We start from the raw sequence: 72,089 nt of genomic DNA on the forward strand, positions 1-72,089 counted from the left end.
AATTTAGCAGTCTAAGACTAGAGGGAAGGCAGCTAGTCATCACCACCCACCGCCAACTCTTGGGCTACTCTTTTACCAACGAATGGTGGGATCGGCCATAACATTATAACGACCCCACGGCTGAAAGGGCGAGTATGTTTGGTGCGACGGGGTTCAAACCTGCAATCCTCAGATGACGAGTCGAACGCCTTAACCCACCTGGCCATACCAAATTACTAGTTAAAAAGCATTAATCGATAACTTAGCTGATAAAGCTAAGTGTGGGTCCAGCATAGCCAGGTGGTTGAGGCACTCGACTCGTAAACCGATGGCCGTGGGTTCGAATCCTCGTCACACTACACATGCTCGCCCTTTTAGCCGTGGGGGCGTTATGATGTGATGGTCAATCCCATTATTTGTTGGTAAAAGAGTAGCACAACAGTTGGCGGTGGGTGGGGATGACTAGCTGCCTTCCCTCTAGTCTTACACTGCTAAATTAGGGACGGCTAGCACAGATAGCCCTCGAGTAGCTTTGTGCGAAATTCAAAACAAAATAAACAAAACTAAGTGTGATCGTTTCCTGATTTTTATAATTATTATATGATTGAAGTTTCGATAAGACTACCACTAGTAACAGCCATCAATGTGGTTTTTTTTTTATCTCAACATAGCACAATAGGATCTTTACATAAACTGCAACTTTAGTTTCGTAATTACTACAACCTTTCCGTGCACTAGCAGAAGGGATACTGCAGTCCTCATACTGAAAACCTATACATAAAAATATTATGTTAATAAAAAAAATCACAAAAACCAGTATTCGTCTTAAGCATTGCTTGTTCTTTGGTTAGTTGGCAGTTATTGTCCCAAAATAACTAACCAATCTGCGCCAAACATCCGGTACAAAAGCAGACCAACGCATGTATGAAAAAAGAAATCGTTTTTTTTAGCGAAACAATTCCCGTAAAAACGAATAAAATAAAAGGTAAAATAGATACGAAAACATCAAGCATGCAATAGAAGACAGAATACAAGTTAAAGAGAAGTCTTAAATCACGGGAATTTTTGTTCGTTGTGTAAACTTCTTTCTCATATTTGGTTAGCCGTTTTTGATTGGTTCATTTTAGGTCACGCATTTCCTGTACAGGTAGTTTAGGAACATGTTTCGTAGCCTACTTGTTTTGTACCTTCATTCGGAGCACTGAATGCATGATGTGCATGTCGTTAACAAGTATGACTTGTTAGTGTGTTCAGTCTTTTGTTACTTGGACAATTTAATGGGAAACAGTATCCCACATCCTTTTATTCTTGTTAATTATGTACCAAAGGAAAAGGTATAATCAAATGTCTTGATAAGTTTGAATAATGCAGGAGTAAGTTGTACAACATATCAAATCGTATACTTTAATTAAGGAACAAGAAAATTTACATTTCTGGGAAAGAAGACTCGTACAAGTTTCAGAGACGCCACTTGCAAATGTGAGAAAGACTACTTAACACAAACTTATGATAAAGGTTGGTTTAATGTTAAGTGCACGATTTATAGTTTGATTCTGTTCTTAACAATTGAAATTGTTAATTATTTAGACAATGTAACCTATAGCAAAGAATATTTTTTAGAGACAGATGAAATAAAATGTGATTTTCTATGATCTTTAATTCTTTTCAAACCTCAAAATGTTGGGCAGAACAGAGGTAATGCATTAATAATTATTGAATCAGCAAAAATGAAAGTAATTTATCTGTTTCTTTGCAACAAGAATAATTTCAGTAATTATGTATCTTTACTTAAACATTAAGAACACTATCATTTCTTACTATGTTGGTTGTTAACCGCAAAATAATAGAATAGGCTATTTATGTTTAGCCCACTGCAAGTATCGAAACCTCACTTTTAGCATTATAAGTTCATAAACGTATACTGAGTTATAATTGAATCGCAGGCAGGTGAAAGAAGAGAAAGCAATTACAAAAACGAAAAAATGCCTAGTTTGTTAAGTGGTCTTGATTTGGAGTTATGGCTGTGTGATCACACGCTTAATCCAAGATCTACAAGCCAAATGATACTTCACATTTTAGTTCCATTTATACAATGTTTCTTTAAATATCTGTATAAATGGAACTAAAATTGGAAGTATCATTTGGCTAGTATATCTTGGGTGATGCGTGTGATCAAGTAGCCATAACTCCAACACTACAGTTATATGAATTGTCTTGATTGTTTTTTTCTGTGTAAGCTCAAGCCGATATTAATATTTTTCTGTAAGTTTACGTTGATTTTAGTAACACAAAGTAGTATCAATAGTTGACTTTTAGCTTAATTGCAATAATACTACACGTATAGCGATATTAGCTCTGTGATAAATTAAGTCAGTTTGTATAAACCGAATGCATGTGTTCTGTTTTTAACACAACATGTTAATCTTTACTGAACATACTTTAATCACAGTGAAAGTTATCGTTCACAAACTTGATTGTTACTGACAGTACTAATCCAGGATGAAATAATTAGTGTTTTTCATTGACAACAGAAAATTAATCTCCACACAGATTCAGTACTTTTCAATACTAAGTAAACATACTAACCCAGGATGAACTAGGTAATGATATTTCTTTTACAATAGAAAAAAATATTGTTCCCACAGATCCTCTGGACAGGTGGTTAAGGCACTCGACTCGTTATCCGAGGATGGCGAGTTTGAATCCCTGGGGGCGTTATAAAGTGGCAGTCAATCCCACTATTCGTTGGTAAAAGAGTAGCCCAAGAGTTGGCGGTGGGTGGTGATGACTAGCTGCCTTCCCTCTAGTCTTACACTGATAAATTAGGGACGGCTAACGCAAATAGCCTTCGTGTAGTTTTGCACGAAATTCAAAACAAACCAAACCTTTACCTTTAGCTCTTAGTGACAGCGATAATCTAGGATAGAGTACCTAGTGTGGTTAACCAAAGCACCATAAGCAGGTCTAGATTAAGGACAACTGATATACTAAGCACAGTCAAATTATGGTGTCCCCCTCGGCTCCTCCATTGCTTAGCTGACAAGACATTAAGACTCAATAAGTGCTGAAAGTAAAATGAGTTTTCTTCAATGTCAGACTCCACAATTATATAATATAAAACTTTTTTTATTTTATTTAACAGATTGGGCATGCATCAAAATCAAGCAATCAGTAAGACCTTTTATTTAAAAATGAGGAAAATCACTTCTTTGATAATGATAATTAGGAATAATTACTTTTACTGCATATTTGTTTTCACTCTGAGTTAACAATTCTTACTTTGATGTTCACAAATTCACACTTTGATGTTAACAAAAATAAAAAATTTACACAAAACTATTTTATTCAAAAATTTCCCACTTTGATGTTGACAATTTCTCACTTTGAACTTAAAACCCTGTAAGCAAATTATTTACTTACACCATAATATTCATTTAGATTTTAAAAAGCTTTCTTCTACATTTTTTAATTGCAGAGTCTTTGATCAAGTCCTCAAAACTAATTTGGCGTAACAAATCTGCTTCCATACTTAGCAGAGACAAGGCATCCAGCCTTTCTTGTCGCATAGTTGTTCTGTTGGGATTTTTAATATGCTTGAGTTGAGAAAATGAACGCTCAGCTGTGCAATTTGTGACCATTAATGTTATAAATATACGCAATGCACTGTCTACGTTTGGAAACGCACACTCAATTTTGTCTTCTAAAATTATTTTATAAAGTTCAGTAAGACTGAATTAGGTTCTTACAGTTTTTGTTGCACTGAACTTATGGCGCATATATGAGTGAAACTGCTGAAGCTCGGCAGAAAGATTAGTGTCCAAGTCCTTTGAGTAAGACAAATTAGCTTTCGGGAACACTGAGAATACCCTTCAGTTCCAACAGATGAAGTGACATCATTTGACACATCACTCAGGAAAGAAAATCTGTTTAATATTTCTTTGTACACCTCTCCTCTTCTTCTCATCTCGGTTTCTAATTGGTCAACAATTGAGTAGAAGGTGGTGATACGAAATTTTCTCTGGCATTCTTGTGCATCTCCGTCGTTGAGTATCTTCTTTCTGACACGTTTGCAAGTTTGAGCTGCATCGTAATAAACAACTGGTGGTATTTCCTTTGCAACTGCTTCAATTCTTTCAAAGTCATCCCTTAAAGTGCGTAGTTGATCAGCTTATGACCCGTACAGATCTGCACATGTTTTTAAGTTCACATCCTTATTTTGCAGAACTTGCTTTATGAAACTTTCGCAAAATCTCATCCCACATGATCAAAATACAAAACAAATTCTAACTCTTGCATCTTATTTGTAATATTGTCTGCTTCTCTTCTGGTGTCTTCCTTTTGTGACTGGTCTTCAACTAGACATTGTATTTATCCCCTAAGTAAATCTCAGCTTCAGATCTATATATATTATTATATCATCACGGGGGAATACATACATGCCCAAATACTCTTACAGGCTACATGTAATCTGTGAACGGTGGTATTGCTGTTGTGGTATTCCTTTCTAAATTTTTTTCTTAGTGTGATAAATGTCGAAACATGTATACACAAACAAAGGAGTTTTTTTTTTAACAGCAAGTTGTTTGAAACCAAAAAAAAAAAAAATACAGCTCAGAAAAGCTTCAGTGTGAAACACGCTTATAAAAATATTACAAAACACACATGAATAATACAATACTAATGAAAACAGAAGCCAAAACAAACAAAACTATCCATGTTTCTGTACACATGTGTCACCATTTCGTTTCACTTGTTTCTGTGGTATTATACTATTATTTTTCTATAGATGTGACTGAATAAAGCAGTAAAATGTAAAACAAAACAGTTCCACTGCTTATAATTTATAAATAACCACAACAGAAGGAATGATTGAGAAAAATATTTCACCTTCTAGTTCAGATATCATAACATATGATGATCTTTTATCTGAAGTTTTGTCAACATTTTGTGTTGCTCTTTACAGTAATCTTTCTCAAATCAGACTTCTTACTTCAGATACATAGTTTAGTAGTTTCTCGAAACTTTAGTCACTCACAGAGTCAAAGAAAACGTTTTGTTAACAATGCAGAGGGCCTGGCATGGCCTAGCGCGTTAAGGCGTGCGCTTCGTAATCTGAGGGTCGCGGGTTCGCGCCCGAGTCGCGCCAAACATGCCATGGGGGCGTTATAATGTGACGGTCAATCCCACTATTCGTTGGTAAAAGTAGCCCAAGAGTTGGCGGTGGGTGGTGATGACTAGCTGCCTTCCCTCTAGTCTTACACTGCTAAATTAGGGACGGCTAGCACAGATAGCCCTCGAGTAGCTTTGTGCGAAATTCCAAAACAAACAAAAACAATGCAGAGTAAAGTCGAATATGACAGATAAGGACAATTAAAAAAAACTAACTTTGTCTAACTTACTTGAACTACATCTTGTAAGCGTCTTTATAAATAGTTCGACTAAGACCTATAACTTTCTACACACTGCATTAATACCCAAGAAAAACAATGAAGGTTCTAGTAATAATACAACAATCGCTAATAACAACATATTAGTACAGTTGCGTAAAATAGCCTGCGATAAACCATCGCTTCTAGAAATAACAACATTTAAAGTTCGCATTATACTTAAATTCAAACAATTATGCATATCTAACAATTAAACTCAATCCCCATCGGGTAAGTGAGGGATGTTGTGAATTTCAATTATTATCATATTGATTGTTATGTACAATGTATAGTTGACATTGTAATACTGGAAAGTATTTGATAGAATCTAGCAATGTAAGCATGCATTAACTAATAAACAACAGCTCTAAATGTCTGAATCTATAATGTTTCTCTAATGCGTAAAATCTCATGAGTAAAATAACTAGCTAACATTTTTATATCCCTAATATATGTTAAGTGAAGAGTATTAAATGAAACGAATAAGTTGAATTATGTATACGTGTATATGTATGTATACATTCTTATTCCTCTGACACGTACCTCTTGTGTGACCTTAGTGTACCCAACAAGTTCATACACTGCTACTTTTAATCTCAATGTCATAATTCTGGGATTGTGTTATACACGTGATTATAACGAATGTTCCAGGGTGATTGCGTATTAAAATCTAATTGTCAGCGAATATTTTTCAAAGTAGTGTAACGTAATAAATACCACGTAGTCGGGAGCTGGCTCAGTAACCAAGCGGAAGTTGTAGCACATGTACGAAATGAAAAGAATGAAACCGGAACTTAAGCATTGTTGTCAGAATTGTAACGTATAGCTAGAATTGTTTATAATTACAAGAATATGTCAGTTTCCATTAACTCTAACGTTTGCTAACTAACAGGAAATATTAGATACACAGGATCCCAATCTGTCAGTATATTAAAATAAAGTCACCCAAGTGACTAAGATTTGACTACTGCACCTAGACTTCATCTTACTAGTAATTTCTTAAAATTTGAAAACCGTAAATGAAACTAAAGATTGCAAGTTTAATAAACTTAGATATTTTTAAGTTATCCGTATAGCAAAAGAAAATTTCTTGTTCTATAGCTTTATTCCAGCTACTTTGTATTTGTTTGTAAAATGTAATTCACACTTAGTATACTAGAGGAGCAACTCTTCACATTTCACAAAATAATGTTTTTCGGTTGTTGAAACACCTTGAATCATAAAACACAATAACAAAAACAAGTACATAACCGAACTGAAACACCAGTGATTGAATCTCAAATTATAACACAAGCAAAGCTATTAATATAGCTAGAAAATAACGAATTCGCCATGTAATTAAAATCAAGTTGGAAATCGTCCAAATGTAAAATATTTGTTAAAAGATATTCTTAAAAATTACACAATATAAGTAATTTTAAAACTTTACTGAAGGCGCTAGATTTGATCAGTGGATTAATGCTAATAATTATTGAAAATATTAGAAGTGAGAAGCCTTTTTATCAGTAAAAGTGATATGTGAATTTCGTAGTTTCTTCTTTATCAGGATGTAAGTGTCCTGGAAAAAAAAGGTCTTTAAATAAAATTATCTTCAGAAGAAAAAGAATATCTTTCATCTTCACTATCTTCAGGACAAATCCTCATTCAAGATGCATTATGCCTATTCTGTATAATTCCAATGACTCAGTGTAACAATAATTGGGGAATATCTAAATGTACAGTCAAATGACTGTGTAAATAAATCGCATCTCCATAAGCAAAACAAATAGGTCACGCGCCAAAATGACTTGTATGTAAATGGCTGTACATTTTGAAAATATTCACTACAAAGTATACACTCACAACCCATGGCTGTAAGTATGTTTGTACATTACTTTTACAGACCCACATATATAATCTAGAACAAGGGAACTCTCCAAGATATGGCACAAAAGGGTAAAACTCTTTGGGCAACGCTTTGACCTTTGCTCATTAGTCACAAAAATGCTAGCGACTACTACTTATGGAATAACCTGTTCTACTGTAATTAATAATTGAACACAGCGAAAACAAGAACGAATATATTTCGTTTGATATATAACACAGAACTCTGAGCGTAGCTCTAAAAAGTAGATCCTTCTCGCATAGATATTGAGAATCTGTCAGGGGGCATTTGTGATGCCCAATATCATTGGAATAATCTGTAGCATCTCTTGTAGTTTGCGTGCGAAAGTAGATGAAAATTAAATGGGTTAGAAGCAAAGGATATAATGAAGAAAGGATCATACCCTACTCCAAAGATTAGTCCAGTGATTGTCGTGCCTAAAACTGGGGACGGTAATATAATGACTTTTACTGATATCAGTACTTTAATATTCATGATAACTTATGTTTGGGATTTCTTTAATACAATCATGAACTTATGGTGATTATTTCTAGTAACAATTATTAGGATATAAAATCGCAATGACATACTATGTGATCACTTCAAATCGCAATAGAATACAATAACTTTTTTAAGTGACCGTAGGGCAAATATTATAGCTTATTACTATATTGTGGAAATATGTGTATCTTTTTGTCACGTGACTTAGTATAGCTGTAAGTTAGTTTAGATGTTTGCTGTGAATTATATGGTTTGTTACTGAATTTGTTTTACAGAAATATTATGGAAAACCTTCAAAAAGACGAATCGCAAGAAATAAATGACTTGGTGGACATTACTGGACAGTTTGGCTCGTGGCAGAAACGGGTGTTTCTAATTGCTTTTTTCCTTGTGATGCCAAATTCTTTCCATATTCTGGTCATGACATTTTTTGCTCCAGACATCGACCATTGGTGCAGCAGACCACCGGCCTATTCAAATTTGACAGTAAACCAGTGGAAATCTCTAGCTATTCCACCTGTGAAGAATGAGAGTAACAGCACCACCTACAGTCATTGTCTCATGTATGAAAATATTACTGCTTTCTCTTTAGGAGGAGAACATTCGAATGTTACGTGTACGTCATGGGAGTATGACAACTCTTTCTACACTTCAACTGTAGTTGATGAGGTAATAATATAATACGTAATATCAGTAAAATATCATTCAGCTGTAATTTTTATGCCCAGCAACTATCGTTGGAATATCGTTGGAAGTTGGAATATAAAACATTACTGAAACAATATACAGCATAGCTATTACATTTCAACTGTTGCTGATTGATTGAGTGTAGAATGAGACAGCAGTAAAGAACGTGAAACCACTTTTGCACTTCATATCTTTTGTATGAGATTAGGTTAAAGTATGCAACACTAATAATATAACAGGAAATAATATTTACACTTGCCTAGAAGAGATATAAGTAACAGCTTTGCTCGGTTAAGAGGTGTATTGAGTAAACATCTACTAGATTAACAAGAATTGTTACTTACATTTAGTCTTCCAGTTGTGATATTGGATGACATCGAGCTCAGAAGTGTTAATTACTGCTTTTTTTCAATTTCCTTTACTATTTCTTTAAAAATTATTTAATATTTCTAATTATGTCATTATATTTTTACCTGTATATATAAAACATGTGTTACTCGATGGTTGTGTAAAGACGCCTCCCAATGGCACAGCAGTATACCTGCGGAATTACACTGCGAGAAACCGGGTTTCGATACGAGTAGTGAGCAGAACACTGGTAACCCATTGTTTAGCTTTGTGCTTAATTTCTAAGAAACAAACTATAAGGGCACGGCAATCAACTCAGAGAGGAATGTTGTAGGTTTAATTGATAAGTATGGATTGAAATACTGAACAAAAAATTTTAATAAAGATACTTAAGTACCATCATAGCATTTTTTTTAAATTAAAATCTTAGTTACAAATAAAGCATCAGATTAGAGAGGCAGACTAGATAGCTAGAATAAATTCATTATTTTCTTATTTATCTTCCATTCAGTGTACACATTTTCATCAAACAAAATTAAGACTAAGCCAAGTATAAAATAATCATTTCGTACTAAAGACGAGTTACGATAAAACACAGATATTAAGAAAAGCAAATATTAATTAAATATTGAAAATATTTTTTTTACAAATTCACATAAGCATTTAGTGAACTGGTCATGTCCCTCCACCACTCCCTTCTTTTTTTATTTATTACTATAAAAAGCAATTGTTTTTACTAGGTTTACTGAGCATTACCAGGTGAAATAGAAGAACTATTGGAACCTTGTGAATAAAATAAAGTTTTACTATGTACAAAACTGATAACTTGGGTGAAAAACAGTTGCTTTTTATAGTAATATATGAAAAAGAAAGGAGTGGTGGAGGGACATGACCAGTTCGCGGCTACCAGTGGAACCTGTCAGAGAACAGTTTTATACATGACTTCTGTAATATCTAACATTAGTGTTATGTAATATAATTTATCTCGGATGAGTCTCCGATTTATTATATTACGTACGTTAGGTATTATGATTTCAAATAGCCTGAAATTTTAATTTTAATTTAGAAGTTAATTGAATTTCGATATGTATCAGATTTATGATATTTGCCTACAAGATTGATACACACTATTTTAATTCTTAACAAATATATTTAAATATACAAATAACAATACAATTTATAATAACGGTTATTACATACAGTTATTACAGATAATGATTTATATGCAACAGTTTTACAAACTTACAGATAATATCCAGTCGCGAACTGAATATTTTATTGACTGAACTAAGTTGGCCTCATGTCGCTGACTTTTTACCGATGAAGATACTTAATGTTTTCGTAGAAACACAAACGTTTGAAGTTAATTCGCTGAAGTTGAATGGTTTGTAATGTTCACAATTTATAAATGTTTCTGGCGAAATTCTGTAGTTTCCCTATTAACAAGCGTTAATCACAATTATAGCTTCTGAGGCTTGTAGTATGCTGACTGTAGCTAAACAATAATAATCTGTCTCTCGGAGTGTTGGTTAATATAGTTTAAGGCGAAATTCTCGAACGTTCAACAATGTTTAAAAACACATAAATCACATTATTGCTTCTTGCTCTTGAGAACCTTCTACAAACTTAGATAACAGGCAGGACTTGCGCAATACACATCCAAAAAGTATATTTCACATGCATCGAGCTGAAACACGTAGGTATTCAAATAAACGTATAACGGTAAATCCGTTACAAAGTAATGGCTTATTTGATTAACGTTTTCTAGATGATTGCTCTAAATGTTTTTTCTGATAATTACAGATTAATAAAATTTAAGCCATGTTTTGAACGCCGTTTCTCTTTTTTTTTTTAATAATTCTGTATGTCGTAGAAATAAAACTTTAACAACTATATGGTTTGTTCTAGGTAATAAAAAATATTTCCATGAATCGTTCACTACATCGTATGTTTGTTTTGTAATATATAAAAAGAATCTTGCAAGTGAAGTTCTTGTCGCTTAATACTATGTTTAGCAACAAAGTGACACTGTAAGTCAGAGTATGTTCTAGATTATTGGTAAAATTCGCATTACTTTGCTTACAGTGGGACCTGGTGTGTGGCAGTGACTGGTTGCTATCAATGAGTACCACCATAGTTATGACAGGGTTTCTCTTTTCTGTGTTTATATGTGGTCAACTGTCCGACAGGTAAAGTCAGAGATTGCTGTGTAAGTCTATCATTTCAAATGGTAACATTAATATTATATTGTAAATGGCACAGTTGCTCTAAGTGGAACATAGGCTGTGATATTATGTTCACTTACTGATCTCAACCATCTTAAGAGTTCCGGAAATAAGTAATAGAGAATACAATTATTTAATTCGTTTAACAACTGAGTCGCTAGTTCTTAAATAATTTCAAATAATTTCTGGTCTACAACAGGCATGGCAGATAGAGTTGTTCAAGTACAATAGATATGACGGATATAGTTGTCCAAATACCATTTATGAATCCTTCTTCTCCGAAAATATTATGGAACCAAATAAACAATTTAATGTTGTTCTATAAAATACGTTTCATCTCAAAAGCTTCTGCAGTAAGTAAATGTAATAATTTAACTTGCTTATGAAAAAAAATAAAAAGTAGTTATTAGTACTTATTAGTTTGAAATGTATTTTCAGGTTTGGTCGTCGACCTATCACATTGACGTGTATTGCTCTTTCTTTGCTGTCCGGTCTAGCATGTGCTTTCTCAACGACATTTACTATGTTTGCCATCCTTAGATTTATCATAGCTTTTGGAATGTCAGGAGCAACGACCACTGTATTTGTATTACGTATGCTTTTTTTTAAATTATTTTGTTAATTTCTTTATCCATGTAATGCCTTATGGCTGCAATTTGTTTTTCTCCATATTGCTTCATGTAAAATTGCGAAATGATGACGTAGGAACACTGAACCGACAAGGAATTGGTGGATGTTAACAATAAACTAATAATGACGTCGTAAAAAATGAAAAAAGGGACAATAGAAAATGACTGGCACGTTGGCAAGGAGCCGCACAATGATAAATTAACGGTAACGTATTTAAATAACCCCTATGGTCAGAAAATAGAAAATTATATATTCAGGTGACTTGGAAAACAAAATACACTTCAGGTAAAAATAATTTATGAAAGCCTACGAAAAGATAACACTTAGATGAATAAATTTAACAGAAACTTGTAAAAAACTTATCTCCAAGTTAATATAGAATCGTATATTCAACCAGAGGCGAATTAGTGCTTTCGGTTAACACGATAAGGAAGACAAACTTCCGTTGTTTGTTCATAGGAGGTGTGGCACACGATGTTGGAAAGTTCGGAATATGCTGTATTCAAATATGCAAGTCGTATAATGGTAACTTATTTCAGTCCCCTTGTGGTACAGAGGGATATCTACGGATTTACAACGCTAAAATCAAGGGTTCGATTCCCCTCGGTGACTTCAGCAGATAGCCTGATGTGGCTGGAACTTTGCAACTTTTGGCATACCATCAACAGTGGTATTTATGCTAATAATGTCATTCGTAAATCGGCCAACTAGAAAATATAATAATCATAACCTATTGTATGCCAAATCCTGCATATATTTCACCATAAATTGCATGACTCCCAGATTTCTTAAATCGTATCTCTACAACTAAGGCATCTTTGATAAAAGGAAAATATCCTGTGTTAATATTCGATAGAAGCTTCTTAAGTCATTATGGTTATATTGCTACTTTAAGATTCTTTAAGTCACTGTCGAGGTTGTATCTATAGTATTTTGAGCTGTATTTTACTCATTACAATTAACCTATATTTATATAGGAATTGAATAATATGGTAACATTAATGGTAGTTATATATTCTGCAGACAACGTATTTAATGAAGTAAAAATAAATAAGAAACTCGTTATATCGTTCGATACACCACTTGAAATTATACCGTTTTAGGAAAATTCTACTCCTTATAAGTAACCCTGAACGAGAGCAAATCGAAAGAATAAAGCATAAGAAACTGGTGGATCAACAGAGGGATAAGCCCTTCCTTTACGGCTATGCGACATGATAAAAATAGAAGGAATGATTGATCACAATCGATGTATACAATATAAGAAACAAGATTATGCCATGAGTATAACACACACACACACAAATTTAACAGGAGATAATCTAAATAACAAGTTTAGGCTTAACGTAGTGGTCGAGTATATTAAATGTATGGTGTTTCTAGATGTCTTTTACTCAACACAATAAATTAATATTCGTATAGTATTTGAAGAATATGTAAAATTTATTCTACTCGTACATTCTTTAATTATATTTATCAGGTTTTGATTAATGGTGGAATTTACCAAATCCAGTTTTATCTCTGTGACAAGTGTTGAGTTGAATGATAAATTGGGCTTAGTTTTAGTATTGAAAACAACTGAGGTTTCTTCACTTTAAACATATTTTGGATTTTATTATTTTTCTCAGTCGTTAAAGATAACTGTTTTCTATTTCATGTTATGTTTAGTATGTTTATTTTGTCCAATCCTTTATACAGTTATGGAATCAGTTGGTGCAAACTATCGTGATGTCTTGGGGATATGCTTCGAGTTTGGCTGGGCTCTCGGCTACGTCATCTTGCCAGGATTAGCATGGTTTATAAGAGACTGGTCTAATTTACAATTGGCTATCACTGTTCCCGGCGTGTTGTTTTTTAGTCTTTGGTGGCAAGTAACCAGTTTTTGATTATGGTTACAGTGTACTTTATTAATGTTGTGCAGCTTAAAGTATAAACGACTTTTGAAAACAAATTTTGTCTTTTGTTGTTCTTCTTCTTTTAACATAAAAATGAAGATTAATACTTGTGAATAAATCGTCAGTGAAGTAAAAAAATACAAACACATTGAAGAAATATTTTCAAAAAATGTATTTAAAAAAAAAACACGTGAAAATGTATATATTCAACTCGAAATGAAAATATATTGACATAATATTATTTTTGCGTGTATATATGAATTTCATCTTGACAAAGTTAAACATTTCTCATCCGGAAAATATTTCACTTTATCTTTATTTAAAATAAAAACAACAGAGAAGTATGAAAAAAAACCAGAATCATATAATTAGTTTGTTATTAAAGATTGGCGAGTTTTGTTGAAATACAGTTTATATTCAGATATGTTTTGATACAGCTACATTAAGAACAGTTGTGTTTAACATGCGAATATATTTAAAGGAACTTTTGCTGCTTTAAGTTTTAATAACCACAATTTATGTTAGTAGATTAAGCCTTAAAGCATGCTCATGATAATAATGATTTCTATTGTTGGTATTGATAAAATTATTGTTCCAGTCAAAGAAAAACCATTCATTTTTCTGATTTCTACTAACAGGTTTCTTCCAGAATCCCCACGCTGGTTGTTAGCTCAAAGTAAGGCAAAACAATTACAGAAAGAACTAGAAAAGGTACTGAAACTAAATAACAGACAAGTCTCTAACCTGGAAGATGTCGTCAAGAGATTAATCAACAAGGAAAACAAGGTTAGGAGGAACCATCAATGTAAACAATGGTAGCAGTGCCAAGCATACATTAAACAGTTCTAAACTGTAACTGAGGCTCTTAGGCTAAGCATCTGAAGCTGTACTATATATCAGATTCAGTTTCACGGATATCGTACTAATAATTACAAGTATCCATAGAATAAAAAGAAATTAACAAAAACAACAAAATGAACAAACTTTTTATCAACACCTAATGTACGTTTTAACTAACTAGTCAATCTATAAGTCCGAGGTAAGACTGCATTTGTCTGCCGGGCAGATAACAGGTTTAAAACACCTAGATTAGATAAATAAAGGTGCAAGAACGATCACACGTGAAAGACGAAATGAGGAAGAATAGAGATAATAAAGTTTATTACTGAGGGAAACGGGTTTACGTTATGGAAGCGCTAAGACTTCATTGGGTTTAATTGAATTAAGATATCGGTATTAAATTAGGCAAACTTAGTTATACAGTATCACTCAATCTTTAGATTATTTGTATAGCGTTCGTTATTTACACATATTTTAAGAGAGACTACTAACCTGTGCTGACTTGTACAACGCTACATCATCTCTAGAAAAGTGTTATAACTTCGTAAATTAATAATACATAAGTACGACCAAACTACTACAGAAGGTTTTTATCCAGAAAATATATGACGTCATCCAACGTTTAGGGGCCAAACTGCAAGTCATATTTGAAGTTCTTGTCATGGATGAGAAAATATTAAATTCATTTTTTCTTAGAAATAAAATTACTTGCATCCTATTTTATCTAGAAAAACAACAACAGAAACCTTTAGATAATGTGTAAGAATAGGTATATTGCTAGATTAAATCCTGATGAGTCATTTTAGGTATAGTTTACTATGATTGATTGATTGATTGTTTGGAATTAAGCACAAAGCTAAACAATGGGCTATCTGTCCCCCGCTGGTACAGCGGTAAGTATAAGGATTTACAACGCTAAAATCATAGGTTCGATTTCCCTCGGTGTATTCAGCAGATAGCCCGTTGTGACTTTGCTATATGAAACACACACACATGGGTTATCTGTATTGGAATCCGGTTTCTAGCGATGTGAATTCAGAGACATACCGCTGTGTCCCGGTACATGTTTTTACCTCTGGACTAGCTTTCAATAGTCAAACATACATAGTTACGTAATGAACAATCCGCTTTACTATACTGGTAAATCATTAAAAACTCACAGAAGTTTGAACGCATAAATATTATAGTATTAACTGGGTGTATAACTGTGTTTTATGGGAAACCCAGAAATTATAGTTTTATTATTCCTTTCTAACGGGAGTAACGTCAGTCATTGAAACTTCACCTTATGTTTCGTTTAAATATAGAATGCATGTAACATTATTTAATGAATTATTCTTATTACATTCATTCTCAATTTTTCCAGTTAATGTAGACATTTCTGAAGTAGTAGAAATCAATATTGTGAGTACTACACATCATTTCGAAATAAACCTAAAGCTAGACCGACCCGACATGGCCAGGTGGTTAAGACAGTAATCTGTGGGTTGTGGGTTCGAATCCCAGTCACACCAAACATGCTTGCACTTTCAATCGCGGGGGCGCTATAATGTTTGTTCAATCCCAACTATTCGTTGGTAAAAGAGTTGGCGGTGAGTGGTGATAACTAGCTGCCTTCTCTCTAGTCTTACACTGTTAAATTAGGAACGGCTAGAGTAGATAGCTCTCGAGTAGCTTTGCGCGAAATTCAAACCAAACATAAATGGAAGATTTTCAATTTGGAAACAAAATTTCATGGAAACTATATTTCTCCTGGTATTACGGTGCAAATCTGCGAAAAAATTTAACTAATTCTATATCTTTCATTGATATACAAATATTGAGTGTCAAAGCAATAAAGATTGGAGAATATATAAAAATAGAAGAAAGAACATAAGTTGTTGAGGTCGGTCAACTTTATTAATTGGAAAATTACATCGCAAAATTGTGATTTATGATTAGTAAAATTCACTCGAATGAGAATCATGTTTACTTTATTGAATTAAACATAATCGATATTGTTTCTAAGGGATAAATATTGAACATGCAATATTTTATGTACACATTAACAATACTCCCCAAAAATTAATTAGTATTGAACGTTTTATTACGCAAAAGCTACACATTGGGATATCTCTATCGCAGTAGAGGATACCAGATTATCAAATTATACGCTCTCAGACTTGCTGCCTAACCAAGGATAGTGAGCTACTATTATTACCTTGTTTTATATATTTATATATTTTTTATTTTAAATTCATCAAAAAAGATTTTTTTTTCTTTTGGCGCCACTTTAAATAGATAATAGTAAAAAGGTAGAAGTAACTGGTTATGTGAAGTCAATAGAAACTGCAAAACCATAAACACTTACAAGGACATAACATAAAAAGCCTTCAAGTGAACCATTGGCTGCCAAAAAGATTGAATCAATGAATAATGGAGTACTCTACTCGAAATGTTATTGAAAAAATAAACAATAAATATTTTCTTTCTGCCAATAATCACTATTTTCCTTATACGTAACTACTCGCCCCTTAACTTTACATTTCTTTAGAAAACTCAACCCTTAGTTAATTTAATTGGAACGAGTCGGTAAAGTAACCTGTTGTTTGTTGTTTTTAACGCTATCCTCCTGAACGTAATATGAAACAGTCTTTTCTGAGTACGAGTCATATTTTGTAAAATCTCTTGTTTTTAATTTTTAATACCAGCCTCAACCAACGGTTTATAGTAAACACCATTTTTTTAAAATTTAAAACAACTTGCTATAATTCGTACTATCCTTTTAATACTAAACAACTTTCCATATTCACTCTCAGCATTATCATGTAGAAAACCATTTGACGTTTAACACCAACGATATAATGTGAAATAAAGCCTTTATTTTAAGAATTAACTATGTATTGTAACATGTACTTAACATCAGCTAATTACTTTAAATACCATTTTATATCTGATACCAGCATTGCATCATAGTTTATTCAATAATTTGTTATTTAAATTCTCTTTAATTTTCAAGGATAAAGAACAACAGACGAAAAAGCGAGCAACCTTCTTGAATCTCTTACTAACTCCTAACATGCGAAGCAAGACGTTGAACATCTACTTTAACTGGTAAGTGATTCTCACCCACGAGTGCGTATTAAACGACTTTAACATCTTGTGGCAACCATCTGTTCAGAAGATACTAGCTCAACCACGTTCATTGGAAAATATCTCGTTACATACTTTATATTTACTTAAGGAAGGGGACAGCCAAGTTAGAGGGAGGTAGCCTGAAATGTAATATTTGTCTATAGTAAATACAGTTATCCTTAGATCCTGGAGATTCAGAAAAGTCGTTCAAACATTTTGAAATGTAATGATGGGAAGAGATATGTCCTTCCTGACATCGCAAGGTACACAAGCGCGCTGTAGACGTCACATGAACGATTCTAAATAATCCAACAGGTGTTTAAACGCAACACAGTTTTTGTATATTATAAAATCAATGTATGAAACTGGTTACAGGAAGAGGTCATAGTCTGAAGAGCATTTTCAGATAAAAAGCCATACTTCAAATCCGTTCTTTGTTGCCATGGTAGCATGATACATATAGCATCTCTCATAAAATATCAGGCATTGTCCTTAATATTTAATCGTAACCCTTGATTTTTGGTCATTGTACACTGATTATATATTTCTTCTGTTTTTGTTACGTGATGACTAAATAGATAAGTTTTTGAAAATTTACCAGTTGTTTTTCACATTTGAAACCATATGATGTTATAATACAAGTGTGTCATGATATAAAATACAGCTTTCTGTAGATATTACTAATTAATTTATTTTTCAGTGAATATCTTATTACTGTGTGGTTTTGTTCATAACAAGATAGTTAGAAGCAATTATTCTAAAGTAAATTCTTTGACAAGTTTTGTTACGTAAATCGTCAAGTGTCGTACGTTGTTTGTAACTCATTGATGTATAGATTGTCGAACGTAGCTTGAAATTTATTGATGTATGAGATATAGCAAGTCGACGATTAAGCAATAAACATATGAATGGTGTGATATGAGCAGCAAAAGTAGATAGACAAAGGCAGAGCAGACGAAAAACAGAATCAAGTTACGTAAAAAGAGACGTTCGGACAGGAGAAGAAAGGCCTAACCATTAATATAGTCCCAATGGCTGATATGTATTAGAATGAGACTACACGCGTTAAAAGAGATAAGAACAATTTATTTTATTTCGTCAAATAAAGTTCTAAAGTAAATGAACTGTACAGGCTTAAAAAAGTAGATGTTTATTGAAAGTAGGTCTAAATACAAAGAAGGAGCAGACGATTTTAGAAGTATAGGGTTAAAAAATGATACTACACGAGTGACGCAATTTTTTTGAAAACCTAAATAAGCGAGGAGTGTGTAGCATTACATGATAATCTACGGGCATGGGGAACGATCATCAAGTGTGTTCTAAAAATATTTTAAGTCATTCATCTTTAAAGATGTTTAAGATATTTCATACCGTTCTTCAATTTCATATTCCTTGATAGTGCTTTACATATAAAAAGAAGTTCATTTCCAAATCTTCAGCAAATGAAATATCATCATAGGTTATATATTAGGTTGAGGAATAATTCGTGAGCGTTTTTAAATAATTTCATTCAAGCATTACATGCAAGACTATACAATACTTCAATGCATGAACACATGACACCCAAAACATTTATTATGATACTTTATTTCATGTAATACCTAGGTATATAGTATGCATTGTTTTAAACGAAATTGCAAGAAATTAAATGCGAAAAGCAGATGGTGTCGAAAATGCTCGATTTTGTCCACTTGGCATTCCATTTAATGAGCTGAAAATGAAAGCAAAAATTAGACATATGAAAATCAAACACACCATCTATTAGACCAAAAAATTATCTACCAAATGACATGAAATATTTTGCGAAAGCGTTTCATTTATGAATATATTTTTTTAACTTGAATTAAAATTATTTTATTTTATTATTCCTCAACCCAGTACATATTGCGTTTTACGTTTGTACTTACTTTTTAAGTTATTTATTGACTCTAACATTTCATTAGTGTCTTCTGTGACACATACATGCCAGATTTCTATTTATAAAGAGATTATTCGGTTGCATGACAGATTGATTATTAAGTTGATGTAAAACACACCATCACCATTATTTTCTGCCATCTGAGTTGTGTCAGAACTACAAGCATTTGAATATAATTATTTGTTCTTTAGACAACATCATGTCTACGTGACAACGTTAAATTGGGCAGTAGTACACAATATCGTTTACAAATTCTGAGAAACGAGTTTTGGAGTAGGTTTCCACTCATACCTGTGTCTTAACAAGTCTTTTGGTGTCATACTCGTATAGATTGCAATGACCGTTTCTCTCCATGTTTTCTGTTGCAAGACAGGTCGCAAAATATAAAACTTGAATCTTTTTTCTACAGATCTTTTTATTCCCATTGCCTAGTTTGCTTTAATCTTGTTAAGATAATAGCAGTCATCCTTGCCGTAAGTAGATATAATAAAGAAAGAGGCGCCTTGTAACCCTAGATTTTAGTCCTAGAGATGAATACACCAGAGACAAGAACTAGTACTTCATCATAAATCAACATCTAGACTTCTTGCTGTAACAATGAATAGCATTCGCAGTAAGGTATCTAAAGATGCAGTACACTAGTAGGATCATATTGAATTGTTCTTGACTTGCACTTTGATGTAATGTATGTTTTGGTACGTACCTATGTATGTATATGTATTTACTTTCCTTATCAATGTAAAAATCCACTTTTTCGTCCTTCTCCATAACTGAATATTTCTTTCTGGGTTTGTCACTGTGATGCTGTTACGATCATTATTCACAGCATGTAACTTCAAGGATTTCTGAGTGGGATTCCTCTTTGGTACTGCAATAAACTCTAATCCTGAGCTTTCTAGTTCCTGGTCATCTTTGAGAAGCTGTTCAGCCTTCTGAATCATCAATTCGGTATAAAATTATACTAAGGAAGCTCTTTGTTCTTATCTTAGTCAAATTTGACTTTATCCTTAATCTGGACTTTTATCTAAAATTCAAAGTATTTAAATAACCTGGAATACAATAAATTTTCAATATTGCCCCCAAAACCACCCATCATGGATATGCTGTTAATATGGTGGAAGGTTTTATTATTTTGCAATAGCTTAGAATATTTAAAATGTAATTTTTTTAAGGTGACACTGTCTAAGACGTTTTCTAAAAATAAAAATACCAAGCAAACCATATGGTTATGTTATTAAGTCAAATTTGCAAGGTGGTTACAAAGAGAGGTTTTCAATTCAACATATATCTCTTAGTATGGCATAAAAAGGTGAAATTGTACAGTATTGTTTTGTTTATTATGCAAATGCTATTTTGTCACACATTCTCGCTAGGTGTGCCGCTATGATCTAATACGTGATCAACAACATCAACTGTACAAAGTGTACGTCTCCAACATTCATGATACATTGCATTCGAGTGAATATAAATCTTAAAGCAATACTGAATGTCTCATCTCGTATGATGGCCAAATAACTGTATCGTCTAGAATTATGCATGGTTTCCCACGCTACACAAATGACTTCGTGTACCACCACAGACAGTAATTTACTGATGTTTATATCAAGTAAACAAATTTGAAATTTACAAGAAATCTGTCACGTTTTGTTGCTGCAGTGTGAGAATTAAATCTAAACATTTTACTGCACCATATACGATTCAACACTAGCATCATCTGTGAAGCCACAAGATACACTATCATCTTACCCTATCTTGTGTAAAGAAAGAAAGAAATGAAATAATGAACCAGACAAAGAAAAGATATAATTACAAAATAACAATATTTCATATTTAAACAATTACAAAATCAGTAACGGCACCGCGTAATAATCAGCAATAATACACTTCAACTATATTTCTTGAACTAACTTGTTAAAGCTCGTGACAGTGTTTTTATTCAGTCATTAAACCACGAGATTACATCTTAAGTGACCAAAGATTGACATAATTTTCCATAACATTAGTAATATCTGTACGCCACCGATAATGGAAACTAGCGGTAATATTACATACGCGCTTATTCAAAATCAACTTAATTAGCTATAAAGTGAGTTAACTCTTCAATCTAACCAAAATCTTGTAGCTAAGCTATACAAAGAAGAAATTATAAATGAGCGGTAAACAAAATTCATAGCGAAATAAGGATAAAGTTCGTTAGTTCACAAGCGATAATTGTCGGAAGATATTTACGGTCTGCCTGTTGTCGGCCGTGCGTTTGTCTTCTGCATGTTTTTTAATGAAACGATGGAGCGGTGCCATCTGTTGACGTTATGCATTTTGTGATGTTCTCTGAGAGCTCATTGGCATTGTATTATTTCGTATAATAACATTTCAATGATTCACATCTCTAAACACTTGACAGTTTTGTGTTGAATAATAACAAACTGCAACCTGACGACAGAGTTATTAAGACACATAGGAAACATGGAAAACAAACCTGGTGGAAACGGTTAAAACTGCTAGTTGCATTAACGTGATGCCCTTATTTTTGTAACGGAAGAATAAGTGAAAAAAAAAGAACATAAAACAAAAATGTTCAGAATACTTTCATTTTCTTTGTATTGTTTTCATTTCAGATGTTTCCTTACAGTTAAAAGTTGATGACATTATCGACAAATCCCCATGGAAACAGGTTCTATCATAAAATGCTCCTCACATTTCAGGTGTTTGAAAAAACTCATGAGTCATGTTGCCCCTAGTGGGCCAACAGCATAGCTGCAGCTTATTAACCAAATATTCAGATTTTAATGCTCGTGCTGGACAAGGCACAAATAGTCCATTGTGTAGCTTCGTGTTTAATAAAAAATAATCCTACAAGGGTACTTACTCATTTCAATTTCCAAAAACCTCACATTCGTTTCCAGTATATATATATTATAATAAACAAAAACAAGCTCAAACAAATATCATATCAAAGACGCTGCACAAATCAAAAGGATCCTCAAAAAGGCTGTAATGGTACATTTGATATTCCACATTATAGCTTGTACGAGGTCTGTTCAAAAAATACGCGGAATGTTTGAATTGGGCGGCTCCAGTTTGTTCCAGGGGAATCCGCTTGGTGTCGCTAGGTTCGCACAGATTAGCTGATTACGACGCCATTTCCCGATTGCAGATATCTTCATTTGTGTATTAGCTACGCGGTTTTAAGTGAAGTGCGTTTTTTTCGTTTGGCGGATTTCAGAATGAATGACCTGAAGGAGCAACGACTTGCTGTGAAATTTTGTGTTAAACTTGGAAAATCTGTGACTAAAACTTTTGTTATGCTTAACACGGCTTACGGTGATGTTGCTATGAAGCGTACGGCATCTTTCAAGTGGTATGAACGTTTTAAGGATGGTCGACAGTCCATTGAAGATGATGAGCGTCCTGGACGTCCTTCCACGTCAACTGACGACCCACACGTCGACAAGATCAACACCCTGGTGCGGGCAAATCGACGTCTGACTGTCAGGGAGCTTGCTGAAGAGTGTGGGATATCAGTTGGACTTTTTACGAGATTTTGACCGAAAAATTGAAGATGCACCGCGTTGCTGCGAAATTTGTGCCACGCAGAACTCGTGAGTTTTTGGCCAAACACTCGATCACTGTTCTTCCCCACCCCCCTACTCACCTGACCTTGCTCCTTGCGATTTTTTCTTGTTCCCCAAACTCAAAAGACCCTTGAAAGGAAGAAGATTTGAGACGATTCCCGAGATTAAGGCAAATGCGACGAAGGAGCTGGAGGACATTACAAAAGAAGCGTACCAGGACTGTTTCAACAAGTGGAAACACCAATGGGATAAGTGTGTGCGTTGGGGAGGAGAGTACTTTGAAGGGGTCCCAGACCTGTAACTTCTAAATAAAGTACATTTTGTTTTATGACGTCAGTTCTCGTATTTTTTGAACAGCCCTCGTACTTCGGGGATTCTTTTGATTTATGTAGCGTTTTTGATTTTCGTTTGGGCTCTTTTTTGTTTGTTAGAAAATATAATTAGTCAGAGGCTTGGTTTTGCCGTATTTTTTGTTGTTGTTTGTTTTGAATTTTGCGTAAAGCTGCACGAGCATTATTTGCGCCAGCTGTCCCTAATTTAGCAGTGTAAGACAAGAGGGAAAGCAGTTACTTATCACCACCTATCGCCAACTCTTGGTCTACTCTTTCACCAAAGAATAGTGGGATTTTTTGTCCCATTATATCGCCCCCACGGCTGGAAGGGTGATTGTATTTGGTTTGAGAGGGATTGGAACCCGCAACCCTCAGATTACGAGCCGAACGCCCTACATCAGGTTATGCTGGGCCTTACTGTTTTCAATGCAGTTTTCCTTTTGATTTGATTTTACTTGATGGTTGAATGTTAATCTTCCATACGCACACGTGCCTTTAGGTCACCATGTGTTACTATGATAATCAAATATGAGAAAATCTATTTGATGAAAATTAGAAAATGATTTTGTTATTGCATAATAAAATTGCCCCCCAGTGGCTCAGCGGTTTGTCTGCGGACTTACAACGCTAAAAACCGGGTTTTGATACCCGTAGTGGGCAGATCATAGATAGCCCATTCTGTAGCTTTGTGCTTAATTCAAAACAACAACAACATAATAAAGTTACTTTTTGTTACAATGATTTTGTGTTGATTTTACACCAGTCTGGAAAGGTTTTTAGGCCAAAATTGATAACTACATATAATAAAATGTAGAAGGCCATATTTAAGGAACAGCAGATAGTTTTAAATTGACTATACCATTAAAATTGTTCCTCAGATAGTGGTCTACTCAGGTACTTGTTTGATGCACGGCTTTCTAGGATAAAAGATACCTGCCTGTGCCAACCATCACATTTCAGAATTTTTGTGATTCTGTGGATCTAATCACAATTTCGATATATATTACTTATACCTCAAGCTACCTGAGATCAAATCAAGGGCCCTTTGAGTTCTTCCATTTCAGTATTACATGTGGCCATCTTGCTCTTCTCAGTGTATGTACCCTTGGGCAGCAATTTGCCTTCTAGTTATTAATGAGAAAATGATATTTTATTCAACCTTCTTGGAAAAAAGGTATTTCGTGAAACTTATGTAAAACGTATAAAAAGGGGCTTAGTACATTTGAAGTTGTCCCTATTGGACAACAGGGAGTCTAGTTGCATTTATTTTCTCTTTAAAAAGACAATGATAATTAAATATATTTAATTATATTCAACTGATGAAAGTTATGGTATTTATACTTGTTTCTTATTTTAAACGTGATGGCATACTTTTTCTACAACGGTATTACGGAATGCTTTCACGTCACTGTGTTAAGATCATGTTACATTTTGATAAAAGTTAAGAAAAAACGACCTTTACACTCCAGATACATGAAAATATATTATTTTATATTTATCTGGAACGTAAAGGTCGTTCTTTGTTAACTTTTATCAAAATGTGTAAATTCCTCCAGTACGCACTACACATTTGTATTATGTTTTATGTTTTTATGCCGATTCACGTTATTTAGGTTGTACGTACTTCTCTCACAAATTGACACATATCAATGTGCCAATGTAAACATAACAAATTACTGTTTATTACTGTAATACACAATACACTGATTTAGAACAAGGTTTGGTTTATTGCTGATAGTATATCACTTATGGTCTTCTTTCTCTCTTGTTGAATTCCTGTCTCAAAGCAACTTCGAATAGGTTCTTTTCTTTATGACCTGGTACACACCTGTTTATATCAGGTTATAATACTTCTTAATCTTAGGGAGTCTTGTAGTCTTCATAAGAGGTGAACAAAAAACAGGTTGCTCATTTCGATAATTTTCTAATGACTTAAAGTGATGCAATCCCTAAATTCCAAGATAATGAAACCAGAGGCTGGTCGCACCTCTTAACCTTATTGATGTTCCTTACACCTACATTTAAAACAATCACTCATGTAATTACTTTACTAAAAATATACCCAACGTACTAAATCTTAGACGCGTTACAGTGTAAATTCAGTTGTCGGTGTATGACATTACTGTTGTAAATAATAATATACACGGTAAACACGGTTTTACTTTATCGTGATAGTTATAATGTAAGTCACATTGGTATATATTAACTAATGTCATTACGTTCTGTCGTTGGAAATGTATCGTGTCATCTTTTAACAGAATGTTTGCGATTTATACCCAGAAATGTATATAAGTAACACGGAAACAAGAACCACTTGTTATTAATGAACATTAATAACCCACAAGGCACAAGCTAGCATTACAATTACATTTATTACGTGTAATTTTAAAGTTGTAAGATTATGGCAGGATTAAAATCTTACGTTGAAATTTCTGTGCGAGGAGTAAACAATATTCCCCGGATCTCAAAGATTTTTATGAATACATCTGGCTACAACTACTTGAGTTAAATATCTAAATAATATTTAAATATTTAGACAAAGCTGTTGAAACTTGGTGTTCAGTAAACAATTTACTTTATATGATAATGTTTATTGTTAGTAATAAAAATTAATTTTGTTTATTTCACAAAAGGTTACATGATTGGTTGAGGTTCAAAGAAACAAAAAGGCTTAATTTATGAAAACAGCATCGAGGTATTAGTTAAAGTTATGTCCTCAACTGACTTTCTCTCTAGGTTTGTGAACTCCTTTGTCTACTATGGTTTATCCCTGAACACAAGTAATCTTGGTGGTAATCCATTTATTAACTTTTTCATTGCTGGAGCAGTGGAGTTTCCTTCTTATGGAGCTTCGGTATTTGCCATTAAGTACCTTGGACGTCGTATTCCATTGACGGTTACCATGGTCATTGGTGGTTTAGCATGTTTTCTCACCATCCTTATACAAGACGGTATGATCTCGACTATTTCATAAAGTTAATCTTATTTTAACATAATATATTAAAACACTTTTTTAAAATGTTAAGCTAGAAATGTCTAAAAGGAAAACTATTTAAAATAACGATACTCCATATTTAATATAGTGAAAATTCCTTCTTGGTCTCTTTAGCGAATTCTTTTCTTATAAATATTTTAATGTATTTCCAGTAAATATTTTCAAAAAAAATTAATTCAGTAAAACTCAGTGTACAAGAACGTTTACTCTTGTAAATTATTTTTATAATGAATTAATTAATCTTTTGAAAACCACTATAACCAATTACATATTTTAGTATATATACTTGTACAAGATATAAAAATTTCTTTTAAATCTGTTTTGGAATTAATATACAAAATTCCTTTCAAGAAAACCTTATAGTATAGTGAACCCCCTTTTTTAATATCTACTGTTTTTAATATATACTTTTTTATCTACTGTTTTTATACTGAAAAAAACATCATCCTCTTTCAAATGTTAAATATTTCAAGCAATTTTTCTGATGAAGTTAATTGATTTCAATAAAACTCTCTAGTCTAGAGAATACATTCTGTTAAAACCCCTTAATTAGTCAAATCTTTAAGTGAGGAAACTTTGTATTTTAATTATTTTCTGTGACGTAGACTTTTTGACCAAGAAAACCCTTTCCACCAATCATTTCACTCTAATGAATGCCATTGTAAGAAAACTTTTAATGTAGTAAGTAAATTTTTAACAAGAAATATATAATTATTCATTTAATCTATAGAATATTTATTTACTCCTGCAAATTTCTCTAAAGTTGATTTAAGTTTTTGAATCTATTGCGAAACGAAATGATGTTTTGAGACTTATATTTAAACTCTAATTTTAAAAGATTATTACTTTGGTAAAATTTGATTTGTTGTTTTAATAATATTTGTGTAGTAACTCTATTATTCCCTATCTAAAACATGTGGTTGAATTTTGAAAAGCGATGTGTTGTTCTAAATATTGGCAATTTCAAAGAACTTTTACTTTTTTCAAAAAAGATCTTGAATATAATAAATATCAATTAGCTTATGATTTTTTCAAGATCTTCTTTGGTTGCGAATAACCTTGGCTATGACTGGAAAATTCTGTATTTCTTCTTCTTTTGCCATCATCTACGTATTTTCTGCAGAAATTTATCCAACTGTTGTACGTAATGTTGGTGTTGGCTCCAGTTCTACTTGTGCTAGAATTGGGTCCATGGTGGCACCATTTGTCAAGGAACTGGTGAGTCTGAATTCCACATCTACTTTGTTCAAGATTATTTAACTATATACAGTGTGTAATTTTTTTGTTTTTTCTAACAATCAATTGATATAAATCCAGCAAGAGAAAGCAAAACATTTTCAGACAGTTGTATTAACTCAACTAACAGGACAACAATAAATTTAACCCTTTACTATGTTTCACTCTGCTTCCAAATATTTTTACCCTACACTGAATTCAAATAATAAAAAGTATATTAAATGATTTTGTCTAAGAAGAAAAATAAGAAAAAGTAGACAAGAAAATATTGAGTGAAAAACGATAAATAAAAGAAGATTTAATTATTGTTTATAAAACAGACTTTAAGAGAAGAAAAACTGAGTTATTCTAAAATAGTCCATGTCAGATGAGTTATTCTAAAATAAAGATTACGAAAATGTAGATCTAATACTTAAATTCAAAGTAAATGAAAGTATTTCAAATTAAGCATCGACGTATGTGTGAAATTATAATTGATTAGTCTTATATGTAAAACTTTTAGCCTTGTTGTGATCAGTATTTGTCAAAGATTTTCACATTAATATTTCAGAAAGTAAGAATTCATCGGCGTTATGTCTAAAATATCTAATCTGTTTGTATTATATTTTTATCCTACAATGTTACTTAATAGCGTTTGTGCAGAATCAGGATATAAAATACACTTTAAAACACTGTTACTTGTTTTGTTCTGTGATTTATACCAATATTATGATGAAAACATTCGCCAGACCCATACCTAACCACTTTGAATTGGAACCACTCTTTGCTTTTTCTCATTATTTGCCTAAACACATGAACTAATTTTAAACTTTGTAATAAAAAATGATTGATCTGAGAAACTGCTCTTGTATGATAACTGAATCGATATGTTAGTAGAACGCTAAAAAGCAATATTAAATTAAGGGGGTTAAAAAAACAAAACAATTTTTATGTAAATCTATATGCATAGAGCTAAGTCACGTTTAACTGTTACAAGAAGACATATTTGTAATGTAAACGTATAGAAACTGATGAAATAAAGTGTTTATTTGGAATTATATTTTGTTATAATACTGTATTCATTCACTGTTTCCCTCTTCCTATTGGTTTCCCATTCGAACAGCGATAAGTTTAAGCATTTACAACTCTAAAATCTGTGGTTCAGTTCCCCACGGTGGGCACAGCAGATAGCTTACGTAGCTTTACTCTTAAACAAACAAAATATATTTCTTACTGATATAAAACAGGACGCACGTTGAACACCACTCCTGACTGATCCACCAGTTTCTTAATGAACTATTGGACAATTATAAAAATTATTCCAGCATATGAAGTTTAAGAGATTTATCATTTCATAGGAAAAAGCCACCAGTCAAGGTGTTCCTCTAGGAATTTTTGGAGGATTATCCATTGCAGCAGGACTCTTAGTTTTACTTTTACCAGAAACCAAAAATAAACCATTACCTGATACTCTAGAAGAAGGCGAGGAGTTTGGGAAGTAAGTTTGTGTTATTGTTTAATTTACTCTACATGAAAAGTTATAAAAGTTGACAAAATATCACTAACTTCTGAACTGTTAAATAAAAGGAGTATTTTCTAGTTTTTCAGCAACTTTAGATTGCCGATGTTTAGAGCGTTGGCATGGTTTGATCTATACTATTATAATTCTGACAAGAACCCATTTCAAATTATCATGTACAGAGGTTGAGTACATTATACTAAAACACTTTGGTAGATTCTCCATAACATTACAGCTTACGTTGCTTCGTCTGTTCATGCTCTCTTTGAAAACTGTGGATCTTGACAATAGTCTTCTAAAGTAATTTCCATTTCAGAAGGCTTCACATTGCGCTACTTTTACCTCTGACTATTCATAACACTATGCAACAAAAGTTTTACTTTTTTTTGTTCCTGAGCACAAAGTGTTATTTCCCAATTGCTTATGCCTAAAGTAAATGGACAAGACCTATTTTTCTCTTCAAACTTTACTTTTGTGACCTGGGGCATATAACGAAAACATGATGGGATGTTTGAGGGCTGATACGTGAAAGTGATTTACATTACAGTCGCAAATCTCGAAAAACTACTCACTTCTAAACATTTTCGTATAACTTTAGTATAAATACATGTAAATTTTGATTCATATGTTGTTTTATTCAGACCTTATGTAAATGAAAATGTGCAAGTTTGCCCGTTACATAGAAAATATGTTAATTTCTAAATTTCATTATCCATGTCACAAAAGCAAAGTTTGAAGAAAATAATGGCCATTTTTCTGTACTTTTACAACATGAGGAATTAAGAAATAACACATACTATCCAGAAACAAATTTTGTGTTACATAGTGTAATCTATTTAATATAAGAAGACTACGGTTTTCTGTCGTACTTTTCAATATTCTGATCACATATAAATCCATAAAGCTTCGTATGGAATAGCATTAATACTCTTTTCATTATCTAATTGCTTGAGGTATGCTGTCGTTGAGAGGATATGCTGTAAATGCAGCTTATGTAAAATTAAGTTGTGTAGATTTTCAAGACAGAGAACCGTCTACTGCTGCCTGGCTTTTCATATTGACTTTTGTGTTCGTAAGTTCTAAACTGAAAAAAAAAGCACCACAATTTATCCTTGTACGACTTGGATACGACTTTTCTCAGGTCTCTTTTTCGATGGTCATGGAACCTCAACTTTATTCAGATTCCATTGTTTTCCAAGCGTATCAAGTGGCAGCGATATATATACCTGTCTTGGAAGTACTAAACTTCCAATCAGAAAAAAAAAAATCTTCACGATTTGAAAGCAGAAATGTCTGACGTCAGAAAGTGGTATTACATACCTTTCAAAAAACGCTTAATGTTTAACAACATCCGCTACCTACAAAACACCAAAAAATGTCAAATGCAGGTTTGTTATATGCCTTCAGCGGAAGCTTTGTCAGCTGTTGTTATCATGGGTTTTTCTGATTTCCGTGATTTAAATTGTTTTAATATGATATACGCAACTTTCTATATGACCAATGCATCTAAAGGAAGCAGAAATCATTATAAACAAACATTTTCTGCAGGAAGAACTACACCTCTAACGTTTTAAGGGAATACTGGGACAAGCTGACCGGGAAGAATTTTGAACTAGAAAGGTTAGTCATTCGTACGTGCGATTAATTTTTGTGCTAATAACTGGTTTTTAGCAAGAGATTATTTAAATTATACTTTATTAATTCTTATTATTATTACAAAGTGTTTCTTTGTTTACGAAAAAATTGACTTCAAAAATTCCTTCTTATGTAATATGTCACTTCTATACACACAAACACCTGATTCTTCCACATGAAATCACGAAGAATTACCACACTTTGGCTATAGGTAATTCAATAGACACGTTCAACTCACATGCCGTTGCACATACAGATATAAATCAAACTTTCATACAGGTAATTTTGTACTTTCACAATTCTGTAGCTATAAGTAACGTCTACAATTATTGCTCTTTAGAACATATTACCAAGCAGAAATTATGTACTTACATCAAACATTTTTATAATTTTACAAATGAGCATCGCTGTATGTTACGAAATACTTTTGTAATGGGAGATGGTGATATGTATTTTCTTGTTGCTTTTTATGTGAAATTGTTATTAACATCAGAATAATTACTGATAGGTTTTAACTCTTCTTACCTTATTGGTCTCGTACGGATTTTACCATACGAAGCTGGTTACTGGAATTTAACACTCAGGGTGGAGTGTGCTCGGTACTATAATTTATCCCGGACAAGTCTCTGATTTATTATGTTAAGTATGTTAAAGCATTACGATTTGAAATAGCCGCAGATTTTAATTTTAATTTAGTACTTAATTGAATGTCGATATGTAACAGATTTATGATAACTGCCAAGAGCACTGATACACGCAATTTTCTGTCTTAACACAAATATATTTTAATATACAAATAATAATAATAATACAATTGATAGCAATGGTTATTACAAATAATGATTTATATACAAAAATTTTATAAACTTACAAATTTTACTGAGTCTTCTTTCTGATCTGGAACTGAAACTTTCATTGAAGTTTTATGGAGAACGAATTAATCCTATGTTGATACACATCTACAGTTAACTTCACAGCAAAGCGACCTAGTTGTTTCACAGACACACGTAAGTTTATCAACACCGAAGTTATACAATGTCGTGGAAATACTCATGTCCAAAGTTAATTTTCTGAAGTTGAATGGCTTGTAATGTTCAAAAGCTATAAACGTTCTTGGTTAAATATCTGTAGTTTTTTGACTGAGAAGCGTTTATCATAATTATAGCTTCCAAGGATTATAATATATTGACCGTAGCAATCCAACAAAATTCTCTTACTGTCTGTTGACGCGTTGGTTTATAATCTTTAGGTGATGTTCTAGAAAGTTCAATTGGCTCAACAATATTTTAAGATACGATGATGGTTTCGTAAAACATATTGTTCATTCTTACTCTTGCGAATTATCTATAGGTTTAGAGAGAGTGCGAGACTTACGCAATACACATTTAACAATATAAGTTATACATTTCTAAATATATATGAAACTGAAACAAACATAGATATTAAAATAATATTAAATGCGTTACAAGTGATGCACAGAAGTGTATGTGATAATTATTAATCCCATACGTAAATAAACGAAAATCTGTTTATAATCTCGATAACAATCAGCGCTTTTCAACAGACAGCTATTTTCATTAGAACTACTTTGGGAATTCAAAATAATGTTGACAAAAATAACAATGTTTGTAAATATTTAATGTGTTTCTGTTGATTAGGTAAATATTTGTTACATATTATTATTTATTTCAGACCAGTCTCCGCTTTATTATGTTACATACAATATGTATTACTTTATCAAATAACAGGAAATTTGAATTTAGAAGTTAATTAAATGTTAATATGTATCAAATTTATGATATTTGCCAACATTACTGATACACACAAGTTTTTTTTTTAACACAAATGTATTTTAATATAGAAACAAACAAAAACAATAAAATTTATAATAACGGTTATTACTAATAGTTATTACAAATAATGGTCTATATACAAAAGTTTTACAAACTCACAAACTATACTGAGTCTTCTATCTGGTATAAAACTGAATCTTTTATCGACGTTTACGGAGAGCAAATTAATTCTTTGTTGATGCACCTGTAAACGGCTAGCTAGCTTGGAGTACTCGCACACTTTCGCTGACGATAATATCTAATGTTCTCGTAGAAATACTAACGTTCAAAATTATTTACTGAAGTTAAACGTTTTGTAATGTTCGAAATCTTCAATAGTCTTCAATCAAAATTATAGTTTCCTTGGCCTATAACATACTAACTGTAGCTGTCCGATAATAATAATCTTTCGTCTCTCGGCTAGCCTATTTCAATAAGAATCACGCGAGTTTGTAGAAATTTCAACATTGTTTTAGGGCGTTTTCGTAAAAAAATATATTGTTGATTTTTACTTTCAAGAATCTTCTACAAACTCCGAAAGGAGGCGAGACTTGCGCAATACACAGCCAACAATGTATGCCATAGGCAAAACGAAAATTACACTGAAACAAACGCAGGCACTAAAATAAATGCATAAGAGCAAATCTCTTACACGTTTTATTAAGTATTTTTGGTATAAATTATCAGTTACAAAAATGATGAATTAGCATACGTTCCAATTGCATTTATTAAATAATAATATTTTTAATGTTAAAACATTTGTTATCTTCAGAAACGAATCATCTAAACATCCAGAACAGGAGGAATATACCGCAGCAAATTTATAGCTGAAAGTAAACGTGGTTGGATGTAAAAGAGTTCGAGACAACTTTCACCCTGAAAGCGTAGAGAAGGAAAATTATGTTCAGAATAAAGTTCATTAATACCCAAAACCTGTAAAATAGAAGTGTTGTTAAATCATAACTACTTTTCCCACATATGTATTTAGAAGCATTTGAAACATTATATATTCTAATCTTTTTTCTTATGATAATAACGTACCGACAACTTGTGTGGTATTCAACTTCCAGAATATTTTAATAATAAAATATATATTATTTTTTAAACTTTTCTGCTGTTATTTTAATCTTTAAGCCTAACGCTAGAGAACTCATCAAATTACATTGAAGTATTTCTAAATGTTTATGTGTAACATAATATGAGCTAACCAAGAAGGTGCATTTGTAATTACTGCTGAAATTTGAGAATTTTAACGAATTGTAAGTATTAATTTTATGTTTCTACTACATATTTTTAGTACACAGTAAAATCTGTGCTTTTGTTTTAGATGAATGATTAAATGTATCTGTGCTACACAGGAATATTTAAATGCATTAATGTTGATGTTGCAACATTTCTTTTGCATGGGAAAATGTTTCCTTTCTAATTAAACAAATGTCAACAAGCAAACATTACGCTTTGTAAAATCACCCATGTTGAGTGTCTGAAAGTGGTGTACGCCCTATAAAATTTGCAGTAGTTCATTCTAGCTTTCGGTTATAAATTATCACAAATATTTCAATTATAACGTCACAAGTAAAATCGAACCAGATTGGTTGTCTATTTGTTGTGGACGTAGTTTGTTTATTAAAATTTTCTTTTGTTCTTAGCATTTTATTGTTCAATGCACTTCCGTGTATTCTGTAACTTCACTCCTACCAAATATTTCAGCATATTGGGAAGTATATTGAATAATAAAATGTTACGAACAGAATAAACTCGGAGAATTCACTAATTACGTCTGCAACTAAATCTCAATTAATATACTTTGTCTTAGTTCTAAATTTAAAATTAGAGTTTCTTTGTGCTTGAAAATTGTTTATTTATAACAGAAAGCTTACATATAGTACAACAAACGTTACAGGGCGAATAATGGAATGGTTAAAGCTATTTGTTGTTATAATGGAACTTTCATACCATCGGATTTAAATTGGAAATTTTTATTTTTTACGAAGGACCAGGTAACAACAAAAGCTTTTATTCGTAACGAAATATGGTTCGACTCTGCTCTGCTTTGTAAGAGCATATTTTGAATCACATAAATTGGAATTGATAGGAATAGAACACAATGCTAGAATTAAAGTAAAATCAGACGCTATCTAAGTTATATTTCTTGGGGCGGATGAACAGCTAGTTATCAATGTGTACAAAATAGAAACTTCAGTGAAATCACCTCGTCCGAGGTGGATATTTCTGTGTATTTTTTTCTTATAGGAAAGCCACATCGGGTTATCTGCTATGTCCACCAAGGGGAATCAAACTTCAGATTTTAGCGTTGTATATTCAAAGACGTACTGCTATCCCAGCAGGACCTTTCAGAGTGTCTGTTTAACTTCGATCTTAACTGTAACGTATTATACATTTGTCATCATTTTCTTCAGATGCTATGTTTGGTTCAAATTGATACAGTTAAATGTTACCAGTGGCAGACTTGTATAACTTGTATCCATTTCGAATCGGAGATGTATGCAAGTTTTTTTAAAATAATGAACTTATTCTAGGATATTATCACTGCGTTATGTAGTCTGCTCTACGTTAAAGTATTATATGGTATGTGATTTTTTACAACAGTAATATATATAATTTTAGTCTGCTTACCTATCAGTTACCCGCTGGAACAGCGGTAAGTCTTCGGATTTATAACCCTCAATTCAATGGTTCGATTTCTCTCGGTAGACACAACAGTTAGTCCGATGTGGCTTTGCTACAAAAAGCAAACACACGCTCATTCACTATTAATAAAAAAAAAAAAGTTATTGAAATATCTTTTCAACTCAAACCTTTTAGGTTATTGTTGCTAAATGTTATAAAATATTTGTATGAAAGACATACTAATAATGTTTAGCTCAACTTTTCCACCAGTCATTTTTAACTTAGACATTTTATTTAATTCCAGTTACTCAGATATAAGTCTGAAGATAAACAATTATAAAATCAGGTTTTGAAATCTGCTGCGGGCACAAAATATTTAAACCGTTTTAGAGTTTTGTGCTTAACAAACATTTTATTTTGTAAAATAATACATATTTTTTTATAAAATACTTTAAAAATTTAAAAAAGCAATATTTCAAATATTAGAATATTAAATTAACCAGTAAAGCAATCTTTTATATGTTACTTATCAATGAGCTATGAATGCGTGAACGCTGTTCTGACGGACAATTTCTTGTGAGAAACTTTTAAAAGTGCTACAGATGTCATCATAGTCTTTAAGTTAAGATACTTTCATTGGCGTTTATTAATTACTTGCATAAACGGAGGAAAAAAAGCAACAATGATTTAGCCTCGAATAGAGCTAATATTTTTGATATAGTTGGATAATATTGTATATAAATATTTAGACATATTCAAATCGGAGGGATTTGATATAATTTAGGGCCAGGTGGGTTAAGGCATTTGACTCGTATTCTGAGGGTCGCGGGTTCAAATCCCGGTCGCACCAAACATGCTCGCCCTTTTAGCCGTGGGAATGTTATAAAGTGACGGTGAGTCCCACTATTCGTTGGCAAAAGAGTAGCTCAAGAGTTGGCGACCGGGATTTGAACCCGCGACCCTCAGATTATGAGTCGAACGCCTTAACCCACCTGGCCATGTCGAGCCCAAATATATTAGTGAAATATAGAGAAACATTCGATGTTTAGGTTTTCCCTAGTGATCTTTTGCTCAAAGCATACACTCCTCTGTAAAATTAACTAGCGTTTATTAATATTTTAAAAACTCTATCAATTTCATATGGCTCTGATTTAACTTAGTATAATTGGAATTCTGCTTTTAACGGGAACAATGAGTTATTTGTTTATTGTAGCTAGTTATTTTGTTTGTTAAATAATGTAGAGAAGGTGATGTTTTAACAAACATTTTGGAATTATCATTACAGTGTCGAGTAGCTGGAGATAGAGATTATAACATGAGAACTGACTTGGTTCAGAATTTCATTCTTTTTATAATTCTGATGTTATGTGCTTTATATGTTTGGAATGGTTAATAAAATACAAAATTAATATCTGCCTAGACTTTATGAATTTTCTGTGCATTAAATAAATATAAAGACAGGCTATTATGGTGAATATTTTACATATCTGAATCAGTACTTCATGGGATTGAAAACAAAATTGAGGGTACGACTGAATAGGGAGGACCACAACTATATATATATATATTTATAATTTGGCTAAATTTTCCCTTGTGGTTAAAGCCTTAAGTGCATGTAAACATTCTTTGGTATGTTAACGAGAGCTTGATGTACTCGATATAATGTATGGGGAGGCCTGGTACGGCCAGATGGTTAAGGTGCTCGACTCGTAATCCGAAGGTCGCGGGTTCGAATCTCCCTCGCACCAAACATGCTCGCCCTTTCAGCCATCGGGGCATATAATATCACAACCAATCCCGCTATTCGTTTATAAAAGAGTAGCTCAAGAGTTAGCGGTGGGTGGTGATGACTAGCTGTCTTTCCTCTGGTCTTGCACTGCTAAATTAGGGACGGCTAGCTCTGATGTAGGTTTGCGCGAAATTTGAAACAAATAATTTATGGGGCCTTAATTTATCCTCGAATAGACCAGTCCAAACGTTAGCAAGACGTGGTAGGATCGTAATCTAAAGTTAACGTTAATGATCACAGCAAAACTTAACATTAGGCTGAAGTAAGTGACTTTTATCAGATACCGATCTAAGTTTTATGATATTGAAACACTCAAACGTGGATTATTTCGTGACACGGATGCGTTTTATCCTACATTTGAAAGATTTTTAAAAAGTTATCTAAAATGAGTAAAGTGTAACCTCCCTTTTTGTTACTGTTATTTGATCTACGTTACCGCGCACAGTTCTGTTTGTCTTCGATATCAAACCTGTCTTTCCAACTTTTGTTTTCCAAATGTTTTGTCGCATTGACCTTATTCGTTTGAACAAGAAATGCCACTTTTTAGTTTCTGTCTCAAAAACTATAAAAGGGAAGGGGAACAAAAGGATCACAGAAGGGTGTGGATGAAAAGGCGTGTGGATAAAATATCTTCTGGGATAAATAGGAAGAAACAACAACATATTATGATATCCTGGGGCATAGGTGGAGGATATAACTGACACAGCAGGCGTTATGATAAAAGGGTTTAATAGAGATGCCGTTTTTGTGGTGCATGTAGGGATTAATGATGTAGGCAAAAGTAGGTCAGAGGAGTTAATTGATAAGCATAAGGAGTTGATAAAAGCATTAAAAGAAAAGGCAGTAACTTAATCTTGTCAGCGATACTGCCTATAATTACTAGTGTGGATGAAGTTGTAAGTAGGCCACTAGAGCTAAATGCCAGGCTAAGGTTGGTATGTGAGGTTAAGCACATAATTGGTTGGATCAGATCAGTGGAAGAAGAGAGCTTTTTAGAGTGGATGGCTTACAATAATTAAATAGGGTAGAAGCTGGACTAATTTTTAAAGTTATTAATTTAGCTGTAAAGGAAGTTTTAAATTAGGATTAAGCATTGGTGAGGGCCAGGAACAACTAACTACAAAAATATAAGAGGCAGAAAAAGGTTTAGTGTAGGCTTAATTGTTATTGTTATCATACTAGAAGTGTAAAAGGTAAAACAGATGACTTTAGAGTATTGGTGGGAATGGAGGATTTTAATATAATGGGAATATTTGAAACATGGTTAAATTTATATGATTTTGATGACAGAAGTTTCTTTAAAACACAAGGTTACAGGGTATTTTATTGTATTTTTAATATTAAAGAGGAGGATGAGTGGATTTATATGTAAAATGTGAGTTGTTATATCATGTTGAAATTGAGGATATCAAAGATAACAGCAAGGAGATTGAACCCATTTATGTTCCTTTTAGTGGATATAAAGAAAAATTGCTTTTAGGGGGAAGTTGTTATAGACCATCAAATGGTACTTATTAAATTAGTGAGAAACTTTACAATGAGATTAATATTTCAACTATCAATGAAGTTGATTATGGGTAATTCTAATTTTAGTCATGTATATTAGGAAATGTTTTTGAAACTGTTCAAAATGGCCTTCTTCACCAATCAGTCAAGGAACCTATTAGTCTAGTCTAGTCTTTCTAGTGTTTGGGTATATTTATGTGTATATCCGGGAGGGTCAGGTACACTCGACCTCTTCCTCCTTCCATAACTTTGTTGGAGTGGCCAGATTAATATATATTTCGATTTAAATACAGAATGGCTGGAGTGATATCATAAATTTAGTCTGGTCCTTTTCAGGGCAATGTCCATTTATATTTATATTTATAGGAAATGTTTTTGAAACTGTTCAAAATGGCCGCCTTCACCAATTAGTCAAGGAACCTATTAGTCTAGTCTAGTCTCTCTGGTGTTTGGGTATATTTATGTGTGTATCCGGGAGGGTCAGGTACACTCGATCTCTTCCTCCTTCCATAACTTTGTTGGAGTGGCCAGATTAATATATATTTCGATTTAAATACAGAATGGCTGGAGTGATATCATAAATTTAGTCTGGTCCTTTTCAGGGCGATGTCCATTTATATTCTTCTTTTTTTATTATTATTATTATTACTATTATTATTATTTAATAAGTCTAGGTCCTAGGTGGCCTGTTTTATTTTATATATATTCTAATACTACTATTATTATTTTAAATGATTTTGTCTTAATGATCTAATGTATAGATTTAACGGGAAAAGGTGTTCAGGTCTCTCTTCATCATATATGCAATACCTGTCTAGTTCGCATAACCACTCATTTTTTCGCCAATTTTTTATCAAAATATTTTATTGTACTCTGTAGGAGTCTATCTGGTATTGTTTGTGTATTTGAGTAATTATGCATGAACTTTGATGAAGTGGTTTTAGGTACTCTGTATGCTAATGTAATTAGTGTATTCTGTGATGTTTGGAGTTTGGTTTGAATTTGATTTACACATGCATTGATCCATGCAGGAGCTGCATAGTCTATTACAACTCTAATGTATGACTTGTATATTTTAATGATGTTTTCTGGTGTTGTTCCGTAGTTTTTACCAGATAGACTCCTAGCATAGTGTATTCTTCGCCAAATATTACTTTTTATGTTATTTACATGTTTTATCCATGTAAGTTTCGAATCATATGTTAATCCTAAAAATTTTGCAGATGTAGCAGTCTGGAGGCGTTCCCCACTCTTATAGATTTGGGGTTGAACCTTTTGATATTTCGCAGATTTTGAAAATATTACTAGTTGCGTCTTCGCTGTATTTATTTTGATTCTATATTTTTCACAATATTCACATAATCTATTAAGTTGTGGTTGTAAGTTGGCGGCTGCTATTTCTGGTGTAGGGGCACTTTTCCAAATTGCTACATCATCAGCGAACTGAGACGCGTATCCATGGTTTGGATCTTTTAGTAGCATATTACTTACATACATGATGAAGAGAATAGGGCTAACCACCCCTCCTTGAGGGACTCCAGCTTCTGGAGTGAAGAACTCCGAGAAAGTTTCCTCTACGTTTACCCTACATTTTCTATTTTCCAAAAAGTTTGATAACCAGCGAATAATTTCACGCGGTAGTCCCATTTCGTACATACGGAACCGAAGACCATTGTGCCATACAGTGTCGAATGCTTTCTCGGTATCGAGGAAGCAAGCAACAGTGCATTCTTTATTATTAAAGCTGTTTATTATTGTTTTAGTTAACCTAATTAAGTGATCTGTTGTTTGCCTATATTTTCTAAATCCGTTTTGTTCTTCTGGTAATATTGCATTATTCTCCAAAAATGTGGAGAGTCTATTGCTTATTATTCTTTCGAGAATTTTGCCTACACAGCTGGTCAGGCTGATCGGTCGATAATTGTTTGGTTTATTGGTTATTAGAAACAATGCTATTTTAGATTTATTTTTATATTTAAATATGGAAATGAGCAAGAGTGTAGAAACTGGGGAACACCTGAGTGCAAGTGATCATTGCTCTATTTGTCTATTAGGTTCAATATTTTGCTGCATGTGGAGATCAGGAATAATTATGTTTTAATTACAAATTTCAATAAACCAAATTATAAAGTAATGCAACAAAAACTGTTGTGGATTATTTAGAGACACTGATTAGATGTGGAAAACGTTCAAGGATAAATATTTAAGTATTCAAAGTAGACATATTCTTTATAGAAAGAAAGGCAACAAGTAAAGAACAAGTTGGCTTACAAAGAGATTAACAGATAAAATTAAAGAAAATTATCATAAGTTTAAGAAATTTAAATTGAATTGTTCATGAAAGTTCATGAAACAGGAAATTAGGACATCAAAAAGGATATATGAGGAACAATTGACTGAAATGTAAACAAAATTAACAGTAAGGATTTCTTTAAATACATTAAGAGTAAATAAAAATGTTAAAATGGGGGTAGGAACGTTGAGGGATGATTAAGGAAGGCTAGTATCTGATGATAAAGAGATAGGTAGGTTATTAAATCATGCATTTTCTTTGTTTTTTACTTATGAGGATTTAAGCAGTATTCCAGATCTTGAACAATTGATAGATGGAAATGAGAGTAAATAAGGTGACTGCATTAATTCTGATCTGGTTAAGAAAAGAGTGGGAAGTTTAGAAAATAAGATTCATGTACCAATTATATTTCCTCAAGGGTTTTTAAAAAGGTTAAAGATTGAATGTGTGAGCCACTTACTCTTATTTTTTGCCAGTTCTTGAATAGTGGGCAGATACCAGAGGATTAGAAGTTAGATAATGTAACTTCTCTTTTTAAGGGAGGTGGTAAAAATTGATCCAGTAATTACATATCCAATAGTCTTGCATTATTTGTGGAAAATGTTTTGAAAGTCTGATAAAAGATGCTTTTCAAAGTAATTTAACAAAGTTTAGAATTTTATTGGATAGTCAACATGGTTTTACTAAAGTAAAATCTTCTCTTACAAATCTTTTGATATTCTTTGAAAAAGTATTGCTTGTGTTGGTGAGGATAAGTGTGTAGATTTGGTATCTTTGGATTTTCAGAAAGCATTCGACAAGATTACACATAATAGGCTTGTAAAAAAAATATTTATACATGTGTGGTGGATAAGTTAGCAAAATTGTACAGAAAAGTGGCTGGATGGAAGATAGAAGAGGGTTGTCACAAATGGAGTTCAATCAAACTGGGTTAATATCACAAGTACTCTGTCTTCGGACTTTTGCTATTTGTGATTTACATCAATGACACAGATGAAGGAATAGTCAGTAATAAAAAAGTACTTATATTTGCAGATGATATTAAAGTCTTTGGTGTTGCTAGTTGCAGAAAGAATGCTGCTGATTTACAGAAGTATTTTGTTTGTCTTTTATGAATTTTGCTCAAAGCTACATGAGGGCTATCTACTCTAGCTGCCCCTAATTTAGCAGTGTAAAACTAGAGGGAAGGCAACTAGTCATTACCACCCACAGCCCACTCTTACCCCACTGACTTACCATCAACTCTTGAACCACTCTTTTACCAACAAATAGTGGGATTGACCGTAACATCATGACATCCCCATGGCTGAAATGGCGAGCAGGTTTGGTGTAATGGCAATTCAAACCGGCAACCCTCGGATTGTGAGTCGAGTGCCTTAACCAGCTGGTCATGCCGGGTTGACAGAAATATTTAGATCATTTAGCGAGTATGGTGAATAAGTAGCAGATGAATTTGATCTATAATAAATACAGGATAATGGCAAGGCAGATATTATTTTAGGTTCTACATAAATATTGAATACAATTCTAAAGAGGTTATAATTTAATTGTATAGGTGGATAGTTATGCCACATTTGGAATATTGTGTTCAGTCTTGGGCTCCTACCTTAGGAAAGACATTGAATTGTTGAAAAGAGTTACTAGAATAGTGCCTGGGATGGAGGAACTCTCATGAATGAGAGGCTGAAATCACTTAAGCTGTTTTTTCTTGAAAAACAAAGACTTAGGTGAATTTGACTGTAAAGGGAATTGACAATGTTGATGCATTATCATTTTTCATACTTGGTAATGAGAATAGAAGGATTAGTGAACATAATAAATGTAAATTTTGGCAGGGTAAGAGTCATTTTCAGCTAAAAGAGTTATTTTTCAAACTGGATGTTGGTGTTTGAAATGGATTACCTTTGGTTGTTGTGGAAGCAGCAAATTTAAGTGAATTTAAGGTAAAGCTTGTAAGTATATGAGTAATATGGGCTGGCCTTAAGTTTTTGTTTTTGAATTTACTTATTAATAATTTTAATTTAGATTAGAGAATGAAATAGGTGAGATGGACCAATAGATTTGTTGTCTGACAGTGTATTCAGGTTGCCATAATTGTGCCAATACCAGTAATACAATTAATAGGCTGACAGTGACATCATATTGTCATAATTTGTTTACTGGACTACCAATTAGTGCTTTTCTCCATAATAGGGGCCAGAATGCTGACTTCAAGAGGTAAGTTTTTAATTTATTTATTCCCAAATGATAGTACCTTATTTTTCTTATTCTTATTTTTCTTTTTCTTTTTTCTTCTTCTTTACTTTGGAGATTAGTCACTTTCCCATAACTGTCTGCAGGCAGTGAAGGGTAACATAGATGTGGGTAGAACATTGTGGGCTTGAGCACCCAAATCTTGCCCTCCTAATTTCTATTTTCATATCAGTTGTTACTCCTTTACTTTATTTCTTTTATGTGAGACTGGCAAATGAAGGTTAAAACTGATAGTATATGCCCACTGCAGTGTGGGTCATACTTTCATTGTCACCCTCAAAATGTAGGGTACCTTTTACATTCCATGTTATAGCTTATACCCTGGAACCTTTTTTAATTAGTGCACCAGTTTTTAATTTATTTTTGTTTTGGCTTGTTTTTAGGTTTATAACAAACTAATATAATTCGTCAGAGGTTTGGATTTGCTGTTTCAAATGCAGTCCTTCCTTTTGATAATGTTTAATCCTCTGTATTGCTTGATAAAGAGTGAATTGTATTTTATTGGTATTATATGTTCAGTTACATCAACATCATAACTGCTATCATTATCGTCCCCTGGTGGTATAGCAGTAAGTCTTCAGATTTACAAAACTAAAATCAGGGGCTCAATTCCCCTCAGTAGACTCAGCAGATAGCTCAATGTGACACTGCTATAAGAAAACACACACACTCACTGTCATTATCAGTGTTTTTTATGTAATCTATGTTTCAAATTAGTAGATTCAGAAGAAACTTTAAATTCTCTGTCTCTGTAAGTATGACAAGCTGCTAATTTTTTAGAAAATGGGTGACAGTCCTTTATGTTGTGGTACAGAGACTGAAAATGGCTTCTAATAAACAGTTGTAGAATAGTTACATTACTATGTCTTTTAAGAAGCATACCTGAAAATGGTAAAGAATTATTTTGTTCAATCTTTTTATAAATATAATGAATATCAATTAGTTTATGATTTTTTTCAAGATCTTCTTTAGTTGCAGATAACCTTGGCTATGATTGGAAAGTTCTGCATTTCTACTTCTTTTGCTATTACCTATGTGTTTTCTGCAGAAATGTATCCAACTGTTGTACGTAATGTTGGTGTTGGCTCCAGCTCTATTTGTGCTAGAATTGGGTCCATGGTGGCACCATTTGTCAAGGAACTGATGAGTATGGACTCCACATCTACCTTGTTCAAGATTGTTAAACCATTTGTATATACAGTGCATAAAAATATTTAATTGTTTTTTAACAATATGTTCTATATAAATCATGCACAAAAACAAAATGATACTTTTCAGGACAAGATTGACTTTAGACTTTTACTGTTATTTCTTTGTGCTTCAATGTATTTTGTAAATGCTCCTAAACTAATTCTACTAAGTGAAGAAAGCTAGACAAAACAATTTCATTTATGAAAAAATAGGTAAGGTAACCTTATGAAAAAAATAAAAATAATAAACATAAATTTTAATTAATGTATCTAAACGTATAAGAGTAGAAGATCTAAGGGAGTTGTTATAAAATATTCAGTTATTTTGCCTAAAACGAAAGATAAGAACATAATGATTGGATGAATTACACTAAAATAGATATTGTGAGAAGGTAAATCAAATATTTGAAGTCAAAGTAAATGAAGGTATTTCAGATTAAGAATTAGCATACATCTAAATAATTAATCACTCATATGTAAAAAGTTAGTCTAGTTGCAGTAGATGTTTTATAAGACGTTTATGCATTAATATGTGAATAAAGTAAGTGTTTATCACAGTTTAAGTCTAAAACATCTAATGTTGATTATATTATATGCCTTTACACCAGTGTTACTCAATAGTGTGTGTGTGTGTGTGTGTGTGTGTGCATGCACCCATAAAATAAGGATTTATCTATTTCTTTCTTATTGGTTAAAAGGCCTGGCATGGCCAAGCGTGTTAAGGCATACAACTCGTAATCCAAGGGTAGTGGGTTCGAATCCCGCTCGCACCAAACATGCTTGCCCTTTCAGCTGTGGGGGCATTATAATGTGATGGTCAAATCCACTATTCATTGGTAAAAAGAGTAGCCCAGGAGTTGGGGGTTGGGGGTGATGACTAGCTGCCTTCCCTCTAGTCTTACACTGTTAAATTAGGGACGGCTAATGCAGGTAGCCCCCGAGTAGCTTTGCAAGAAATTCACAACAAACAAACTTATTGGTTAAAAACAGTATGCACATTTAATACCACTAATGAACTATTGGACAATTATCAAGATCCCAGCATATGAAGTTTAATTGGTTTATTATTTCATAGGAAAAGGCCATCAGTCAAGGTGGTCCTCTTGGAAATTTTGGAGGATTATCCATTATTGCAGGTTTCTTAATACAAATTTTCATACAGATATTCTATCATTGGTATATGTTAGTAACATCACAAGCTCTTAAATAGGGTTGTGGTCACACATACTGATAAATTTATTCACCAAACCTCAAGTATTAGAGAGAGTATTATGATCTTTGATCAAATGTTTAGATTTATAGCATTTTAAGTAAACTTTTAAGAATGATTAGACACTAGAGTAATGCTGATGTCTATTGTAAATATTAGAAGAAGGCAAGAAATTTGGAAAGTAAGTTTTTGTTATTGAATTTACTGTGCATTTAAAATTAATAAAATATCAGTCAGTATGTAATAATTAAATTTTAAAAAATTTTTGAGTAATATTATACTACAAGTGGTGCGGGTCATTGAATATTTTGATTCCTGCTACTGCAACACAGATAGGAATTTATTTCAAATACTCCTGTACAAATATCATATTCAGTGAACTTCACCACTTACAATCACATTTGCTCTAACAATTATGCATCTTGTCACAAGCCCTGTAGCACAGTTTCCATTACAAAAGCTACATTGTAGGAATGCTATGTCCACAACTTGACACTTCTCCTTGCTGGTACATTAAGACATGTATATTATGAAATTCATTTCTCAGTGTATGCAGCATGAAAATTCTTCATATTCTCCATTTGCTTGAATTATGTGGTGGTTGAATAAGTAACTTCTGCAAATGTGGCTTGTGTTGCTTTTCCAGTTAGATAACCAGCTTTTGAAACTTGCATTTCTATTTGTAAATTCTCGCCTACTACAAAGTGCCACATTTTGTTATAATGGTTTGGGTAGATAGGTCTCTTTCAGATCTCTTTCTGGATGGTTTTATTTACCCATCTTGTTCTATATTCCTTTGTTTGCATAGAAGATTATGTACAAGGAATGTATATTCTTGTCTTATGAATATATTAATATTTTGCTTCAGAATATGTTGTCACTTGTCCTTACCAAAATCAACTTCGTTTTGGTGGCATTACTATACCAAACAAACACCAAACAATCAAACAATGTAAAAATGAAAGCGTTTTACATGTCACACCATGGCTTTGTCATCTGGGGTTTTCACACAACTTTCTGATTTGTGTGTCCAAAACCATCACTCAACCCTGTATGACCAAGGTGTCTAAAGGAAGCAAAAAATCCTTTAAAAATATTTTATACAAGTAGAAATAATGTTTAGTATCTCAGAACTATTGTATCTAGAGAAACTTTAATATTAGTTTTGCATGAATATTAAGACAAGCTGACTAGAAAGTATCTTGAATTTAAAAGTTGTTTTCACATGTATATATATGTTTGATAAATTTTATTGATAATAATTGGTTTTTAACAAGGACATAAGTGACATTTCAATAATTTTCCCATTATTACATTTTTTTATTCATGAAAAACACTTACCTCCATTGTTTCCTTCAATTAAATATTACTCTTGTAAAATTCCTGTTTTTCCATGTTAATAGTACAATTCACTTGTATGAAAATAGCTACATATGCAATGTGAAGCATAAAACATGGGAAATAATTTACCACACTTAGTCTAGAGGTAGTCTAGTAGATATATCACACTTTTACAATTCTGCAGATAAATCGAACATCCACAAATATTGTTCTTTAGTGCACACTATCATGCAGGAATTACATATCCTATCCCAAATCACAAGTAATTCAGTAAAAATATTGCACTTTCAGACTAGATGATTGCATAGATAAAGAATTCTGCCACATGTTAGGAAATATTGCTGCATTTCAATATTGTAAAATAAATACATTTGTGCATTTCATATGGAAATGTAATTAGCATCAAAGTAATTACTGATAGACTTGAATGTTTCTTCCTTCAATTGTCTTTTATGGCATTTTCTGTATGAAGCTGGATACTAAAAAATAACAGTGAAGGTGGAGTACTGCCCAGATATATGTTTACCCCTTAATTAAATAAATGAAGATGTATTTACTTTAATCAAACTTCCTGGTATCTTTAGAGTAGATAAATCACTTAATTAGGTATTTGTGGAAAGAAGTTTATTGGTCAGAAAAATGATGAAGTAGCATATGAGGTTTCCAATTTTTCAAATATCAATAATTATCAATTTATCAATAATTAATGTTTATAATATCAAGATATTATTTTTTATTCTCAGAGAAAATTCATCCAGAAATACAGAGTTAGAGGAATTTATAACCACAAAGATGTAGCTGGAAGTAAACATGCCTGGATGTAAATTGGTTTGATACAATCCTTGCTCTGAAGGTAAAAACAAGGAAAATTGTTTAAAATAAGATCCATTAATAACCAGAACATGTAAAAACATAGTCTCATTAACTGTAATGATTTTTCACAGTTGAGTATTTAAGAACATTCTGAAATAACAATTTTTATTATTATTACAATGTTACTGAATTCAAATGCAGCAAAAATTTGAACTGTAAAGTCTGAACAATGACTCAAAATTGCATTGAAGTATAGCTTGACTTATTTATATAATGTAATGTAAGCTGATCAGTATGGTAGTATGCAATTTCAATCGACTGAAACTGTGGGAACCAGTAAATTACAAGTGTATGTTATGTTGTGATTCTTTTACATATTTTAAGCAAACAATAAGAATAGATGTTTTGTTTCACATAAAAGACTAAATGGAGTCAAGTATTGAACAAAAAATGAGCTTAAAAAGTTACTGATTGATGCTTTAATACTATTCTTTAGGTAGCAGAAAATAGTTATTTCCTTTCTAATTAAATAGATAATTCCAACGTTATTGGGTAAAATCAAGTTTTGTGTTGATACATAACCTAATTCATATACTGTTGAAAATATATATTTACTAATTAAATTTTCAGTGTTTGTTTAAGCAGTGTGTGAGAAATGTTTATCATGCACTCAAATACACAGAATATATAGAAAAACAAAAGAACATATATTTCAATAAACTGAGAGTAAGCAAAATGTCAGAGGCATCAGATATAAAAAAGCACCATAACGTTTGACTTCGAGTTTGGCCGTTTCCTTGGGTCCATCTCCTTCTCCAGCTTCAAGATGCAAAATGATCATTTGTTCATGTCTATCAGTGGCTAGAATCCTCGTCCACAGAGAGAGATCTGCCTACTTGACCCAGGGCAGGATCCATGGAGGGCAATAGACCTCTGTCCAGTAAAGAAGAAAAAAATGGTCGAAAACAGAAGGGCTCCCTGTCCCATTCTCCTCCACATAAGTAAAAATACCTTGATACAGTAAAACTGTTGGAGTTTTCGTTTGAATATAGATGCCATTAAGGATTTGATTGACTTGACAAACAACCTAGAAATTATCTTTCAAGTTTATTATGATAAACAATAATACTTACCTTTTCTTTACCATTTTATAATTCCAGTATGTTTACAATCCAAATAAGCTGTTATGTTCGCTATACTAAGTTTTGATCTATAACTCGCATATTTGTCATTTAAATATAACACAAAATTATATACATTGTTTTAACTTCTTGAAGGTATATTTAAGCGTGTAACAAAATATTAGTACCGTCCATCTTGCAGTTTTAACAAATTTTATCTAACAATGAAAGTATGAAATATACAACTTTAATGTTTCACAAATTATACATATTTGAATTAAACTGTTACTGTAGCCAATATTTGTCCTATCACAAAATAAAATAAAAGAGTGACCTATTGATTACTTGTACTTATAATACAAGAACTTTCAGACTGCCTTTAGTTAAGATGCTAAGATCAAATTGCATACTTACAATCTGGAAACAAGTTTAAGAACTGTAAAGGACAGACATACACAGTGTGGACACTGACGTCAAGACAAGATTGTCTGGAGGATGTCACACATACAGCGTAGGACTGTGAGCTATTTCAGTTTAACAAATCCATAACTTTTGTTTGTCAGTCACATTAAAAAGAACATTACATGTTCCTTTCTATATCTTTGAAAACATGTTTATTGTAGGTGTTTATTAAAATAAATTATACATTGTCGCCATGTGTTTAAAATCTAATTAAAACAGATGGTTCACTGTAAATATTTTGTGATGCATTTCAATTAAATTAAGTTTTTGTATTTGAATAAACTGTACGTTTCTAAAGTTTGATTATCAATGATGAAACATTGTCGCTATCTTACAAGCCCATTATATATTCATACAAAACATTAACTGAATATTCTCAGTATTTGACGGGCTAGCGTACAAAATGTATCTCAAAATGGTTAACACTTTATTGATAAACTTCATTTTTAGATTTATTTTCTCTCGCGTTTATTGATTCTATGATGTTGTGAGTTAGCAGACGTTTCGTTATCGATATTTCACTTTTACAAACAAACCACACTTCATAGAAGTCTCCAGGAGTTAAATTTTCTTCTTGTAACTGTACTGTAGCTTTTAAGCCGGTTCTAGACTAGTATAATTTATTGTAATTTTCTCAAGATTGAAGAGAATGTTTTAAATCCACGCTAATTATTTCAATAAACTCTTTAATAAATGGTGGAAGTTCCACTAAACGGGAGATAATATCGTATGTTGATTACCATGTTTATGATAGGCATATCATATTTCTTTGTCTTTAAAATATTCAGTATAGCTGGAGTTTGCAGCTTTTTAGACTGCTTTCGCGCTTTAGATATAGTAATTGCACACAAGGCCGGATTAAGGGTAACTGATGCTGTAAACACTTCCAAACAATAGTGCCCCCTAGGTCCCTCCATTGCTTTTCTAACAAGACGTTAAGACTCAATAAGTGCTGAAAGTGAAATAAAAGTTTGTCCCGATCGCACATCTGTGTGATTCACATCATTACTAAAAAGACCTAAATATATTTAACTAAAACAGTTCATGTCCCAAAACGTAACTTAAATCTATGTTTAATATGCTTATATTGTATACATAACCTCGTTTTTGAAACAAAATAAAAGTAATTTGTCAAAATACAAAACAAGTATTTTAATACAGGATTATTATAACAATGGATTTTCAAAACGTTAGCACCGTGTCATAAGTTCTGAATAAAACTATTAGAAAGAATTGTTATCAAGTAAGCGAAAAACTTCGTAAGCAGTGACGTACCACGTTCAGTGTTTGTGATCGAAATGTTATCGTTCTTTATGTAGGAAATTTACAGTAAAGCAAAATTTGTAAAATATTACTGTTTACGAAAACAGTAATAGTGTTGTAATTACGCATAAACTACGAATCAGTGGATACGATTGGTTAGCAAAAATAATTATATACCATAATAAGTGAAGAAGCTAATTATAAAACTTAATACGGTAAGTGGATAGCGATTAAACAAACTGGCTTTTTTAATTAAGTAGGCAATGGAAAGACGGTTTGTTTGATTTGTGTTATATAAAACGGATTTAAAAACAACTCTTTGTCTTAAGATCCAACTGAAGTGGTTCCCAAGGTTACTTTCCCTGGGCTTCAAAACCTACAGTTGTGAAATATCCTTGATGGATGGAAGAGCTAGCACTAATTTTGATCTGTTTTATTGCTTTGTGATAAGTTACATGTTATCTTCCAGTTCTTTATAATTAAAATATGTGGAACACTGGGATTAAACATTCGATCATATTGGGGTGAGAGAGCATCTGGCCTCAATACCCAATTATCTTTTAACTGAATAGTAGTTTTGGATATTCTGTTGTAGCGCTCCTTCGTTTGAAAATGTCAAGTGTGTTTAGTGCCCCTTTGGTAGTTAATTTGTGAAAACATCAATATGAACCCAGTAAAGCTGAATGTATTTAATTAACCTTACAAATAAGGTGAAAATACGTTTTCAGTTATGGCTAACACTTCTTACCAAACTTATATGTGGTGATTTTTCAAGTATTTTTATAGATCTGTTTGCTTATGAAAAAAACAACAAAAAGACAACTATTTAGAATTAATCGTTATTAGTATTGTTTATATAGAAAAATGAAAGAAACAAATCGTGTTTTTATTTCTCATTTTGTTGTATAAGATTATTATTTATGTTATTTCTATTCAAATTGCTGTTATAAACATCTGACCTCATGTGATATACTATGTTCATGTATTTGCCTTCATTCAAGATACTACGTTGATACATTTGACATCAGGCGAGGTATTAATTTGAGACCTTTACCTTCATATGAGGTACTGTGTTGATACAACTGCTTTTATGTGCGGTACTATGTTTGATTGTTCGGAGCATAATGACTGAACACACTTGCTTACAGAATCAAAGCAATTATTTGTTGCTTAAGCACAAGAGTGCTTTTATATTAATATCTTTAGTTTATAAATAAAGGAATAACCCATTATCCCTAGCTTATTTAATAATAATGTATATTTTAGTGTTCTTGAAACACGTGATTTTTTGTTTGTTTTCTGAATTTTGCATAAATCTACTCGAGAGCTATCTGCGCTAGCCGTCCCTAATTTAGTAGGGAAAGACTAGAGGGAAGGCAGCTAGTCATCACCACCCACCACCAACTTTTGGGCTGCTCTTTTACCAACGAATAGTGGGATTGACCGTCACAGCTGAAAAGGCGAGCATGTTTGGTGCGACGGGGATGCGAACCCGCGACCCTCAGATTACGAGTCGCACGCCTTAACCCACCTGGCCGTGCCGGGCACGTGATTTTTTATTTATTATTATTATTTTATGATTGTTTAGTGTTTTTTTATTGTTTCTGTAACGGGAATGAAAAAGCCCGGGGGTCGAATGGAAAACCCTGAAACACCACGTCTTAGGGTCTTGTGGTGTTTTTGCCGTTACAAAGCTAGAAGACTAGGCGTTTGTAACTGGGAAGATCACACCTAGTGAATTAGGTATTTCGGAAGCTATTTCAATGATCCCTGAATGTGAGAAGGTCCCGACAAATAAGTTTAATAAAAGAGAAACTGATATGGTTTTAAAGCAAAAACAGACACAACCAACCATCTTGCAGACAATAAATGAAAATTACCGAGTAGAAAGGAATACAGAAAGAGCGGAAAACGTGAGCAAGCCTGCTTCAGGTTCTGATAAAACTAAATCAATGAAACACGTTAGGATAATCGATAATGATGACAAACCTGAAGAGACATTAAAATCTGATTCACTAACAACGGTTTGTATACATTTAAAGTTCTTTTTCTTTATAGCACTCAGTATTATACAGTATAATTATGTAACAATTAATAACAAGAATATGCTCTTAATATCAAACTTTCATTTCATACAAATTTATTTATACCTACACATATATATATATATATTGCGCGGAGCAACTAAAATATAACGGAATTAATAGTACATTATTAATGTTAATGTAAAATTACTGTTATAAAATAATTACAATTATTCTCATATTTAATTTCTGTGAATATCTGACGTCTTATTATCTGTATTTGTTTCAGAATTCAATTAATTTCTCATTCATCTTACAATTAATATTTGGTAGAAGTGAATTCACATTTTTAGAGTTAAAAACATTTCACTTTACTGTAATGTATACTATGTCAAACTGTGTGACCAATATCATATAAATGTAACGTGTTTAAAATCAATGTTGTTAAGAGCCTGAGACATCCACAACTACTGAAAAAGATGCGTTCAGAGAATCCTTAATGTTCAGAGTCATTTGAATACATGTAAATCTTCCAAAAGAGACCTATACATGTTCGATACTATTGATGTCTGATAAGTCTGTACCCTAGATAAACTGATCAATCACCTCTTCTTCAATATTATTACATGTGGGAAGACAATTATCATCCATTCAGCTGAAGCCAGAACCAAACATTACAATATATGATAGTGTAAGAGGTACTTCCATTGCTATTATGTATAGCCTTGATGACATCTGAAAACATAAAGGTCAGAGTGTCTGTTCTTGATTTTTCATTACCACACATACTTCCACTACTGATATTAAAGTGAGTTATTTTGTGACTTACTATAACTATAATATACCTTTTGTTGTTAATATTGTCAAGCTTCTTGTGTTTGTTAACTGTATGTACACTGAAATAACGTTATGTTCTAACTTCTGATTCTGTTTTTAACAGTTATCACATAACTGTGGCGAATCGTTAGATAACGGTAACTTACTTAAAATGTGGATTTTATTATTCTTAGTTTAGTACCAGTGTATTTGTACCATTTTGTTACAAGTTATTCCACCACATCTTGTTAATAACACTTTGAAACATTTTACAACAGTGTTTGTTTTTATAGTCAGTCAGCTTTCATTGGTCTGACAGATATTTATTGAAATATCCAGTTGTCTTCTTGTGGACTTTACTAAGATTATTGAATATTTTAAAGTACTATAAACTCCGTAATTTACTTCAGTGTTACAACTATGATAAGACAGTTTGAAGACACTTTCTCTTTCTAATTATTTGTACTTGAGATTACGTAACTTTTCATGCTTAATTAATATAACAATAAAATGAGGAGAACAATTGACATTTATTTATAACAGTAGTTTTATCTTGGTTTAGCAAGTTAGTATTTGTGAACGTACAAAACATAAATGTAAAACAGTATTTAAAGCTATTGTCTGCTGCATATCACCTTCCTCACTAGTTGGGACAATGCTTGAAATATACTCGTATTTCGTAGTTTCGAGAAAACGTTTATCAGATATCTGAAACCAATTTCATAATTTACAATTTTCATATAAACATTTATTTGGTTTCACTAATATTATAGTAAAATTATTATTACATAAAGAATAAATTATATATTTTTAAAATGTTTAATAAACGATTATTGTTATTAAAACAATTTTTGTTCGATTGATAAGTGTCGTCTCACTAATTATGATTTACATCTTCAGACAGAGACTCCAGGTTCAAAAGAAATAAAAGATGTTGATGAATGTATCCAGAGGGAGATGTCAAGCAACATCAGATCTCCGTCTACTAGACTTGTCTGCAATGCTGATAAAATTATTACTGTAAAACTTGGCAGTAAACCAAAACATCACCAAAGACACGTTTTTATTGTTATTGAAAATGCTGAAAACCGAAACAAATTTATTATTGGTAGAGCTCCGAAACCAACACCCATGTGCCAATTAGAACGTTGCCAAAACAAACATAATCTTATTGTACATGAAACTAAAAAGAATAATCAGGTTAAATATGTTGACATCCCTCACAAGATTGTTTTTACAAGAGTTCCGAAACTGAAACCCAAAAATTAAATTACCCATGAGCTGCACGCAAGCATACCATATTAAGAAGAATTACTTTACCTTATTTCATAAATTACTATTTTTTACATTTTACTCACTGATATAAATAATAAATAAAACATACACATGAAAAACAAAGAATATTATATTCACCTGGGTCTTCTCTTCTTTGTTGTCAACTATCATGAAACTTAAGCTCACTTTTTAATGTACTAAAGGTATTGATACAATCAGAAATGTGTTAATGTGATTAAATAATACAACTAAGGATATAGAATAATAATACACAGAAAGCACTGTCCTATAAATATGATAATTTTCTGACTTTATAGCTATGTGATAATTTCCTTAAAGAAACTAAACTAAACTCTCCAATGTAATTAGTAATTCTCATCAGAAGAAATTTGAAATAAAATTATAAAATAGACAAAGCTGCGTAAAGAAAACAACAAACCAGATCGCTTGATAGATTGAAACTTTAGTTTTCTATTTGGTGTAAATAATATAGTGTAAAACACTAAAGATAACTATTAGCACTCGTGAAAGATGGAATTGCAAGAAGTTGGTCTGATTATCAAGTTTATGGTTTGTAGTCGAATAACAAATAGAGCTATATAACTGTGTTAAGTTTGGTGTTAATTGAGCAAGAAACGTGAAGACGTATAAGAAACAGACACATACACACATACTGACATTTATTTATATAGATTCAATGATATTGAACATTTTAAAAATTCAACTAAAGCCCAGTAAAGTATGGCTGAAAACTCAATTGTCGAAAACAATAGGTCGTAATGAAACTCCTTTTTTACAAATATTAGGTAAATCATAGAAAATTATGGCTGATACCAAATTGTGTTTATAATTAAGAATGTCATCTTTATTAATTTCAGTGAATATGTTGGCAGTTTTGTCATCACTTTTATTAATAGGGTTACTATACAGCTCCTCTGACTTTACTTTTAACAAAAGTTAAATGTTTATAGGAATTAGATAGCTCACACATCTGTCTTGTTTGATATATTAGAATAAATAGTATAATTAAAGACATTTAATTGTAACTTAGTAACTAGGAAAATTATTATCACCTTGAACAGATCCTGTTGCACCTGTAAAACAGGACCATTTCATATTTGAATGCCTTTAGGCCATGTTTATGCCCCCTTTCAGCCCGCAAGCCCCATATAACTTTTAAAAGATGTTGTCATATAGTAATCATAGGGTAACGTGTTATAGACTTGAAGGATGTGACGTTTAATGTAAATTAGACAACATATACAGTTTTATTCTCATATGATTATTAGGAGTGTCGTATAGTTCCAGTATATTCTATTTAACCCTTAAACAGTGGGAATGTTGTAGGTAGCAGCATCAGTTGATGATGGCTGCTGTTTAAGAGATAAATTTGTAGGAATTATAGATCGTTGTTCAATGTCAAGTATATTCAGGACTATATACTTCATTGATGGAAAGTTTAGGTTTTTCTATTTAATACATTGATATGCGTAGTTTTCCAGTTCACCATCGACCCACGATGAGATGCGATCTCCATGAAGTTCATCCGTAAAATCTACGAGAAACTATCCTAGAGGTGGATCGTCAGTTCCAACTGATATATGAACGATAATACACCACAACACAGACAGACCTAACTTTCAAATGTGTTGCGCAATTTCAGTCAAGTGTGAGAAGTGGTGAGTCAGCTGTAAAGGTGTTCGTTTAGTCACTCTGAAGAAAATATTCATGTTTGCGCTTCCAGTGAGGAGCAATAACTCCATCATTGATAAGGGTAACATCTGTAATAATCTTGGCTGGATCATGCTTTAATGTACAATATTCTTTAACAAATGTTACATTCGTCAAATGGGTGACATCCATGACAGTAACACTCACTAAACTTTCAGACATTGTTTCGTTCCATACAGAATACGTTTATCCTTTAATTAAGAATTTGTTTTTCTAAACCATTCACGGTATATCTACTGTTAATCCATTTTGATTCCCCAATAAAATCTAGCCACCGTATACTGACTGACCTGTATGTGTTATATCCACGGTTGAGGATCAGAGCGGTGTACAATGAAGGGCTCGAATTACTCATTAATATAACCGTACACGTGAAAACAATGTTGATGTATATAAGGGGTAATTATAACACCTTGAGAAACATCTTGTCCTTGAATTAGATAAAGTACTATCGGAATATGTCGATATCAGAACGGTGTATGTGAATAAACATGAAGAAAACACAATTTTAGTTATCGGTTGGTTATATACATATGTTTTAAAAATGTATAAAAATTCAATAACAAAACATCTTAATATTTAATGTTAGATATCAAAATATTTCCTGTACATCTGTTTCTGTAAAGCAAAGATGTAACTTTCCTCCTGTTGCTATAGATACCATTCCAAAAATTTCTTTCGAAGTACTGTTGGCATGGTGTCTTATGAATAAAGTCTGATGTTTGATACGAGTCCCTGGCAATTATCTATGGTTCTTCTGTGTAACAAATATGGGAAATATTCCTTCTATAATATTAGTAGGCCAGAACACAGCTAAAGTTACAGGAATAAAACTGAAACTGTTAATGATTCTGATCTTGAGGTATTATATCTACACCGACAATGATACTTGACTTAGTGTAGTTTTGTGCTTAACGTCAAACAAACAAGCTTTAGACCCTTTAGAAATTGTTTCTTTACCGTCATATTCACGGAGAACTTTGTAATAAAGTTCATATCTTCTGAAATATCTGTAACATCTCTAAACTGAAGAAAATACCAATGATTTGGTTCTATGAAGGTACATTTTACAGCCGTCATACTTAATTTATCCACACCAATAATTCTCTGGAAAAATGTTGTTTTATTGTGTTTTTTTTTCAAAATTTTGAAATAATATCTGTATAGATAAAACCTGAGATGATAGAGTTTGAGTTTTATCTATACTTTGTACCTGTTATAACACCCTACCGATTTGAAAAACCTGTTAAAATCTGTAGATATTAACCTTTTTGTAGAAATGTCAGAGTAATATACAATGTAATGATGATCATTTAATTATGCAAATCCTTTATCACAATTCGAGCAATACAAACTTAAGCCAAGTGAACCTTTCAACGTACTTTTGATCATGCCTATGAGAAGAACAAATAACAGAAAAACAGCCAGACTGATCTTCATTAGAACGAGAACATTTGAACCTTGATATATCTCCTAAAACTTTTTATTATAAAATAATCAGCAAACATGTAAAAATAATTTAATTACATGAAAAGATTTCCCCCTTCTTCACCCTACATAATCATACAGCTTATTATTGTCTCTTTCTTTAGCTTGTAAGTTTACTTACATGTTAGAAGCTAAGGGTGAAAGTAGTGAAATCTAAACTGTAAACAAGCCTGTCTCTCTGGCTTCCCCATTTTACTAGAACTCGTAGATAGTGAGTTTAATTCCTACACGAAAATAACAAATATACATACTAATTCAAGCTTCATACAACATAAAAATATTAATAAAGGGTAAATATGCTTACAAAGTCAAAATCACTTTTTGTATCCCATTACAGAAGTAGATAATGTTTGTTACATAACCTTTCTACACATTGCAAAATCAATTGACCAATATGTGTAACATGCTGACTTTATATACGTAGACTTGACCTTCATACGCTAGTTATATATTTATATCATATAAATCTGAGAACATTGAATGTATGAACAGATACTTTCATATGCGGTCGTTTAGAAACAGGTAAATGCAACTGTACTACATTACTTGGCTCAGCGATAAGGCTAATGTCTAATAACGCTACAAATCGGGTTTCATTACTTTCGGTGAGAAGAGTATAGATATCTGTTTGGGTACTTTTCTGCTTAAGAACAACAACACAACACTTTAATACATAACAGTTAGTGACACATTTGCCTAGTTTGGACATTTTATGTATCGGGCAACACGATACATTCCTTTCAGGAAGACGTAGATAACACACTATCTATCCTCTGGTGTCACTTTATAGAACTATACGTCCCCTATCAAATTCTTCATCTTCATCTGGATTTGGTCCATGTTTTGGACCAGAGAGGATCAGGTATAACATAGACCTCTTCCACCCTCCCTAGAACTGTTATTTTATCTGCACTGCTACTAAATACTTTGTTGTTGTATTACTTACAGTGCATTAAATTTTGCCCATTGTCTGCAGTTTTAATTAACATAACCTATTCACAGAGTAATATTAATTCATATATTTTTATATCTTCTCTTTTTTATGATCGCACTATTAGTTTGTGTTCACAATACAGTTTCACTTAGCAGTCATATACATACAAACGCATAATCCTATTTTTTACATAAAAAGTAAAATAGAAATAGTAAAGAGTGTTTTAAAATGTAACAGGCTTAATACTAATACTGCATTACAAGTGTAATAATCATTCTTTGACAGCTTCTTGGAGGCGAACATGACATAAAATATTAATTCATTGTATTATTGTTCACAATAATTGATAACGTATTGACTTTTGTTTTGGAATTTCGCACAAAGCTACTCGAGGGCTATCTGTGCTAGCCGTCCCTAATTTAGCAGTGTTAGACAAGAGGGAAGGCAGCTAGTCATCTCCACTCACCGCCAACTCTTGGGCTCCTCTTTTACCAACGAATAGTGGGATTGACCGTCACATTATACGCCCCCACGTCTGGGAGGGCGAGCATGTTTAGCGCGACGCGGGCGCGAACCCGCGACCCTCGGATGACGAATCGCACGCCTTACGCGCTTGGCCATGCCAGACCGGAACGTATTGACTACCGATAAAAAGTTGTTAAACACAGATAAATATAAAATACGCTATTCTGTAGATACAACATTTCAGACAACAAATCTGCCACCAAAAATACTTCATTGCTCCTAATTTGTAAGATGTTCATCACATATGTATACATAAATGCCCAGGCAATGTAGATCTTACATAAAACAATAATAAAATAACAAGTTAAAGATCGTGAAGACTGACTGTTTCAGCTCTGTCAAATAAAATTATAGTTAGTGCTAGAACTAAATAGGTGGCGGGTCTGTTGAAGAAAGAGGAATGCGAAAAAAATATTAGAAACCTCGGTTTGGGTTATTCGCTGGTTTCGAATTAGAGACACTGGATAACTGAAAAGCGACATATGCACCGGATTTAGAGCGAATATGCCAGGTAGCTCTTCATATCTAACTTCTAATGACCTATAGATAATAAAATCCAGATTAATTTTGTGCTACTTTAATAAAGACTTAAAATCGTTGGACAGAGAGTGTTAGCTCTGCTATCACCCTCCAACTTTCCAACAACTGATTCACCAATAGTGTTTACACCACACTAACAACCACGTTTCGCACGTTCTCCTATTGTTAAATACTCTAGTGATATTTGATTGTGTTCTGTATATACGTTTTAGAAGTACATCACCAAAAGAAGATGTTAGGCCCGAGTCGCTGTGTTAGATTAAAGTATTTCCTATATTTTACTACCTTGTATTTAATGTTTTGTTGTTTTCTTAAATTTTATCTTGTATCTTACGTGCGGTATGTATGGACATAGTTTTGGGTCTGATTCAACTGGAACAATTATAGTGCAACCATATGTAATAGTAACAAAGCTTTAGTATTGCTTTAACTCCAGAACTTTAAAACATCAATTCTAGTAATAAAAATCTGAGAACCTTTATACCTACTAGTAATTTAAGATGAAAGAAGGAGAATACTTTAAGAGATTCGTTCAGAAATGGTTCCAGTATTTAATTCCGTATTGGTATGTATTAATTATCTTTCAGTTATTTTACCTTTTATATGTCTTAAACTAAAAGACTTTTACTCAGACTAACTGCACTTACAGATGCTTTCAACTATGGATAAGGCTGATATTTATTATTACAACAAAAATATATAACTAAGAAATAAACAATTCAAATAAACAAATACAACATAAGAAAATGAAAACTGAGGCACAAGTTAACTAGTTAAAATAGGTTTAAATCCAGTGTGCCATTCCGTCGTAGAAGAAGAGTTGTTTTATGTATGTTATTAGAGGTTCAGTATCTTGTTTGGTTGTTGAAAGTTTTGTTTGTTTGTTTTGGAATTTCGCACAAAGCTACTCGAGGGCTATCTGTGCTAGCCGTCCCTAATTTAGCAGTGTAAGACTAGAGGGAAGGCAGCTAGTCATCACCACCCACCGCCAACTCTTGGGCTACTCTTTTACCAACGAAAAGTGGGATTGACCATCACATTATAACACTCCCACGGCTGGGAGGGCGAGCATGTTTAGCGCGACGCGGGCGCGAACCCGCGACCCTCGGATGACGAGTCGCACGCCTTATGCGCTTGGCCATGCCGGGCCCGGTTCTGGAAAGAATTTTTAAGTGAGAGAACAAATGGATGTCCTGCTTGTGTATTGTGTTCATAGATGAAGGAGTTGGGAGGGTTTGTAATCTTTCTTACAGTTTATATAGATATATTCTTAAACAACATAAATACCCCAATGTGTTTCATCTCTAGAACAAATGAACACAAGTTTTATATTGAGTATAATTCTCGCATGTCATCTATATAAACGATAAATAAGTCTTGTGTTTTAGATCACAAAATAATGTACCTATTTCTGTTAATCATGTTTCAGTGTGGTATTTTTGAACGTTAAAGTAAAGCTACACAATAAAGTATATGCACTGTGTTCACAGTTGGGATTGAATCCCCAGATCCAGCACTATCAGTAAAAACAAGTAGTGTCACCTAGAAGTTTTTAGTTTATATTTGGGATTCTGTCATTGAAGAATGTAAAATGAATGGCAGGTTTTGATAGATAATGTACGATTAATTTTGAAAATAGCAAAACAGTAGTAATTATCTTATCCATAAAGTAGTTCCACTATTATTTAAATGGTCTTTACAAAGAACCAATGATCTGAGACAACATTATTAATGAGACTGTTTAGATAAACTTTTAACGTATATTTAATACGGTTAGTTTTGGTTTTCTTTCCAGACTCTCGTACATTCACACATAGATATTGTTTCTCCGTCTGAAGACTGAGAGTTATTAAGTTTCCAAACACTTTTGAAAAGTCTCTCAGTAGATTGATACCGATATTTTCAACCTGGTGGGTATCTCACTTGGGCTAAACGGCAAATCAGAGACCAGTAGTCAACCGTTCCTAATTTTAAACAACTGAATTGTTTAAACGATTCAAATGTCACTTATGACAGCACTTACTGTCATAAGAACCTTTATCTACCTCCTGTAACCGAATAACACGACTGATTGTCACTCTTATAACCCAAGGACAGCTGAAATTACGGATTGTATTTAGCTGCATTGGGGTTCGAACTTCGAACGTTATGACCCATAACACTGTACACTTACAACTAACTACTGGTGGCCTATCTTAGCAGAAGATAGTAAACGTAACTTAATGCTAAAGTATAATATTATTAAATATATGACTTAAAATAACGTATGTTTCAAATATATAAATAGTGCAGCATTTTTTATCATTTATCGTGGCTTTTGGATAATCACTGATTTCGAATTTTACATTCAAAATGTCCGTTTCATATCAAAGTTTAACTTGTATGGAGTTTGTTGTGATTTTATGTTTGTCGCTATCATCCGTGTGGCATGATATTAATTGGAAATTTTAACTTTTTAATCCATGTTAGTATAAAAGAGAAACAACAATAACTACATTCACATTTTTGGTTTTGTTTCCACTTGAAGTATTAAACTGCAATCCAGTCACCTCAAATCAGAGGATAACATCACGGACACCCTGCCTCTCAGTGATGACGTGAGGGATCAGCTGGTTAGGATAAATGAGGATGGTTCACAAGTAGTAGAAATCAAGAGACCTTCCCTAAAACCATTTGTATTTTTCACAGCGCGTGGCAGAATAAGAAACGCCAATGGTAAACAGTTTCTTGTTTATATCAAAAAGAGGCTGCAAACCGCCAGGATAAATCATCAGTTCTAACAACTCCCACCAATGTATAGTAGGGTGTTATCTATCATTTAGTAGACACTAAAATGGTGTCGCATAGGGAATGCTTAACGTTGGAATTTGTATCGTCTTGACATCAATAAAACGTGCGCAAGTCATGAATCACGAAAAGAATTATACCCTCTGAAAGGACGAGCATGTTTGGTGTGAAGGGGATTCGAAGCCGCGGCCCTCAAATTACGAGTCGAGCGCCCTAACCACCTAGCCATACGAGCTCCTCTAAGGTTTCGATAGGATCAGATTGCAGGACATATTACACGATTGGCACATGAAAAAAATTAAACCTCCAGAGACAATATTTAGATTATTGTTGTTCGTTAAAATAGTATTTGTACGACCTGATCTTAATGTGTTTTTAAATCTTTGCCTAAGCAGTATCTACCTTTGTGTTGTAGTTAAAAGCTATATTAGGCCTACGTTGTTACATAGAAATAGTCAGTTTTTGATATAATATATAAACATAAGTGTAGTAAAATTACTTTTTCCTCTGTATGTTTATCATAAAAGAAATTGATTAAAACGTATGAAGACATGTCACTGATGTCATGTTCTGTATGTTTTACTACAATAAAGAAGTGGAATAGGATTTCTTTCTAGTTACTTGAGATAAATTGAAATTTCCTCAGACGTTGTGAGGTTATCTTGTAAGTAAAAAAACAATTAAAATTTGTCTTTTTGCAAATTGTATTACAAATCTGTTATAGTATTATAAATGTTTATAAAGTTTTATCTGAATTGTTACCCATAATACCTTCATTTTACAGATTAAATATTTATATTACTCTTTTCACTATTAACTAAATATTAGCAATTATATTTTGTTCCATCATTGGTGTGTGTTTTTAATTCTCATAAATCATTTAAATTATGAGGTAATTTTTCTAATCTTGTTTTTAAGACAGTTTATTTAGATTTTATACATAATACAGAAGACTAGCTACTTTATGTTAAAAATCTATTTTGGACTCTCACCATGCCTGTTCATGATCTATCTAACAAACTTGATTTTTGATAATAGACTTCACTTCAGACAGCTATCGTAAGCCTACTTTTCATTTTTAACGCACCTCACTCTACCTGCATGTTTTCCATAACCTATGTAATATACGACGATGATGGTTTTTCAGTTTCCATTTTAATAGTGTGATTGTACAGAAATCTATAGGCATCTCGTTTGAAAATTTCCTCGGTATAATTTCATAAGAAAGATACTTAATACCCGTTTATTTTTCAGTTGCTTGAAGTATGCGACGGTTGATGTGGTATGATGTGTCTTAGCGACCCCATACTAAGTTGTTATTGTTCTGGAGCGAATATTGAACTGGTATACATGGATAGCTTGTTATAAGACAATGCACCTTATTTTTCATCACTGAGGTATGATATATTTTAGATCTCTGATTGCCAAAGTTGATCCGCATTCCTTTGTTTTCCAATACCACTAAGTACAAGAGAAATTCACAATTTCCGGTCTGTATATATCTTTACGTTTAGAATGTACAAATAGTTTTCGTCAAACAAGGATGCCAAATATCCTTCCAACAAGTAACAACTTTTGGTAACACAAAATTATAATTATCTAAGAATCGTCAATAAATGTCAAAAATTATTCTTGATAGATCAACTTCCATGGTGATTTTATTTCAGCTGTTATTGTCAAATTCTGACTTACATATTCAATTTGTTTTTATATAACGTATTTACCCATGTGGAAGTTTACTGCACGTCAGGTAAATTTGAAGTAAACATATTCGATAACTTATTGTTGATACAGGTTCCTCAAGTGGCTCAACAGTAAGCTGACACAGTTACAACCATAAAATCTGGGTTTTTAAACCAACAACGACAAGAACAACTTAAATATAGATTAAATCAGTCACACAAATTAAAAATTTTAGGACTCATCAGCAAACACACAAATGGTTTTAACAGAAGCGGAAATGAATACCTACATAAATATTTGTACCAGTATATAAATGATAAATGTAGTACGACAGTATAAGATTCCGTATAATCGTACTCTGTAATAAGCGAGAAAAAATAACTAAAAGTTTTTTTAGGTTTAAAAATATGTTATAGAAATAAAAACAATATCAGATATTAACTTATATACAATATTTTCAAAGGGGTACAATCATATAATTTTGTAGACCCACGTAGGAGCAACCTCTAATTCAGATACATCCACTTCCAAAACGTAATGTGTCAAAATTCAGCTGCAGGTTGTAAATTAAGAGCTTCCATTTCACGTTAGACGTGTGGTTACAGAAGTCCACTGTTCAAAATTCATCTACACCAAAACCTGTCAATATTTTAAACGGTTACAAAATTTTTTAAAAGCAACAAGGCTTACAAATGTTATAAACACTTAACACTGACTCGTAAGTTTATAAATTTTTCATTGTTAAAACAAAAAGCCAATAACAGCTTATAACAAAAAATCTAAGACTAATACGTAGGTTCACAAACTTTCAGTCTCTCTCTCAAAGGAAAACTCAAACTAAACTAAACAACTCAAACTCGCCACTCTTGCTATATTTATATTCTCAGAAGATCTTTCTATAAAAAAGTATGTTCTAACCAAACATAAACAAGTCAGTCAACTAACAACTATTATAGAAAAAAACCCAAAACCGTTCAGCTCATTCTGTCATTAAAAAGACCATGGAATGTCAGGTTCTTGTGTTTAAGGTATCAGTATTTAAGTTTTGTGGACCTGAGAAGATCAGTCTCAAAAGACCTCTTTCGCTCTCCGTCCTGTTTTAATATCTGTCCAATATTTATTTATTTACTACTAGCAGGACAGAGTTTAGCCAGTACACACTTTCACCTCGAGCCATTTCAGGGTCATCTCCATGTAGGTAATTGTGTTAATATTGTTGTGTTAAATATACTTTCAATTTATTTTATTGTTTTGAAGTTCACCCTACACGAACAGTTCCAATTATGCTTTTCACATTTTTCAATAATTTTAAATTTCGGCAATATTATTTACATAGAACCAACGACAATTAGAGAACTAGAGGTCACAAATATAGATTTCGTCAAGGTAGAAGTTGTCTTCACCAAAGACAATTTTATTTTTAAAGTAGAATGATTGGCCATTATATTATGTTATGTTCTTTTCTTCTTCATTGGTATTCCGTTCATCTTTTGTATCAGGGAGGGTCAAGTTAATTGTACAACTTTCTTCCCTTTATGGAACCGTTATTTTGTTTGTACTGTAACTGAATCCCAGTTACTTTGTTGTTGTATTATTCGTAGTATGTTAAATTTTATCCATTGTCCTTATTTTTAGTTAACATACCCTTTTCGTGCCATATCCAATTTAATTTATGTTTGCTGTTTCTTATTATCAGTATTTAGATCTTTTAGGTAAATCTGAAAGGATCATATACAATCTTGACTTCTTTTTTCCGTATTTGTGGCGTTATTAATAAGTTTATTTTTTGGGTAACTGCTACATATTGAACGTAATATAAAAGAGGGTATTGCTTTCACAAATGTTCACTGATATGAGTTAAAAACCCCTATAAGGGCCATGTACATTAATAATGTACAGTTCATCATTTACACAGGTACATACTTGCTATGTAAGTAGTCCATATATTCCAACGTTTTTCTTATTGTTGAATTATTTTATGTTTATTTACATAAAGACCATTTAGATATACTACCTGATAAAACAACAAGATGATGAGTTATGAGAGTCTATAAATAGGTAGCATGTTATTAAACTTATAGCACATATTTAAGGGTGAGAGGTACTTAGGCTCATTTCCATCATGTTCGAAATCGCGATCTAATGCTCGAAACATTTCGTTTTTACGTTGTTCTTGTTGAAGTTCGTGAATGATTCGTTTAGAAATCTGTCATGAAGTAATCGCATGTCTGCGTATGTATGAAGGAATTTAAAGTTTGTTGAGCAAAAAAACTTTATATGCACAAATAAGTATTGCATTTAATTTCATGATCATATCTTGTTAACACTGATAAATATAAACTGAATTAATATTTTGATTTAATTTATTTCGATCTTTTTCTCTGAAAGAGTCCCCAATTAATTATTTTACTCATTATTATATATTTCGGACAAGTCTACAATTTATTATATTACGTATATGTATTACTACTTCAAATAACCGGGAATTTAATTTTAATTTAAAATATAATTAACTGCTCATATGTATCAAAATTACAACATTTGCCAATAAGACTAATACACACAATTTTCTTTCTTAAGTCAAATATGTTTTAATATAGAAACAAAAAACAATGCAATTTATAATAACGGTTATTTCTAATAGTTATTACAAATGATGGTTTATATAGAAAAGGTTTTGAAAACTTACATACAATACTGAGTCTTGTATCTGGTCTGGAACTGAATATTTTATCGATGATCAAGGTCCAAACAAGTTGATACTGTTACACCTCGCTTGGTTCTTGTTTGGCCTCACACCCTTACAAGCTGATATATGTTGTTTTGTTATTATAAAGTCAACTAATCTCGAGCTATATGGAAAAATCGACTTTTATAAAACAGTTCTACCTAAAGTAAATTGAAATGAAACTTTTTAAATATAATATAATTGGGTATAATTTGTTTTATGAGAAGCTACTTTATGCAAGACAAAGATGATAGATAGACTCACAAAATGTTAAAAACGTGAATAATGAAAGAGTATTGTTGAAGAACACCAGGAACAAAAGGAAACGGAAAGTTATATCAACGACTTCATGAAGACGTGATCACGACGAAGATTTTTACAATATACAATATACACCCGTTCTTAAAATGTCAGAGTCAATTTCTCGAATTGTTGATGTCGTGGAAAATTGAAAAGAATCAATATAGTTTAAACATTGATGTTAAACAATTAGTTTAAACATTGATGTTATTAGCATAAACATTATCTAATCAACACGACTTATAATTAAGTTACGAGATAACATTGAACATAAATCTTAACTAAACAGATACAATATTATTAAACCTTGTTAATATTTTTCATTATGTAGTAAGATTCAGATACTCCATTGTACAACTTTGAGTTCACAAACAATCAATCAACGAAAGTTTAAAATCTTATGTATAGTTCAAGACATAAAACCAAACAAACACATTTTAAACAGTATAATAACCCAATTACTTCTAAAATATACAGTTTAACTATCACAACAATACAAAATTTTTTATTATAATTTAAAAGACTCACTAACACTTTCCTTCTACTACGTTCTTTATCAAAAGTATAATTTATTCTAGATTTATTACTGAATTGTAATCAAATTGGTAATTATAGTCCATGTATTTCAATTCCACTTTATTAAATTACGAAAGTTTATTATGGAAATTCTTTCATTCTACCTACAGGTATATATATTCATTATTATATATTTTCAATTTTATATTTTTAATAAATCGGTACTGTCAGCCTCCATCCTCTCTGGGCAGCGGTAAGCCTACGGATTTACAACTCTAAAATCAGGGATTCGATTCCTCTTGATGAACATAGCAGATAGCATGTGGTTTTACTATAAGATATTGCTTGCATACGTGCCCATACTGTTAGCCTCCTTTTATTCCTGTCGCACTTTGGTTTCTCTTAAGATGAACCTTGCGACATCTGGTAGTAAAGGTTGTACTCTTTTCATTCGAATTGAAAACAATCTGGAAAAAACTTGATTTATTACGAATGAACTCTTACTCTTCATTGTAAAATCTAATCATTTTACAAACTTCTTGAACATTGTATATCAACATATGTGTATTGTTTAATTACAATAATGTAATATAGTTCAAAATTGTCCAATAAGTATAAATAACATTTAAGGAAAAAGAAAACAGAAAATTTCATACACTAACAAAATAAAGTGTTCAGTTTTTTGGTAAGGAAGACATGATTCAGTTACTTTGTATGAATATTATATATTCTTTTATTGTATATAACTTTAGAACATGTAAGTTGGTTATATTTGTTAATACATAAAGAAACATATTTATCAAAAGATAAGTTTCACTATATAAATTTGAATGTTAAAATAGAGAAGGTTTTCACTTTAACGGCGATTAAGGGAAAATAATTAATAAGGCTTACACAATGAAGAAACCTAAAATTCTAAAGGTAAAGATAAATTAAAATTAAACTATAGATAAAAGAAAAGGTTGAACGTGTTTTAAGCTTGATTACTGATGTAATTTAAAGGTACATTTATGTCACTGAATACAAGACGTGTCAACACAACGATGTCTCCAAACTGTGCAGATATAATACTTAGAGACTATGCTGAGAGTAACGGGGTGTATTCCATCTGGCCACAGTTTTCAACGAACCAGTTAAGGTTGTATGTGACCCAGAAGGTGGTGGGCGGACGTTAGGAGTGCATGCTATGTTTGTAAACTTCTTGTTACATTTTGAAGAGGTTTGTAGTATTAATAGCGTATGAACTTAATTTAACACAGTGGTTCTTAACCTGGGTTCAATCGAACCCCAGGGGTTCGGTGAATCAGTCTCAGGAATCCGGCGGAGGTCAAGACACACACACTGTGTGTGTGTCCGTTATGTTCACCCCACTCGTATGATTCGTGACGTCATGCTCCACTTGGCTGCGGCTGATCACGTCACATCACTTGGCCTTAATATCTGTGCTGCAAAGAAATTCGTGCGCTTAGCATTCGACTTGTGACTATAGTAATCGTGCGTCATTTGTGATTTTTTTTAATCTTTCAATCCCTTCATACTAACTATGTCGAGCAAAAACAGAAAGTGGTCGGATGAATATGTACAATATGGATTCACGTGTATAACGGAACATGATGGGAGTCAGTGGCCTCAATGCATGATTTGCAATGCCAAGTTGAGCAATTCTAGTCTAGCACCGGCAAAACTAAGAGAACACTCCCTAAAACTGCATGGAGATGGGAAATACAAGAACACAACGCTTGCTGAGTTCAAGGTAAAGAGAGCCAGGTTCGATGAAAAGGCTACTTTGCCTGTTCTCAGCTTTGTACCCATCGACAAACCGATCCTCACAGCATCGTATGAAGTTGCATACTTGATCGCAAAGCAGGGCAAACCACACACCATTGGTGAAGCACTCGTAAAACCAGCTGTGTTGAAGATGGCGAATATCATGCTGGGAAAACCTGCTGAAAATAAGTTATCCCAAATTCCTCTTTCAAATTCTACCATCAGCAGCAGGATAGATGACATGAGCGATGACATCTTGGCTCAAGTAGTTGCAGATCTGATTTCAAGCCCAGCAACATTCAGCCTTCAACTCGACGAGACCACCGACGTTTCCAATCTAAGCCAGCTTGTTGTATTCGTGTGCTATGTGAAGAACGACGAGATAAAAGAAGATTTTTCATTTTGTAAGCCTCTTACAACAACAACTAAGGCAGCCGACATGAAGAAACTTGGAAATGACTTCTTTAGAGACAACGATCTTTCGTGGGATATGGTTTCTGCTGTTTGTTCGGACAGAGCTCCAATCATGCTGGGACGAAACTCTGGTTTTGGTGCGCTGGTGAAAGCCGATGCACCACACATCATTGTAACGCACTGTGTTCTGCACAAGCATGCGTTGGCAACAAAATCTTGCCATCAAAACTGGCAGAAGTATTAAACATTGTAGTGGAATGTGTGAACTTTGTGCGAAATAGTGCCCTGAAGCACTGCATCTTCAAAGAGCTGTGTAATGAAACGGTCTCTGAATTCGAGGTACTTCTGTACCATTCTAACGTTTGGTAGTTATCCCGGGGAAAGGTGCTGATACGTGTTTTGCTATGCGTGTGGAATTAGCTCTGTTTTGCGAGAGCACCAACATTGTCATGCAGATTGCTTCGAAAAATTTGAGTTCATTCTCATTTTGGCGAACATGGCCGATATCTTCAATGTTTTCAATCAACAGATGCAGGGCAATGAAGTCAACATCATCGAAGCGGAAGAAAACCAGAAGGCTTTTCAAAAAAGCTACCGTTTTGGAAGCGACGAACAGAAAATGATAACTTCACAAACTTTTCCCTGCTGGACGACTGGGTAAGTAAGATCGAAGATGTGTCTGAAATCGGAGACATTTCTGTACCCGGTGAACTGAAGCAAGCAATTGCCATGCACCCGCGGCCCTCGGATTACGAACCGAGTGCTTTAACCACCTGGCCATATATTTTAATATAGAAAAAAATTATAATAACTATTATTTCTGATAGTTATTGCAAATGGTGGTTTATATACAACAGTTTTACAAACTTGTAAGCAATACTGAGTTTTATATCCGGTCTAGAACTGAATAATTTATCGACGATCCAAGTCCACGACGAACAAATCAGTCCTGAATTGATACTGTCATGCCTCGCTTAAGATAGCTTGCTTGATTGGCCTCACACCACTGACGTTTTACCGAAGTAGAAATGCTAATGTCCGAAGTTAATTCATTAGACTTAAAGAGTTTGTAATGCTCAAAATCTACAAACGTTCCTGGTCAAATTCTGTAGTTTTGCGATTAATAGGCGTTAAACACAAGTATAGCTTCCGAGGTCTATAATACGGCCCGGCATGGCCTAGCGCGTAAGGCGTGCGACTCGTAATACGAGGGTGGCGGGTTCGCGCTCGCGTCGCGCTAAACATGCTCGCCCTCCCAGCCGTGGGGGTGTATAGTGACGGTCAATCCCACTATTCGTTGGTAAAAGAGTAGCCCAAGAGTTGGCGGTGGGTGGTGATGACTAGCTGCCTTCCCTCTTGTCTTACACTGCTAAATTAGGGACGGCTAGCACAGATAGCCCTCGAGTAGCTTTGTGCGAAATTCCCCAACAAAGGTCTATAATACACTGACTGTAGCTGTCCAATAATGTTCTTGTATTAATATCTCTTGGTTAATTGCTCTTGTACGAATCACGCGAGTTTCACGAAGTTGGAACAATGTTCGAAAACACGCTAGCATTTGTGTTAAAAATATCGCTGATTATTGTTCTCACGAATCTTCTACTAATCTAGAGAACAGGCGGGACATGCGCAAGACACAGCCAACGATATACGTCACAAGCAAAAAGAAAATATGCTGAAACAAGTGTAGGTATTAATGTAAACGTACAACGATTAATCCGTTATACCTCCCTCCTTAGATATTTAAAAATTGGCATTAGACTGTTTTAAACTGATGTATGTATATATATTTATATTTATATTAAATACAAAAAGGAGGCCTGGCATGGCCTAGCGCGTAAGGCGTGCGACTCGTAATTCGCGGGTTCGCGCCCGCGTCGCGCCAAACATGCTCGCCCTCCCAGCCGTGGGGGTGTATAAGGTTACGGTCAATCCCACTATTCGTTGGTAAAAGAATAGCCCAAGAGTTGGCGGTGAGTGGTGATGACTAGCTGCCTTCCCTCTTGTCTTGCTCTGCTAAATTAGGGACGGCTAGCACAGATAGCCCTCGAGTAGCTTCGTACGAAATTCCAAAAAACAAACAATTAAATACAATACATTGTGAAAGAATTGTACATTTTCAAATATCAAGAAAATTAATAAAAATAACCATCTGAGACTAC

The 72,089-nt window shown here is 32.8% G+C and overlaps 1 protein-coding gene across 4 annotated transcripts; it reads left to right on the plus strand.

The window, feature by feature from the left end:
• The first annotated feature begins 1,009 nt into the window (after window positions 1-1,009).
• Window positions 1,010-54,640, plus strand: LOC143239251 (organic cation transporter protein-like). 4 transcript variants are annotated; one of them, XR_013021079.1, is made up of 13 exons: window positions 1,010-1,494; window positions 8,046-8,439; window positions 10,891-10,994; window positions 11,469-11,623; window positions 13,359-13,527; window positions 14,194-14,341; window positions 17,394-17,488; window positions 26,068-26,282; window positions 27,363-27,544; window positions 28,900-29,039; window positions 30,609-30,680; window positions 47,484-47,593; window positions 54,140-54,640. XR_013021079.1 is itself a non-coding variant. In XM_076480159.1 (12 exons), exons 2-12 carry the CDS (start codon window positions 8,053-8,055, stop codon window positions 47,536-47,538), a joined length of 1,722 nt encoding a protein of 573 aa, XP_076336274.1. In that variant the 5' UTR covers window positions 1,010-1,494; window positions 8,046-8,052; the 3' UTR covers window positions 47,539-48,636. The 4 variants fall into 4 exon arrangements, 3 of the variants coding, with proteins under 3 accessions (XP_076336274.1, XP_076336273.1, XP_076336275.1); XM_076480159.1 differs by lacking the exon at window positions 54,140-54,640 and having other exon boundaries at window positions 47,484-48,636; XM_076480158.1 differs by lacking the exons at window positions 47,484-47,593; window positions 54,140-54,640 and adding an exon at window positions 33,300-33,633.
• Window positions 54,641-72,089: the final 17,449 nt, after the last annotated feature.

The sequence above is a fragment of the Tachypleus tridentatus genome, chromosome 13 (assembly GCF_004210375.1).
Source record: "Tachypleus tridentatus isolate NWPU-2018 chromosome 13, ASM421037v1, whole genome shotgun sequence".
NCBI lineage: Eukaryota > Metazoa > Arthropoda > Merostomata > Xiphosura > Limulidae > Tachypleus > Tachypleus tridentatus.

Excerpts from the sequence above, each read along its gene's own strand:
- LOC143239251 (XM_076480159.1), top strand. The coding sequence starts at position 8,053 with ATGGAAAACCTTCAAAAAGACGAATCGCAAGAAATAAATGACTTGGTG. Across the intron at positions 10,995-11,468 it reads TGTGGTCAACTGTCCGACAG|GTTTGGTCGTCGACCTATCA; the intron begins GTAAAGTCAGAG and ends ATGTATTTTCAG. Across the intron at positions 30,681-47,483 it reads AAGAATTTTGAACTAGAAAG|AGAAAATTCATCCAGAAATA; the intron begins GTTAGTCATTCG and ends TTTTATTCTCAG.